Source organism: Gekko japonicus, unplaced genomic scaffold (assembly GCF_001447785.1).
Source record: "Gekko japonicus isolate JY-2015 unplaced genomic scaffold, Gekko_japonicus_V1.1 scaffold1092, whole genome shotgun sequence".
NCBI classification, from domain to species: Eukaryota; Metazoa; Chordata; class Lepidosauria; order Squamata; family Gekkonidae; genus Gekko; species Gekko japonicus.
Genome location: NW_015163632.1, coordinates 399,217 through 471,305, shown reverse-complemented (window position 1 = coordinate 471,305; position 72,089 = coordinate 399,217). Strand labels below are relative to the sequence as shown.

General features: G+C 46.5%; 1 protein-coding gene across 2 annotated transcripts; it reads left to right on the top strand.

Annotated features, from left to right (window-relative positions):
* Positions 1–24,780: 24,780 nt before the first annotated feature.
* Positions 24,781–62,277, top strand: LY86 (lymphocyte antigen 86). 2 transcript variants are annotated; one of them, XM_015407543.1, is made up of 5 exons: positions 24,781–24,953; positions 42,368–42,454; positions 48,697–48,825; positions 57,337–57,389; positions 61,252–62,277. In XM_015407543.1, the coding sequence occupies exons 1-5, from the start codon at positions 24,800–24,802 to the stop codon at positions 61,333–61,335; spliced, it is 507 nt and encodes a 168-aa protein (XP_015263029.1). In that variant the 5' UTR covers positions 24,781–24,799; the 3' UTR covers positions 61,336–62,277. The 2 variants fall into 2 exon arrangements, with proteins under 2 accessions (XP_015263029.1, XP_015263030.1); XM_015407544.1 differs by lacking the exons at positions 57,337–57,389; positions 61,252–62,277 and adding an exon at positions 52,767–52,833.
* The last annotated feature ends 9,812 nt before the right edge of the window (positions 62,278–72,089 follow it).

Genomic DNA, 72,089 nt, shown 5'->3' with positions numbered 1-72,089 from the left:
CCACATCCTTCAAATTTCCCCAGTTTAAATCTAATGAATATGACATACACATCTGAAATGAATGAAAATGAAAGAATAGCACCTGCAGCAAGCACCAATTTATTTGACAATACCGACCTCAAATACCTACGAATAAATTCTGTTGACTGCCAAATGTCTGTATTAACATAACAAATGTTTGGAGGAACATGATATGTCCCCCATAACTAAATTATAATCTGCAGTACCTAAAGCACATCCGATAACCAGGGGTTGCCTACCCTAGCTGAAGATATTTCTGGAGCCTAGAGGGCAGGACCTGGGGAAGGGAAGGACCTCAGATGGTTCTAATGCCGTAGAATCTACCCTCAAAAGCATCCATTTCCTCCAGCGGACAGATCTCTGTAGTTTGGAGATCAGTGGCTAGCAGGGGTCATTTCGTAGAAAAAGAGGTGCAGGAGCTCACTAGCATAACTCATTAGCATAACTTATTTGCATAAAACACACCCCCTGGCATCACCGGAAGTGTGTCAGAAGGCAACACCCACCGCTCAGGCTCCACTGGACTGTTTTGGATTGCTAGCTATTGGGGGGGGGATGTGCAGATCTGTCCTCGCAGAGGAGGGAGAGCTTGTGCCTGAATAAAACTTGGTCTTAAGAGGTGCCACTGGACTGTTTTGGACCAGGGGGCCGGGGGGAGGGGCTCTGCAGCTTATCTGGCTGCTTCTTGCTCTGACTGAGGGCTGCTGGGAGCAGGGGGTGGGGCTTGTTGCATGTGCCTGCCCCCTGGGCTCTTTACTGCCAGAGCTCCGCTCCTGTGCGCTCCTGCAGGAAATGACCCCTGGTGGTTAGGAGGCCTCTTTGGGAGGTGAGCAACCCTTGCAACAATTGCTATTAAACAACAGGATCATGCCACAAGAGCCCAACTAGGGCTGAAGGAACCCAAGGCTATAATGAACATGGCTCCTTCATTATGCACACATGTCCGCTATGCTCTCTCTAACACCATCAAGTGACAGCTGACTTATGGTGACCCCAGAGGGTTTTCAAAGCAACAGATGAACAAAGGTAGTTTCCCCCTGTCTGCCTCTGCATAGTAACCCTGGGCTTCCTTGGTTGTCTCCCATCCAAATACTAACCAGGGCCAGCCCTGCTTAGTTTCTGAGATTTTATGAGACCGGGTTAGCCTGAGCTATCCAAGTCAGAGCAATAGTTTACTATAGTAAAGCCATTAAACTAGTGTGGACTTAAAAGCAGTTATATCTATTCTCTCTTGCTCTGGATTGCAAGACTAGATCTAATGGGTGGAAATTACAAGGGAGTCGATACCGGCTAAATATCAGGAGAAACTTCCTAACTGTAAGAGTGGCTGAGCAGCATAACAGACTGCCTCGGGAGGTGGTGGATGCTCCTTCGCTGGATGTTTTCAAGCGGAGGCTGGACGACCATCTCTCGGGTATGTTGGAGGGCTATCTTTCAGCTATGCTCCTGCAGAGTGCAGGGGATTGGACTAGATGACCTGTAAGGTCCCTTCAAACTCTAACATTCTATGATTCTATGATATAACTCACATTTTCTACACATACCACCTTGGTACTTTACCACAGTCTCTTTCTTAATATGGTTCAGGAACACTTCTTCCATTCACAGGAACAGAACAGAAATGAGAGAGCAGAGAATGGCTTACTAGGGTCACATTAAAAATCTAATGCAGCTTGGTAGAGTGTCCACCACATAGTCTGATGTTTGCGCACAAGGCAAAAAACAAACCCACCTTGGTGTTGAGAATGTGTTTCACTTGAGGCTCTTCCAAGGTTTCTCAACCTGCAGATCACCAACGCTGGACAAGATTCTCTGAACGACAGTGTAGTGTCACCACTGCCACTTTTACCCTGCAGTTCGTAGTCTTGGGAAAACACTGGGCACACTTGCCGCTCATGCAAATTGGTTGGATTGTCTAAAGTTTGGCCAGAATCCCACAGGAATGGAACTGAGAGTTCTGGAAGCCATCCCATAAATCCTCTGCAGTGCACTTCAAGCATATTACATTACGGTTGTTCCAGATGAGCCAATCAGTTCTATAACATCCATAATAGCCTCCTTGACATGCAACTTGGCTGTGAAAGGATTCCTTGAAGGCGGAACATTTGAAAACCAATATTCATAAGCAACTCTCAGTTAACAGACTTTCATAACCTTTCACAATCCTGAAGAGTCTCAGGTGCACAACTCCGGAGCCGTGTGGCTGCCGGCTTAGGGCTAGGCAGACGTGTGCCTGCACTGTTTCTAATGGCAGCATCTGAGAAACAGCCAATTTGTAGCTCTGCTTCCCTGAAGTATTTTTCCATAGTTCTTCAGCTTTTAATTAGGCTTGCAAGGACTACATGCAAAAATGCCCACCTACATCTTTTGACTTCTTGTCACATTTCTTTACAGTTACATCTAAACTGTTTGTGGCAAAGACGTTTCTGTGATTTCTTCTTGTAGGTGTCTGAGGACTGTTCTTGGTTGCACTCGTTTACGCTATATATATCTACCGGACAGTGTAGGACCTCTCACACACCTGGTGGGTCTCAATACTCAGCAGTAGTCTTTGAGGAGTGGCAAAATGGGCTGCCCTGACCAGAACAGCCCCAGATAGCCCGATCTCTTGGATCTCGGAAGGTAAGCAGGGTTGTCCCTGGCATTTGGGTGGGAGACCTCCAAGGAATACACAGGGCTATTTTTGGGCAGGAACGCACAGGAACGGAGTTCCGGCTGGCTCCCGAGTTGGCCACGCCCAGCAGGAACTCATTAGCATAATAGGCCACACCCAACGGCAGAGACTCATTAGGATTGGCTACATTAGGGGTGTGTGGCCTAACATGCAAAGGAGTTCCTGCTACAAAAAAAGGCCCTGGGTTTTGACAACAAACAAGGTAAACAGAATAACAAGCAAAAGGTGGGTGTGGCTGGATAACCACACTTCTGGTAACATGGGGGTGCAGCCTAATGTGGTAATAAGCTGTGCTGTCAGGGGTGTGGCCTAATATGCTAATGAGTTTCTGCTGTTGGGTGTGGCCTATTATGCTAATGAGTTCCTGCTGGGCTTTTTCTACAAAAAGAGCCCTGGGAATACATATATATAGGCTAGAAGAAACCTAGGGTTGGATCCCACAGATGTGTTCTACTAATGGTGGTGCTTTCTTCTAATAGAAGGAGCCTTTCCTTGAGATATTTTTCTACCAGGGTAGACTCCTTCCACCAGAGGAAAGCACCATCTCTAGGGGACAGTGTCCATTAAATAAAACTCCTGGTGAAAACACCAGCATTGTTAGCATACCAATTATTTCTAACCTTCAAATACCAGTAACTGGCCATCTTTTGAAATGGTGGGTACACAGCCTGTTCCATCCTGAAGGATTATATGTTAAGCTCTCATCATAGGTGAAACAAATCATTTAAGCCGAAATAAAACAGAATGAAGCTTCTGTATCCCCATACTAGCTTGGTTTTGGCCACTAAAACCAGCCTAACTGAAATGTTTAGTGTCGCAGCAGCAGGAGGTAGAACGAAAGGCATGGAAGCCGACTATACACCTAACAGTGGACTTCTACGTTGAAATATGCCATGTAATACTGACAACTTTCTCTAATTTTAAATCAGCATGTTTCTTCTTACTGTGTTGGGAAGCCACTCTTTACATACAAGAATCGGACTGAACAGACAGCTAGTAGAACATTTTGAAGTCTTCCAACAAGGACTTGGATCCAATATGATAGTTTCAGACAATGCTTTAGTGAGGTGGGAACCAGGTGCCACTTTAGAGCTCCCTAGTCTCCAAAATTACCTCTCCAGTTTGGGATAACATTATCTGTTTGTGTATTAACTAGGGAGAGCATAGAGCATTTTATTTCTTCGCTGAAGTAGAAACTCTTGCAGTTAACAGTTAACTACTGAGTATCCATGGCAATTAAATGCTCTGTAAAAAGTTATTTGAAAGGGAAAGTACTATCAAAAAGGTCAAAACTGAAAATTTGCTCTTGAGCTTTCTCTGTGTTTTTTTGGCTTCACTATAACCAGAACGAGAAATTCAAAGAGTAGATTAGTAATTACTTGGGAAGGAATTTACAGCACTCCGGTGAACCTCAAGTGGCTTTCCAAACAGCAGAAAGAAAAGCATTAATTCTGGTGTGATTAAACCGAAGACCAAAAAGAGGGGGGAAATACAGCCTTTTCTGGAATTGAAAATTATTATTTTTTCTCATTCCTTTACCTTTTGTGGAGATCAGTGACACAAGGTGGGTTTGGGATAGAGAGAACTTCAGCCAGTGAGTTTCAGGTGAGCATTTAGAAAGAGGAACGATGTTGAGTCATAAAGAACTCATGGTGACCCCCATGCATGAGGTGTTCCAGGTCAAGATGATGAGAGGTGGACTTCCTCTGTTTGGTAACCCCAGTCTTCCTAATTGGTCTCCCATCCAAGTACTGAACATGGCCAATGTGCATGGCTCCTACGTTCTGACAAAGCTCAAGCTAACCTGGGCTATTTGGACTGCTGAGTCATGTGGAATGGAGCTAGGCATCATTTCAGATGTCTCAACCCTATTCTGTTGACCCATGAATCTTTTTTTGATTTCACTTCTCTTTGAGCATATCAAATAAATAATCAAAAATATTTATTCCGCGCCATTTGCTGTTTCTTCACACTGACTTTTATACTTTTTCAGTGTTATTTATTCATCAATAAATCAGCATTCTTTCTACATATCTATATATCACTGGATAAAAAAGGCAAGAACTGGGACCCAGGGCAGGAAGTGAAATCCACACAACAGGGCCAGCCGCTGTTATAATTTACGGCTCTGCACACCCAGGGGGATCCCACAGATATGCAGAAATATCTAAAATGTTGTTAACCCCCTCCAAGTAACATATTATACCTGCATACGCACAGACCTCAGAAAACCCCAGTTAGAGTTTAACATAGCAACCAGAGCACATACTGAGGCACCTGGCTGGAGATTCAGTGCAGGGCTGCAGATGAGGTCTCAACAAGGAGAAGAACACAGTGACGGCATGTGGGGTGGGGGAAATTGTAGTGGTTGAAACAAAAGGGGAGGCAGTTGAGAGTGGGGGGAAGAAATTGGGGAGAGAGCAATGGCAACCAGGATGGGGAAGAAAGAAGGGGAAATAGATTTTCCCTCCCCCATGAGTCCATGGAGATCCCCCTCTTGTTATGAATATGAATGACATATATTGTCCATATAAATACCCTGGCTTGGATCCTGTGCTACATGAGTGTAGCAGTACTCACGGAAGTAACCCTTCCACCACCACCCCTTCTTAATAAGATCTCGAAATTCTATGCCTATCCCATGACTCAGGTAGACAACTGGGTGGATAAATTAGCTTCCACCAAGTCTATGTCAGTGTTAGAATTTATGAAGGGTTACTGGCAGATCCCATATGAGCTAATGACAGGGAGAAGACTACCTCCCTGACACCCCGGGGTCTGCACCCACATGCTGTTTGGGTTCAACAGTACCACAGCCTCCTTTCAGCACCAGTTTGCTGTGGCTTACATTGATGACATCATGGTCTTTAGCTGAACCTAGGAAGAGGACCTGTTGCAGGTCTTCAGGAGGCTATGAGAGGCAGGGCTCACTGCTAATCTGGCCAAGTGCCAAAGTATAACACTTAGTGTTTTGGGTGGAGTAGGGTAAGGTTCATTCAGTAGATGACAAGGTCCAGGCTCTGGTCCAATAGACATGGCCGAAACTGAAGAAGGAGCTGCAGAAATGTTTGGGTTGGGCAAGTACTGTCAGCATTTTGTACCCCATTGTGCCTCAGTGGCCATTTCCTTAATGAATATGGTTCAGAAGTGCCAGCCACAACAACTGCAGTGGTCACTGGAAGCGGGACAAGCCATTGAGAGCTTAAGACTGGGCCTGACCCATGAGTTAGTTTTGCAGATTTCTGACCCACCCCACCCCCCAGCCCATCTTTGTGTTGCAAACAGATGCCTCAGGAAGCAGGATCATAGCAGTATTATCACAGGGACAAGGGGAAACAGAGCACCCCATGCTATATATTAGTTGGCTGTTAAGTGAGAGGGAACACCGTTATGCAGTCATGAAAAGAGAGCACTAGCTGTGTGACGGGCCATGAAGAAATTAAAGTATTACCTTGGTTACAACCCTTTACCTTGGTTACAGACCATGCACGCCTCCAGTGGCTACAGAGGATGAAGGAGATGAATCCTCGGTTGACCTGATGGTACCTATCACTACAACCCTGTAAGTTTCAGGTAGTTTACAGAGCTGGTGGAGTTTGTCTTAATGTGGACTTTTTCTCTCAACAGGCAGAAGAAGTAGAGGGTGATGCAGTGGTGGAGGTGGCAGCAGTCACCCTAGAAGGAGGGGTGTAGCAACGGGGTGGCCCCAGGCCTCCCCAAGAGCCCTAGGCCACCAGGCAGACTCAACCAGCTGGTTTGGGTGCCACGGTGGCCAAATGAGAAGATGGAGCAACGGGTGGGAAGGGTGTGGCTGGGGGTGCCAACAGCTGGACATGGCTGACTGGCAAATGCAGTGGCAGTACATGGAGAGGGCAAGACCTTGGGGCTACAGCAAAACTGGGTGCCCTGACTTGGGAGGAGGGCTCCTGGCCAAGGGGGCAAGTCCTGGTTATTGGGTGAAGACCTTAAGGGAGCAGTCCTGTGCAGCTGGAGCAGAATAGCCATCAAAAGGCGAGAGAAATTTCAATCCCCATATTTGAACACACACACACACACACAATATTTTGGCACCCACCATGTCCACAATGAGTATATCTTGAAGACAGAAACAGGATGGCAGGTGGAGTTCATCGCTCACTGATTCGCTGCCACAGAACGGCACTTTGACGGAATTCCCAGTGAATGCTATGAAATATTCATCAGCACACATTTGTAAATGGCCCAGGAATATACTGAGTAAATGACCTCTGATGAAAACATCTGCATTAAAATGGAATAGAGGATTGCTGAAAGGAGAGAGAGAGAGCTACGAACAACACGGGCTTTGTCAGCATCGGACAAGAAGCAAGCACAAACAGAAGGATAACGGGTCAGACAAATGATGCCGGCATTGAACTGCAAATGAGGATAATCCCTGTTTACACTCCAATCTGATAGAGCTGCCAGTACCAGATCTTAACACCTTACACTTGTACTGAGTCTACCCATTGGTCTACCCAAGGTCAACACTGCAGTTCCTCAAGTTCTCAGGTGGAGATCTTTCACATCATATCCTACCCGTTCCTTCTAACTGGAGACACTGACCATTGAACCTGGAATGATTCTGCAGACAGAGCAGATGCTCTACAGTTGAGCCATAGCCCTCCCTGAGATATTTGCTTATTATCCATACCAAAACCAAGTCTCCTGGGTTGTCTCCCATTTTTTGCCTTTGCCCCCAAATTATAAAACAGTGCAGCAGTGAGAGAGTATTATTCTGTTCCTTTCTCTACGTTACCACATCCATTCATTGTCTACACCTCTCTCTTGTAATTGTCAGCTATGCTGCCATGGGGGTTGGGATGGTCAGACAGTGTCAGTGTAATTGCTCTTGCATTCCTTTCTGTGCTTCGCGCTGAAACGCTTATCTGTAAAGATGTGCAGGTGGGAGTTGTGGTGTCTGCCTTTTCCAGGGAGCTGTGGGAGAATGCAAGGTCCCAGCTTCGGCTAGCAATGGTTTGCAAGCTTTATCCCCCGCGCGGGAGGGTGCCTAATTGGATAGCGCAGTGGGGGGGTGCATACGAATACCCTATATCTTATTATGCCCAAGGGGCAATTGCCATTCTTAACAGTGCTTATGTTAATGCATCTATAGCTCTTCAATAAAGTATTAGCTTTCCTGGAAAGTGTGTACTACGTTGCTGGTTGTGGGTTCTGAAAGTAATAACAAAACCAACAGAAAAGAACAAAGCAGAAAACTCCGGTAGATTCCTTTGGGGAATACCAGCCCCCCCCCCACACACACAAAACCTATTTCAGTTCTGCCTGAGAATCCAACCATTTCATCCATTTATCAGTATCACGAAACAAGTACATTTTCAAGGGTCGTTGTTATTTTTTTATGGATTTGCTAGAGGCATATTTATTTTGCTTTTAAAAAAAGCATTTAGGTTTTGAACAAGGCTGGGTTTCTTTCCCCCTTTGAGTTACCATCACTAGGCAAGTGGTGAGATTTTCAAGATTTCCTGTTCTGCAGTCCATCACTGTTGATCTCGGAATGTTCCACTCTAGAGACAGTGAGGGGGATGCCGAGCAATTTCAGAGAACCTACCAAATGATCTTGTTATTCCACGATACATAAAGGCACCAAAATCCATTTGTGTTTCCCTGCCACCACTCCCTGTGCGTAATCCTGATATAAAAATTTAAATTACCATTCACTGCTTGCTCCAGGCACTGAAGAAAGGTAAGATACGGTAGCCTGAATGAGGGCAGACAGGTTTCTTTAATCGTTAAATAGGTGTTGTGTTGGGAAGATTTACTTTTAGGTCAATACTACTGTTGAATAAAAAAGAGCGCTTGTAAAATCACAATGTAAACAGACAGCGCCATCTGGTGGCCAATAAGGGGGACCATTTCTGACCCCCATTTGTTTTAAACCTCCCCCAACATCATGTTTCTGAGAAATCTCCTATTTGCTGTTGTTTCCAACATCTGCATCAAAGATGTACCTGCGTACATTTAGATTACAGTATCCTAACTCTGAGGAAAGGAATTTTCCCAGGATCAAAGAAAACAGAAATGAAGATGTTGGTCTATTATGGTATAGAGGACCAAACAAAGGAAAGCAGCAGTAGCCCTTTTCAGCTGTTCCATTTCTGATGCTCCTCACATACTTGGAAAATGCAATCCCTGCAGTCCCTCCCATCACCCTTTTGTGTGAACAGGCAACACACACATTTTCATACAGTCTTACACACAAAGGCACGCCCACAACAAAACCGGGTTTCCAGCTGTGCATAACAAAATCTTGAAAAATATAGATATTGCCCTGTGCTCCCAAAATGGCAACTGCCTGTATCAAAAGGGTCACACATAGCACGCTCCACCATGGAAGGCAGAAGCACCAAAAATGTCATGCCTGCAAAAGGCTCTTTAGGAGGCGGAGGGATGGGGGACGGGACAAATGAAAAGGAAGGGCGTGGTTTCCATCCAGGAATTTCAAACCATTCATATGTGACTGTAACCCATCCACTGTATATTTTGCCAGCATAGTGTTGTCAGGAGAGCCAGTATGATAATAGGATGTTTCAGAGAGTATGGTGTGCAATAGGACAGCTAGGCTCGAGTACACTAGCACCTTAGAGACTAACAAGGATTTTGGGGTATGAGCTTTCAAGAGTCAGAAAAACGTGTCGGTCTGGAAGCTGCTATTTGACTGGAATCTCGCTATGGTGTAGTAGTTAGAGTACTGGGCTAGGATCAGTTTCAAATCCCTAGTCTGCCCTAGAAGCTTGCTGGGTGACATTGGACCAGGCACACACTCACAGCCTAGCCTGCCTTGCCGGCACTGAAAGGGATATGATTAAGAGCATAGAATCATAGAGTTGGAAGGGGCCTCCAGGGTCATCTAGTCCAACTCCCTGCACAATGCAGGAAATTCACAAATACCTCCCCACACACACACACACACACACACAGACCCGGTGACCCCTGTTCCATGCTTAGAAGATGGCAAAAAACCTCCAGGATCCTGGGCCAAACTGGCCTGGAGAAAATTTGCTGCCTGACCCCAAGTGGTGATCAGCATTTCCCTGGGCGTTTAAGAAAGGGCCACGAGAACTAGACCCTGATGCAACCCTTCCTGCCCTCCCTTCTCATGATCTGCCATTATCTCATGATCTGTCATTATCCAGGGTGTGTGCATGTTTCTTTTGCATGTTCTCTTTGATGCGCAAAACCCTCAAACACCTGTTTATCAGAGATCAGGCAGGGTAGATCATGCATCCAGTTCCCACAGTCAATAATGCTACTCTCCTGTCATCTACACCACTACGGAACAAAAATATTTTCCGTAACCAGCCCAAGTTGACAGGAGATTTATATAAAGATACAGATAACAAGCTCTCAGATTCAGTATCGAGTGGATCTGTCATACTGAGCAACTTTTCTGAGCCCACTCGCATCCCCAGACTCACACATAAAATGTAGGTAAGTAGTCATTTGTGTTTTCAAGGCCATTAGAATCTTTGGCCGAAGCCGGTGATGGAGCACAGTGTTTTGCAAGGGAGGCAGTACAAGCACCCTGCTGGAACTCTTCAGGTGATTAGACATGCTGACTAAATTACACTCACGGTTAGCCAATGAGCTGCCCGTGGCTCTCCTATTGACTGGGGATGAGGGGGAGAGAGATGCTAAAAGAATAGCCTGTAACAGAGTAGATACTTGGATTTGAGGATTCCAAGGAGGCCCATAGCTACAGCGGGGCCTCCTGAGGCCCGGCCCCCCTGACTTCCTGGCAAGGCCCTACAACTTGGTATCCACCCCAGGCCCCCCCCCAGACAATCTGGGTTGCCCGGAGGACTCCCTGCTGGAGCTGGTGGGGGCACGGGGCTCTTAGGTGAGGCCAGCAGTGCCCTTGGAGGTGAATCAGGTTGTGGGCCAGCAAGGTGGGGACGGTGGGAACAAGCATTCAGAGAAGAAGCTGGGGGCAGCATGGGCCTTGGAGGCAGGAGGAGCCAGGCAGCAGGAGGCTGGTGCTGAGGAGCCGCACGCACCCTTCTGTGTCCGCCACCGGGGAACACGCAACCCGCCCGCCCCTGTCCTGGCAGGAGAAGAGAGGCCGGTGTGGGCGCTACCTCGGCCGGGACCCCACTCAGGACGGCAGCCATCAGACCAGGGGCCAGGGCCATGCAGCTCCCATCAGGGCAGCCTCGGCAGGGGCAGGGGCAGAGGTTGGGGGGCCCTCGGGGCTGAGCCAAGGCTATGCTCCCTCCTCCTCCACTGTTGCCGGGGCCTCGCTGGCAGCACTCACCCCTCTGCCGTGCCGCTTTGCACTTGGGGGCACTTTCTGAGGGCCGCTCCCCAGCAGAAGGACTTAATAAAGCCCGGCCGGCTTCGTTTGCTTCGGTGCCCTCCACCCCCCCCCCTCTGGGGCTGGAGAGGCTTGGCTGGGGTTTGGACCCGGAGAGTTCATCTCCGGCACTCATCTCGAAAGCCTCATCGTCTTTTGACCACTGACATGTTTTTTTTAATCTCCCTCCTCGTGTGCATGCACCCCACACCCCGCCATGTTAAGACAGCCATCCTAAGCAGTTCTACTCAAAATCCTCTTCCTTTTTTGATCTTTCCAATGGGGCTGCCTGCTTTATTAGTTTTATTATTTTTTTATTTCAGTGCCCCCCAACATTTTACAAGGCCCCCTGATTTAAAGAAATCCTGGCTCTGGGCCTGATTCCAAGCACCCCAGCTCAGCTTCTGCCCCTCTTTCTGCCACCAGATACTGCCTCTTTCACACATTTCGATGCCTGAGACTCTGTCAGACCCTCAGTACTGTCTACTCAGAGTGGTGGCAGCTCTCCAGGTTCCCAGGCAGAGGTCCTTCACATCACCTCCTACCTGGGTCCTCTTACCTGGAGATGGCAGGGACCTTCTGCACGCAAAGCAGATGCTCTCCCACTGAGCCACAGGCCCTCCTTGCCACTACATCCCACTGCTTTGTGCTTCACTGTATGTTTTGCCGTTTATTTTGTCCTCTACCAGTACAACCACTCTTTCAATTCTTCTGTGCATGCCCAATATGATAAGAGAGGCCTCTGTGGGACCATTGGGGAGGGAGGGGAGGTTTGCAAAGAATCACAAGAAAAGCAATTTGGAATCTTTACCCCTTCCACACACCAAAAAACAAAGCCCTCCCATCTCAAGCACTCTAGGAGCTCTCAGGGGACAGAGCAGGCTGATGTCCCCAGTTCCCTTTCCTGCTCTGCTGGGGCTCTTTTTGTAGCAGGAACTCCTTTGCATAGTAGGCGACACACCCCTAATGAAGCCAATCCTCCAAGAGTGTTAAGTCGCTCACTTAACAAAGTAGTCGGAGAGTGATTCAGCAAAAGATCAGCTTTATTCAACGATTGTAACACAACTCCAACACGGATCAACATCTGATAGCCAGAACAGCTTTTACATTGAAGCTGTTCTACTTTTAAACTCTCCCGGCTAATGTAGCCATGCCCTATATCAACCTATGAGGTTGCAGGGATAAGGTCCAATCACAATAGTTCCCGCTCTTGGAACTGGCTGTTGGTGATTGGTCGGTTCTTCCTGGGCTACCAATTACAAGTGAGGGATTAGGATCCTAGCCCAGGATGAAAGCTTCACATGGTGTTTCAATGACAGAGTTCACATACATACTTTGGTCAGATTGAATACACCAGAAAGAGCTTACAGAGGCCCCTGTAAGAAGAGCTCTGAAAGCTCTTGGAGGATTGGCTACATTAGGGGTGTGTCGCCTACTATGCAAAGGAGCTCCTGCTACAAAGAGAGCCCTTGCATCTACTCTGGATAAGGATGCCAACCAGGTGGCTGGAAATCTCCTAGAATTACAACTGGTCTCCAGATAACAGAGATCAGTTGCCCTGGAGAAAATGGCTGCTTTGGAAGTTGGTCTCTACGACATTATACCCCAACTGAAGTCCCTTTCCTCCCCAAACCCCACCCTCCCCAAGCTCCACACACACACACACACACACACACACACAAATCTCCAGGAATTTCTCGACCCAGAGGTGGCACTGGCAGCCCTTACTCTGGAGCATACGTTTTCCTCATCCAGCCAGCCCCCTCCCTTTTTGGTTGATGTACAAACCCACATTTCCCTGCTTGCTAAGGGAGTTCCCCCTGTGTACATAGAGGCCTCATGTGCGAGTGGCCCAGTTTTGCAGTTTCTATCCTATGGGTGGGCAGGGAGGGGGACGGCCAGTTTACGATTGGATGTAGTGATGGGAATGACTGTATAAAATGCCAAATGATAGTACCAGTTGGGGCAACGGTGGGGCCCAAGTAACTAAGAGAGGGCAACGGCAGGGGGTATCAAGAGCCATGGGTAGAGAGAACTCTATGAACATGTATTGTGCGTATCTCCCACACTTCACATGAAGCCACTCAATAGGCCCAGAATTGACTCTGACCCAAAAATGCACACAGAACCATAGCAAATTACAACCACCATAGAACTCCTGTCACTCCTATAGGAAGCTGCTGCTTCTTGGAAAGCAGATTCACATCGATTCCCCTTGCAGAATGGCCCTGCTGCCACCACACTGGCAAACAAATATCTACCTGGCACACCTGGGACTGTGGGAGGGCTTGATTTAGGCACTGAGCTCTTGTGATGTTGATTCCAATATCTGTTGGACACAAGGAAATGCCGAACAGCTGCTCCAAGCTCATGAACACAAAGGTCCGTGAAGATGCACAGAATGAGTCTTCTGCCATAATGAGTCCCACAGAGTACGTGACAGGTAAGGATCTTGTTTTCTTACCTCGCTAAAGCCAGAGCCAGCCTGGCACCAAATGACTCTGTCATGCATCGGAGCAGCCAGAAGGGCTGGGGGGAAACCGTAGATCGTTGGTCATACCCAAGCTAATCTCTGTGGGTTGCACTATCATATTTTGGAGAGGGGGGGAGAGAGAGGACAAGGAAACATGGAGGAGAGAGAGAAAAGGGGAGACAATAGATGTAAGATCTGGAAGGAGGGAGGGAGGGAGAAAGAGAAAAGCTGATAGAAGGTAGAAAGTGGGTCTGACATTGCACAAAAAGCCCTGGATCTAGAAAGCGTTCAAAGTCACTATAATGGGAGGGTTTTTTTGCAAATTGCACTATGCCTTGTTTCAGTTTAAGAATCCTTCAGACTAGCCAGTGAAAGCCTCCACCCCCCCCCCCATGGATAGAAACCCCCAGGCATGAGAACGACAAGAGAGCTCTATTTGCATGTGTACCAACACAGCTGCATCTGCCACTGTCAGTCTCAGCTGAAGTTGACAAAGTGGGCGGCTTGAAGGTCAACGTTTCCTGTTGACACTGATCGCCCGGGCCTCTGGAGCAACAGGCTTTGCAGAGCTGCTGTGGCCCATTATAAGTAGCAGCCAGAAGCAAGCACAGGTTATATGGAGGGCCCCCAGGCAACGGAAGCTAAAATTCTCACTCATGCCTCCTCAAGACCAAGGAAGGCTGCAAAAGAAACCACATTTTCTACCACACATGACTTGCTGCCACTTGTGTGACCAAGAATAAGTTAATTCATGCCATGGTATTCCCCATTAACATGTATGTGTGTGTAAGTTGGACAATGAAGAAAGCGGAGACCATTTCCACAGTAGTAAACTTCCCCCCATTGATGTTTTAAAAACTCTGTGTTATGTGATATTTTCTGTAGTAGATTTTTTCCTCACCAGGCGCAAACCCGAAGTTTTCTCCTTCTTACCCTGTGTTTTCAGAATCCCGTTTTAGTGAGTTACAAAAATGTGTGGTATGAAGGAGAAAACTTCAGGTTTGCGCCTGTTGAGGAAAAATCTGCTGCGGAAAATATCACATAACATGCAGTTTTAAAAATGTCAGTGTGAGGGATTTCACTACTGGGGAGATGGTCTGTCAGGAAGAAAGATGATTCCTTTGAAACGTGGTGTCAGAGAAGTGTTTTACGCAGGGCTCTTTTTGTAGAAAAAGCCCAGCAGGAACTCATTAGCATAATAGGCCACACCCAACAGCAGAAACTTATTAGCGTATTAGGCCACACCCCATGCCTTCCCTTGGCTTGCCCGGGCAATCCCCCCCTTGAAGGGAAGGGAAGGGAAGGCAGTTTAAACCCCCTTGGCCGGCCCGCCTCGGAGTCGCTGGGTGGGTGGGTCGCTCTCCAGGCCTTCCCTCTGTAGCCAGGCACACAGAGGTTTTGGCTGTAGTGGGCGTGGCCAACTCTGAAGCCAGCCGGAACTCCGTTCCTGTGCGTTCCTGCCCAAAAATAGCCCTGGTTTTACAGATACCATGGACCACCAAAACAAAAAAATAAGTGGATTCTAGACCATATCAATCCTGAACTCTCCCGAGAGCTAAAATGACTTAACTATCATACTTTAGTCACATTATGAGAAGTTGAGACTCACTGGAAAAGGCAACTATATGCTAGGAACAGTTGAAGGCAGCAGGAAAAGAGGACGACCCAACATGAAGTGGATTGGCTCAATCAAGGAAGCCCCAAGGGCCCTCAGCTTGCAAGACCTGAGAATGGCTGCAAACGACGGGGCATTCTCGAGGACATTAATTCATAAGGGTCGCCATACGTCGGAATCGACTTGATGGTACTTCACACACACATACCACTCAAGATCAAATTATTCACATGCAGCACAGTTCTAAGCCCCTGCACACTCCAGTTCCCACCAATTTCAGTTGGACTTACTCCTAGAGAGCCAGTTTGGTGTAGTGGTTAAGAGCACACTGTAATCTGGGAGAACTGGGTTTGATTTCCCACTCCTCCACATGCAGCTGCTGGTGTGACCTTGGGCCAGTTACAAGTCATTTCAGAGCTGTTCTCTCAAGAGGAGTCCTCAAAAGAGCGCTCTCAGTCCCACCTACTTCACAGGGCACCTGTTGTGGGGAGGGGAAGGGAGAGGAGATTGAAAGCCGCTCTGAGACTCCTTTGGGTAGTGAAGGGCAGGGTAGAGATCTAACCTTCTTCTTCTTCTTTGAGAGGCATGCAGTTTTTTAGTTTCAAAAATGTATTTCCTCGTTATTAGAAGTGCTCGTTTTTTTAGCTATTACATCACCTGATGGTAACAGCCCCTTTCTCTTCTCCACACCACCACATATTCTGTACTGGCAGCATCAGTGGCTGCAGTCCAGGTTTGCTGTGAAAGCAGCAATCAGCCAAGGAGTCGCGCTGCCAACTAACAAGTCAATATGTGGACAGGCAGGGAAGAGAATCAATCCAGCTCGTCCCCAGTGCTTCAGGTGCTGTTTACAGCATGTCCCAGTAGTCTCCCCACAGTCCATCCCGGGGAACGTAGTCCTTACAGTGCCTGACACGGTACTTATCTTAGGCACCAAGGATAAATATAGCCATTAGGGTGCCCGTCAAGCTCTCTGAGAATTATGATCATCCAGGGTGTGCCAAGGCACTGCACCTGACAGGTCACATGTAGCATTTGAGGTGCCCCAGAAAGTATGGAGGGAGAGAGAGTGTCTCTTCTTCCACCCGCCTACCAACCGATTAGCCAGATGACAGTTTCTTTGCCTGGCCAGAAGAAGCCAGTGCATGTTGGGAGAGGGGGAGGCAGGGTTGCCAAACTCCCGTTGGGGGCTGGAGATCCATTGTGATTATAAGTCATCTCCAGATGACTGAGATCAGTTCCCGTGGGGGGAAATGGCTGCTTTGGAGGGTGGACTCTACAGCATTAGACCCTGATGAGGTCCCCTCCCCTCCTCAAACCCCACCCTCCCCAGGCTCCACCCCCAAATCTCCAGGTATTTCCCGCATGGGAGTTGGCAACCCTGGGGGGAAGGAAGGAGAGAGAGACAACCAATGAATAAATGACACTTACAAATTAAATGAACACAACTTTTAACATTCATTTCTCCATTCACCTGCTAGTAATGCATGCACATTCCCACCTCCTCTCTAATGTGTGCAGAAGTCTGTGCAGAAGAGGTCTCAGCCTGTTATCTGTACTGCTGTCCCACCCACCCCTAAAACAACACTTGGCCTCAGTGCTAAGCAATGGCTAATGTTAAATGTATGTGCCTTGAGACAATTTTGCAATAAAGGAGCATTGTGCAGGATAGGGACTGGGGTTTCCCCCTCATCTGGGAAAGGTGGTCATCCTTCTCAGGAGTGTGTTACCCTCGCTGAGTGAATATATGAATTGTCACACGGGGACGGAGGCTACCAAATAAGGAACATATAAAATCGACTTTGCGAGCTAACCTCCAAATTAGACTTGCACATAATTCTCAGCTGCAACAGAGTTTTGCTTTTGGTCAATATTAAATACAGCACATTCTCCACCAGCACCAGCTGGAGCTTCTCCATCACATTCCTGTGGATATTTGCTCTTGCTTTAACCAGATGTTGCTATTGGTCCGTTTGATCGATTCTTTGATCATTTCAGACAGATCTACAGTCCCTCTGTCCCTTTTCTCAGCTAGGATACGTGTCCTGCACCGTAGCCCAGTTCCAGAAATATCGACTCTAAGCTCACCTGCTTTCCAGGCACCTTACTATGCACACCTAAGAGTAACATGAACAACCTTGGGTTCCATGTTCCTCTGCTAGTCATGTTCCTCTGGTGTATCATATTGGCTCTCACCGCAGCAGTAAGAAATGACAGAGGTAATTTCATAGTAGAAAAAGCTGCATGCCATTTCATAAAGGGTGCACATCAGGATGGCATGGTGGGACTTCGGGTCGTCTTCTTAAATGTGAGAGTCATAAGCAGTGCTCTCTGCTCTGCCAGCAGGCATGCAGACTTTAGCTTCTGTTCTCTGTTTTAAATGGGCAATGCAGAAAAATGGGTCTTGCCCTGCTTCTCACGCTGAACCAGGAAACTATGTATTCTCCTTGTCTTTGGCCTCCTGCAACCACATGATCAATACTAGTCACTGAGTTCTGAATTACAGGCGGTTTCAAAGGAGTCAAGCATCAGGAGCAAACATGGCTCAGACCAGAACTTGCTGTATATGTGTAAGAACAGTCAGCGCAGCATGCAGGTGAATTACACGGTGGACCTGTGTTCGCGTGTGACACTTCAGATTTATCCGTTTACTAGGAATAAGGCCCATTGTGGAAATAAATACAATGAACGCTAGAAAGAGGCTCTGGGATAGTGCCAAGGCCGTGGGCACTCAGAATCAATTTGCCATGGCAACCTCAACAGGGTATAAGGACACAGAGTCCATCATTTTCTCCAGGGAAATCGATCAATGCCATCTGGAGAGCAGTTGTAATTCTGAGTGATCTCCAGCCCCCACCTGGAGATTGGCAACAGTGGTTCCCCATTACGGAATGGCTAGTTTGGAGGGCAGAGTCTATGGCATTGTACCTGTCTGAGGCCCCACTCCTCCTCAAACTTCACCCTCTCCAGGCTCCATCCCTCAAATCTCCAGGAATTTTCCACCTGGAGTTGGCAACCCTATATCCTTCCCAGTCAAGCATCAACCTACCTTCATTGCCCACTCATTGATCAGCTTTCCATCTCCCCCTCACCAGCAGCCCCCACCATGCTCTGAAGCCCTGACTGCCACATAGCTTTGGCTGTCATGGGGGGCCCAACTCAGCAAGGTATAAGGACACAGAGTCCACCATTTTCTCCAAGGGAACTGATCAATGCCATCTGGAGACCAGTTGGAATTCTGAGTGATCTCCAACCCTCAGCTGAATTTTGGCAACAGTGGTTCCCCATGAGGTAATGGCTGGTTTGGAGGGCAGAGTCTATGGCACTGTACCTGTCTGAGGTCCCATCGCTCCTCAAAACTCACCCTTTCCAGGCTCCATCCCTCAAATCTCCAGGAATTTTCCACCTGGAGTTGGCAACCCTATCTCCTTCCCAGTCAAGCATCAATGTACCTTCATTTCCCCCTCACTGTTCAGCTTTCCATCTCCCCCCCCACCTGCAGCCTCTGCCTGGAGTTGGCAACCCTATCTCCTTCCCAGCCAAGCATCAAACTACCTTCATTTCCCCCTCACTGTTCAGCTTTCCATCTCCCCCCCACCTGCAGCCTCTACCTGGAGTTGGCAACCCTATCTCCTTCCCAGTGGTGGGGGGGGGGACTCAGAATGAATTTCCAAGCCTGGAGCTGGCAACCATACTCAGGACTGGGCCCAATGAGTTTTTCACAGAGCCGTAGAAAGGGTTTTGTTCCTTTGTCTCTTTACTGGCAGAACCAAGCTTGGTTGCCTACCAACAGCCACTGAGGGAGAAGTGAGAATGCTTTGGCCGGTGGTCTCTATGGCATTCTATTCAGCTGAGGCCTCCCCTCTCCCCTCCCCAAACTCTGGCTTCCTTAAACCGGCTTCCTTACCTGGAACTGGCAACCCTATGAGTCCTCACAACAGCCACTGAGGGAAACCTTTGTCCCACACTCAGGAGCTAAGCAACTGTGTTCGTTGGGAGACACTGAGCTTCTGACAGAGAACAGTGCCTGACAGGGGAGTGGGCGGGGAAGAGGGGCACACCCGGCCAGTGGCACGCCAGTAGTCTTGACTGGCAGCCAGCAAGCCAATGGCTGAGGGAGCGCATGCAATCTCGCCACCCCATAGGCCAGAAGCCACTACCATTCGGCAATTATATATAAGAGAGATTATTTATCATTGGATTTATATCCTGCCCTCCCCACAAGTGGGCTCAGGGCAGGTCACAACAGTCAAATAATAGTACAAATAAATACAGTTCATAACAGTTTAAAATTTAAAATCAACACAGGACAACTGTCAGCTATGCTGCCATGGCTGGGGGGGGGGGGTGCGCGGTGGCTGATGTAGTATTTCTTGTTATGCTGGAATGTTAACTTTCACTTTTCCTCGCTGAGTCTTGGGAATGTGAAACCGTTAGTTTAGGCGCACTGTAGCTAACACCCTGATTTGCTCAACCTTGTCAGGGGCCCCTACTTCGAATCCCATATATCTAACTCCCTCCCACCCTTAGGGTTAGTTCTGACACTACATGTATGCACAGAAGACTTGCCTTTACTGTACTCAATAAACTTGTACCTTTCTGTAGGAACGTTGTTGAGAACTGATTGCTGCGAGACTCTGACAACAATACTATCTCTGGTGCCCACCAATGCCTCCCACTAGCGCAGGCCATATGAAGACTAATAACAGATCCCATTCCGCAGATGCCAGGATGGTTCTTGAGGGTAGTTCACCTGGGCAGTGTAGGCAGGAAAGCCAAGAACTTCAGGTGTCTGCCACCTCAACCAAAGGCCTGGCTAAACAGCTCAGTCTTGCAGTCTCACAGGGCCCTGATCTCGAGTGGGAGCATGTTCCACCAGGCTGGGGCCAGGACAGAAAATGCCCTGGACCTGGTTGAGGCTAAGCGGACACCTTTCGGGCTGGGGACTACCAGCAGATATTGCTCAGCAGGGTGCAGAGCTCTTCAGGGCACATAAGGGGAGGGGCTTCTGCACATGTAAGGTCAGACCTGGCATGGCTCAGAACCATTCCCAAGCTGTGCTACCTATGCACAGGAGGTTCACATTATACAGCCCAGATTGACAACCTTCTGGCACTGAGAGGAGGGACAAAATTCTGGGGGCCCAAGTCAGCTGGAGGGCTCTTGAAGCCAGCTGCATGGTGTATTCATGGAATGCATTTAATTTTCCCCTGGTGTAGTTCTGACTGCCACCACTAGGGGAGCAGTAAAGCACAGTAGCTCCGCTGGCTGGCCCTTTCTGCAAAGTTTACTAGGAGGATGCCAGCCCTGGAGGAAGGAAAGACCACCCAGGACAAGTGACAGTCACTTCCAGGATGCAGCCTCCTAAAAAGGTTGTTCTCTTCAGAAGTCTATGGTTTTACTCTTCCTTCCGTTCCACCCAGCTCTTACACAAAATTTTGCAAAGGGGCAGCCCTGCTAGTGTGCGGCAGCAAAATAATTTTTTAAAACCTTTCATTGTCTTTTCCTACATTTCTCTAACTGGTCTCCACACTTTCCTCCTGTTCCATTTTGCTCGCTTCCTTTGAATCTGCCATTCATCTATCCCCTCTTATAATCTCCCTCCCATTTTTCAGTCTTAACTCCCTCTCAGCACTGAGTGGATACGAGCCCGCATAGGCGTTGCCATCAACACCCGTCTAACTTCTGTATGCCTACTGTCACACTTTCTGCCTCACCTGCCTCATGGTGGGGGAACAAGGTATTGGGAGGGGAGGAGACAGAGATATAGACATGCTTGGTCTCCTTGCAACCTTTGTCCCATCCTGAGCAGTGTTCTCGCTAAGCTGAGTTAGTGTGAGCTAGCTCACAGTTTTTTAGCCTCCAGCTCACACATTTTTGTCTTAACTCAGAAAGGATGGCTCCAGAGCAAACTAATTTATGCAGTAGCCAAATTGCTCACTCACCACTTTAATGCCAGAAGCTCACAAAGTAGAATTTTTGCTCACAAGACCCCACAGCTTAGAGGGAACATTCCTGAGGCAAATTGGTGGCGAGGCAAGGAAAGGAAACCCTGCTCCAACACTGATGTTCTGCAATGCCAGGTCCATTAATAACAAGACCATGACCCTGCAAAATTATTTTGCGGAGCAATACATGGACCTGGCATGCATGACCGAGAACTGGGCCAGGGAGGGCGAGACAGTCACCTTGAAGGAGCTAGCCCCTCCAGGTTTCTCAGTCCTCCATCAGTCTCGGACAAAATGGTGGGGGGGGTGATACTCATCTGAGAGTAGTTTTTCTTCAGGGCACTCCCCGCTCCAAAGATCTCTGGTATTGATTGTGTTGGCCTGGTGAGAGATGCTGAGGAGAGTCTGGCTGGCTGGCTGGCTGGCTGGCTGGCTGGCTGGCTGGTGTACCAACTGCCTAGTACACCAGCAGATCGCCTACCAAGCCTGCTAGAGATGGTGGTGGGCTGGGCCCTAGATTTCCCAAGATTAGTAATCCTTGGGGACTTCAACATCTATGCTGACGTAGCCACCTCTGGACAGGCTATGGACCTGGTGTCTTCCACGGCAGTGCTGGGACTCTCCCAGACTGTATCAGGTCCCACACATCAAGCAGGCCACACACTGGATTTGATGTTTGGCATGGGGAAAAATATGGATCTGATTGCCATTGATAGGATGCCATGTCAGATCATTACGCCTTGAAGGCCCAGCTGAATATCCCAGCCCCCCCTCCCCCTTTCTAGGCAGTGAGCTGATTTATGCTTGCCCACAGAGACTAATGGATCCAATCTGTTTCCAGAATGCTCTGCGGGATTCGATGCCTCCCAGAGATTCATTGGATGTGTTGATAGAAGACTGGAATGCCCATCTCTCTGAAACCATTGATGAAATTGCTCCCCAATGCCCTCTTTGCTCCCGCCCCAAACTATGCCCATGGTATACCATGGAGCTTAGGGGGGTGAAGGCAGTAACTTAGACAGCTGGAGCGAGTTTGGCGATGGTCTTGTGATGAAACTGCAAGAACATCCTATGGGTCATTTATGAAAAGCGAAAACTGTTGAGATGGCAGTGAAGACTACTAAAAGGGAATTTTTTACAGTCTCCATTGCATCAACCTCAGGCAGGGAGATAGTTGTGCAGCGGGGTGGGTGGTAGACCAAAAGAACACCCATCCTGTCTCTCATTCACAGCACTAGATGCAGAGTCTCAAACCCGGACAGGTGATCAAGCCAGGGGAATAGAATCCCAATGCTGAGCCTATGCTGACGCATTACTGAGTGCATGGGGGGGGGCATAGCTGGGAGAGGTTAACTCCTCCCCTGTCCTCCAGCCCAGATCTCAGTAATACATGCCAGGTCAGCTCTCTCAATCCAGAATTAAATCCTGGATGGCTGCAGCTTTACCTGTAACCAGCCTGGCGTTTAAAAGACCAAGAGACCTGTAGCACCTTAAAGACTAATAAAATATGTGGCAGGGTAGAAAGAAGAAGAAGAGATTGGATTTATACCCCGCCCTTCACTATCCAAAGGTGTCTCAGAGCGGCTTACAAACTCCTTTCCCTCCCCCTCTCCACAACAGACACCCTGTGAGGTAGGTGGGGCTGAGAGACCTCTGACAGAAACTGCCCTTTTTCAAGAACAGCTCTTATCAGAACTACGGCTTGCCCAAGGTCATCCAGCCAGGTGCAAGTGGAGGAGTGGGGAATCAAACCCGGTTCTCCCAGATTAGAGTCCGCGCACTTAACCACTACACCAAACTGGCTCACTTCCTCAGTAGGAGCTTTCGTGAGTCACTGCTCACTTCCTCAGATACATCTTTTTTTTTATTTTATTTAAAAAAATGAAAACTCAGATACATCTTGATCTATCTTTGGCATTTAGCAGTAAAGTATTAAAGCCCAGTGGGATGTTGATATGGCCCCCAGCATCAGTACCTTGGTTGATGACTTTAGTCAGCTCACAGTTCTGCACTAGTCTGACAACTCCCTGTTTTTCAAGTAGTTCCACTGAAATGAAATGGGTAACTTGGGCTCGAAACACACATCCTATAGAGACAAAAAGTTCCCTGACCTGGGTCTCCTCCACTGAGTGTAGAGTTGGCCCTGCAAAGAAGTACTGGTTCAGGAAGGGTTCAGTGAGTTTCCAAACGAGGATTTTTCCTCACAAGGAGAATAGCATCCCCCACACACACACACACACACATTTCTGGGAGCTTCCACACAATGTTGTGCTCTTTCTGAGCACAACTTGTCAGGCTCCTGGGACTTCCACTCCTCACCTGTTTAAAAGGGAAATGTGGGGTGGCTGCAGGCAGGGTTCCTTTTTCTTTTTTTTAAGTCACTTTTATTTGTTTGATAAAGAAATACGTATAAATGTTGGAAATGTATATGTGTTTGCAAGGTCTCAGATTCCAGCCGTTATAGGGTTAACTTGTTTACCTTTCTATGCTATTGTTTAGAATGACCTGGAAGGAAAACCTGGCAGGCAGCCAATGTGGAAAAAGCTGGCAAATCTGAGTGTGCTTACAAACAATGATTGGTTACTGTTTTCAGGTGACTTCCTTTCTAGGGGTCGAGAAGAAGGTGTTTGTCCACCATTGCTTGAGAAGTGCGTGACTATGCTTTGAGAAGTAAGCAGCAGAAATGTAGCTCTTAGATGTTTTGTTTATTTGTAGTTTTCCTGTATACCCTTTAAAGGTAAAGGTTCCCTTGCTCAAAAGCCAGTCGAATCCGACTCTAGGGTTGCGGTGCTCATCTCCGTTTCAAAGCCGAAGAGCCATCGCTGTCCGAAGACGTTTCCGTGGTCATGTGGCCAGCATGACTAAACACCAAGGCGCACAGAACGCTGTTACCCTCCCACCGAAGTGGTACCTATTTATTTACTTGCAATTTCTTGCTTTCGAACTGCTAGGTTGGCAGGAGCTGGATCTAGAGATGGGAGCTCACTCCATCATGCGGCACCCGGGTCTCGAACTGCTGAACTACTGACCTTCCACAGCCTGCAGTTCAGGTGCTTAACTACTTGAGCCACCGCAGCTCCTTCAGTATACCCTTTACCCTTAGAAATAAAGTTTTTTAAACAGAAAGAAAGTCTCATTCAGTGAAGCAAGATCCATTGTTCAAATTTAAGCATTTTTGACTATTTTTCCAATAAAGACAACAGTCATGAGAGTCTGACCCACAAATCAAGCAGTCACCAAGACTTGCAAAGAAAAAGCTTCCTGTGTATTACAATCTAAAGCACTACAACATCATTAATAAATCATAAGGAAATCCTTGTGCATAGGTACATAATCAATGTCGTCTCCGGATTATATAACAACGTTTCAAAATTGGATCTTCCTCAGGAGATATTAGAGTAGTACAAAAGCTCTCTGTTTCATGAAGTGCTTGACAACAAGTCATAAGGAATACTACATTCAGATAGGATGCTGAGCTCAGTAAATGTTCAGGCTCAAATATGCTGCTAAGCTTCTCCACGTGGAAGCTGCCAGTGAAGCACTCTTAGATCCTTCAGTATTAACGCAAACTGCTCTGAAACAGAAAGCAGTAATCTTAAGAGAGAAGCACCACTGTTGCTCTCAGCCTCTTCCTCAAGGCATGAGCTTGAATTGGTCTAACACTTGCACAGGAAGTTGAGGGTTTCACATTCACTGCAAGAAGGAAGTGGACAACCCCAGCCTTCAGGCCCCGATTATGAAGGAGGAGAGCAGTGACACAGACAATCTCGCACACATGAAGATGCTTAAAGTGCCTCCTCTCATCTTTTTGCTGATTTATTCCAGCACCGGATGGCCTACACACACCATTTGCAAGGACAACCATTTGGAGATATCTTACAGAAGCTGTGGTGAGATTTCTCGGACTTCCTTTTTCTTTTTTGTGACAATTGCATATTAGCAGGGAATAGGCGATTTTGATGCAACAGAGACATTACTGGGGTTGGAGGGAGACACTAAATTGACAGAGGGACTTTAAGAGAGTCACCCACCACAGTATAGGGATCTGTGTGCACCTCACTGTGTACATGGATCTCTTACACAATAAGGGTCTCCATTCTCTTGTGTGCTCAGCCTGCCAACTGAGATTCTCTCCCAAAGCCCTGCTCTCTGTGCCCACAGCTGCAGAGATAAGGCATGTGGTGACCAGAGACAGGGCTTTTTCAGTGGTGGCTCTTCACTTTAGGAACGCCCTCCCCCTTGAGTCTCACCTGGCACCTTTTACTACCCTTTATTTCTCTTTTTGTCAGGACTTATAACTAAGAGGGTCTGTCTTCTTAGCGGTTTTATTGCCTACACCTAGTCTAACTTTTATCATTATCATTTTAGACCGCTCTGTTTTGTATACTTATTACGCCCTGGCTTGCATTTATTGGCATGTTTCTAATTATTGACTTGGACTTTTTTTATCCCTGGGTTCTTTTGTGTTTTGTTTTCTTTGATTGCTATGAGCATCTCCAGCAAGTCTGGAGAAAGCGGCATACAAATTTTATAAATAAAAAAGGACCTGAGCTGCATACCCAAATCACTGTGTGCATAAACTGGCTCCTTTCCGTTGAAACAACTTCTGTGCAGGATATATCCATGCATACCTGGGGACATTTGAGCGTGACCTGGTCAGCTGTTTTTTAATGTAACTTGCTTCATAGGTAGGGTTCCCAAGTCTGAGTGAAAAATACCTGTAGATTTGTGTGGGCGTAGCCTGGGGAGGGTGGAGTTGGGGGAAGGCAGGGCGCTCAACAGGTATAATGTCATCCCGCCCCCCTTCCAAAGCTGCCACTTTCTCCAGAGATCTCCAGGCACCACCTGGAGGCTGGCAACTCTATATCACAGGGCTGTTGGGGGAGGCGTATAAAATCAGCTGGTGAGTCAAAATGTTTTATATTCAAGATTAGTTATAGTGGTTACCATTAGTGAAACGTGAGAATGTAAATCCCCAATTTAACCTGCTGATTTTTTAAAAAATCAAAACAATCTAAATCATTGAGGAGATAATTGGGACTAATGTAAATTCGTCATCGGCTACCAAGAACGCCATAAAGGTAAGTAATGAGATTTTTCTAACAGAGACTTTAAAAAAATAAAATAACAATACTGACGTTTCTTTTTTAAAAAGAAAATAAAATCCTCTTTCTAGCTACAAACCAAGCAGGGCAGAGGAAACCAAGCAAGGGAGTTGTTGGGCCAAATGTTGCGTCCCCTCCTCCCCCCGCCTGACAAGAGGCTCAACGTGGCTCTCGGAAGGAATCATGTCGTCAAAGGCTGTCGCCGTGCTCAGCCAAGCGGCGGCTGCACATCCCGGCCGCGCTTCCCAGGGACGGTGGGCTTGTGATCTGCTCCGAGAGTGAATGGCACCGAAAGCCGCCCGCCAGGGCTTCCTTTTCAACTCCGCCGCTCTGGCTGGCCGGGTGCCTCCGCCGCGGCAGGGCTGCGCTTTGCAGGCGGCACAAAGGGAATTAGCTTCATAAGACATCTCATTCATACGCGGCACGTGACGCGAAAAGTGATTAATGGCGAAGGGAGAGCCCGCGCGCGTTTGTTTTTCTCCTTCATCCGCAGACAAAAGGCTGCTGCCCCCCTGGGACTTGCGCCTGAAGCCGAGGCGCACACAGCCATTAAAACAAAGCCAGCGAGGGGGCACGAGGAGTAAATAAATATTTGGAATTAAATCCTTTCCCCAGCCAGTTCCTAGGAGACAAAGTCGGCTTTCAGAAATCATAAGTGGATCTCCCATACGAGGAAAATACAGAAGGCGAAGAAGAGATTGGAGTTATACCCCGCCCTTCACTCAGTCTCGGAGTGGTTTACAAATTCCTTCCCCTTCCCCTCCCCACAACAGACACCCTGTGAGGTAGGTGGGGCTGAGGGAGCTCTTGACAGAAACTGCTCTTTTTTTCAAGAACAGCTGTGCCAAAACTACAAGGTCTGGTCATCCAGCCAGGTGCAAGTGGAGGAGTGGGGAATCAAACCTGGTTCTCCCAGATTAGAGTAGGCACACTTAACCACTAGCCAAACTGGCTCTGTAATCAGTAAATCAGAGCTATGCAGCAGGGTTGCCTGCCCCCCCCCCCCATGAAAAACACACATGAAGCCACTTTCAGCTGAGTCAAACCACTGGTCCATCTAAAACTCAGGGTGATTCTGCATCTAGCATTCACTCCATATTTTCTCAGCTGGGAGGAAAAAGTGCAGCTCAAAACCACATTCAAATACCTCAGGGCAACGCTGTACTGACTGCAAAGTCACCCCTGAATGGCCATGAAATAGCCATAAATCTACACAGAAGGTACAATAAAATCCGATGATGAAAGGAAGCAAAGCGGCATGGAGTGTGGAGGCTACCATAAAATCCGATGATCAAAGGAAGTGAAAGTGGCATGGAGTGTGGAGGCTACCATAAAATCCGATGATCAGAAGAAGTGAAAGCAGCATGCAATCCAGAGAGGAATTTCTATTCCAACGCGGGTTTCCAAAAACAACGGAGGGAAAAGCCACTGCAGAATCAGCCTCAGTGCCCTACTGGTACTCCCTCGCCAAGCTTCCTAGCAGGGCCTTTTTGTCTCAGGCTTGCTATCTTTCAACTGGAGACGCCAGGGATCGAACCGGGCACTTTCTCCATGGAGAACATGTGCTCTGCCACTGAACTATGGTCCCAGCACTAAAAAGGAGACCCCCTTCAGCAGGGGATTGAACGCCACTCTCTGGTATGATGACAAGAAGGCTATTAAGTAGGGCTGCCAACCTCCAGGTGGCACCTGGAGACGTCCCACTATTACAGTTGACCTCCAGGTGACCAAGATCAGTTCCCCTGGAGAAAATGGCTGCCTTGGAAGGTGGATGGACTCTATGTCATTATACCCCACTGAGGTCCCTCCCCTCCCCAAACCCCGCCCTCTCCCGGATCCACCCCTAAAATCTTCAGGTACCCAGCCCAGAGCTGGCAACCCTATATAATGAGGAAGAGTGCATATTGGTAGTCTCCATACCAGTGTTCCCTCTAAACTGAGTTAGTGTGAGCTAGCTCACAGATTTTCACCCTCCGGCTCACATATTTTTTGTCTTAGCTCAGGAAGGATGGCTCTAGAGCAAGCTAATTTATGCAGTAGCCATATCGCTTGCTCACAACTTTAATGCCAGTAGCTCACAAAGTAGAATTTTTGCTCACAAGACCCCACAACTTAGGGGGAACATTGCTCCATACTCATGAAAAATTGTAATATTCCCTTCCGCCAAAACAAAGCAATCTCACTGTTACCAAACAGCAGGATACGTTTAAAAAAAAAAAACACCAGAAAACACCACCATTAAGCAAAGTTCGCATTCTCCAGCGTATGAGCTGGGTTGTTCCTGCCCACCCAGCCGCTATATCTGCCAGTTCCCAGTCATATCGTTCATCATCAACTGTCTTGTATAAGCTAAGCAAACAGGAAATAATCAAGAAGATCTCTGTGGGGTCAACAACAAACTTATGGTATTTGTCCTTAAGTTGATATGTCAACTAATACATTTTTTAAAAAATCTTGTGTACACAAAGAATTGTCTTGTTGCAATCCTACATATGTACTTACTTGAACGCAAGTCCCATCAAAATCCAGAAGGTTTAGATCACTGGCTATTTACATTTTAAAGAGCTAGGCACCCCGTGGCAGTTTACAGGGTTAATTTTAGCCAACAAATATATTTTGTTGTGTGTTACCCTTCACATAAGGATTAGTGTACATACTGTTTACAGTAGTCCATTTTGCTATGAGCAACCTGCCGGCCTTACTTGTACTATACCAAAACTCAGGTGAGAAGTTAAATGGGGACAGAAAGAACACTCTGGTGTTCAGCAACTCCTGAAAAAAACATGTCCTTATGTCACCTGGAGGAAAGCCCTACTTGCTACTAGCAATCAGGCAAGTGTCTTTTTACCAAGTATGCTCTAAGGCTATGTCCATACGGCTCTTTGAAACATACCCAGGCCCTGCAGTATACAGGACTGTAGTCCACACTGGACTTTTTTATTCTCTGTGAGCAACACAGTCAGCAATAGAACCAAAAAAATGGAGACCTAGTTGTAGATCCTGCAGGACTGGCCTTGTCTGCAAATGAGGAGGAGGAGGAGGAGGAGAAGAGTTGGATTTATCCCTCGCCCTTCACTCGTAGTCTCAGAGAACCTTACAATCTCCTTCCCTTCCCCTCCCCACAACCCTGCGAGGTAGGTGGGGCTGAGAGAGCATTTCCCAGAACTGTACTTGAGAGACCACCTCTGAGAGAACTGTGCCTGACCCAAGGTCAGCCAGCTGGCTGCATGTGGAGGAGTAAGGAATCAAACCCGGTTCTCCAGATTAGAGTCCGCCACTCTTAACCACTACACCAAACTGGCTCTGAGGAAAGGGGACCTGCTTCCTCCAGGCACAATTATTGCACTCCTAGGTATGGGCTCCCCTGGTCCATAAAGGAGAACAAGAAGCTGCCATGTGATTACATTCAAAGCCATAGCAAATCTTCAGCTGCAACACCCACCAAGAACAAGTCTATATTATTATGGAAGTTTGTGCCCTGACCTGGATAGCCCAGGCTAGCCCAGTCTTGTCAGATCTCAGAAGCTGGGCAGGGCTGGCCCTGGCTAATATTTGTATGGGAGACCTCCAAGGAATACCAGGGTCATTACATGGAGGCCGGCAATGGCAAACCACCGCTGAATGTCGCCTTGGAAACCCTACGGGGGTCGCCGTAAGACAACTGTGATTTGGTGGTTCTTTCCACCACCATGGCAGTTTGCAATCCACAAACTCTAAGGGCGAGGCCCCTGCGTTTTCAGTTTTAAAGGCAGGAACTTGATGCTTCTGGGCCAAAACTGTGCCCCTGCAGTGTGTCATAAGAACATAAGAACATAAGAGACGCCAATGTTGGATCAGGCCAAAGGCCCATCGAGTCCAACACTCTGTCACACAGTGGCCAGAAATACCAGGTGTGATGTATTGGAAATTGCTTACATGAATCCCCTCATTCACTCCCCATGCAAAGCTTGAGCCGGATGAAGGCTCCACTGAACTGCATTGCCATTGGTCACCCTCTAACAGCGACCAATCAGAAACTGTACAGGCTCCAGAGAGGGAAAGACTCTCATTGGTCTTTAACTACACAATCTTATTGGTTGTTATCTGTAAATAGGCGTGGCTATGTTAGCCCGGGAATGTTTAAAAAGAGCCTAGCTCCCAATGTTAAACTGTTCTGGTTATGAATGCGTTTGAGTGCTTGTTCGTTACTTCATTAAAGCTGAATCACTTTGCTGAAATCACTCTCGAGTTTTTATTAGCGGCGATCTAACACCAGGTGCCATCAGGAGGTCAACCAGTGGGGCCAGGACATTAGAAGCCCTCCCACTGTTGCCCCCCCCAAGCACCAAGACGACAGAGCATCACTTGCCCCAGAGTCCCTATCTATACCTTGTGGCTAATAGCCACTGATGGACCTCTGCTCCATATGCTTATCTAATTCCCTTTTGAAGCCGTCCATGATTGTAGCCGCCACCACTTCCTGTGGCAGTGAATTCCATGTGTGAATCACTCTTTGGGTGAAGAAGTACTTCCTTTTATCCGTTCTAACCCGACCACTCAGCAATTTCATGGAGTGCCCACGAGTTCTTGTATTGTGAGAAAGGGAGAAAAGTACCTCTTTCTCTACCTGTTCTTTCCCTTGCATAATCTTGTGAACCTCAATCATGTCACCACATGAGTGTCATCTTGGATTCTTTGCCAAACCAGAGGACTAACCCATCACAAAACAAAACAGCCCTGCAAGAATATCAATTGTGGTCCAGGGCTTTAGCACTTTACTCATAGAAACAGAAGGGGAATTTAAAAACAAAAAAAGCCTAGTGGCCATTTAAAAAACACACCACAAAGTAGCAACTTTCAAAAGGGCCCATTTTGACCAAGAAAGGAGAAGATGGCGAATGGGTGCTTCACCCTTTCCTCAGCAGCCATTTTCTTATTCTAAATCACCTTTTCCCGTGCTGCTTTTATCACTGTAAGGTTCCATCTATTGATTTGCCTATATAAAGAACCATGTGGAAGGAAAAGCAACCGGGTGGAGGGGCAATTTGAATAGAAAAATGGGTGGTAGGGATGAGTTAAGTACTTTCTCCAGAACGGATCCCTCCTGAAACCTCCTTTCCTGGAAAAAAAAAGAGAGGGCACTGGAGTTGCATTGCACACCTTTGTTAGTCATATAGTGAGTCAACTTCACAGATGAGGGGAGCATTGAGTCTACATCTGTCAGTCCACAGCCAACAATTGGTCCACCTTTCCTCTCAAAAATAGCTTCTCAAGTGAGTTTAAGCATACAGCATTGGATTAAAACAGGGTTGCCAGCTCCGGGTTGGGAAATACCTGGAGATTTGGGGAGGAGGAAGGGTTTAGAGAGCGGAGGGACTTCAATGGGGTATAGTTGTTAAGTCCTGAGCTTAACAAAGAGTCAGAGAGTGATTTCAGCCAAAACTCAGGTTTATTCTTCTTCACGCTCACTTCTCCAACACGGTACAACATCTGATAGCCCGAACAGTTTGTCCATAGAAACTGTTCGGTATTTAAACATTCCCGGCTAATGTAGCCACTCCTACTTTACATTTAACAACCTATCAGGTTGATCGCATAAGGACCAATCATACACGTTCCCGCTTCCCGTTTGCTTGAACGTGATTGGACCAATAGTCTTGGACTTGAAGCCCTAGTCCAAGACGAAGCTTTGCATAGCTTCCCTATGGGATGATTCACCCATATCCGCATGTACCCATGTCTGCATATGAATACATTACAATAGTGTCACAGAGTTCCCCTTAAAAAGCGGCCATTTTCTCCAGGTGAACTGGTCTCTGACGGCTGGAGATCATTTGTAATCTCAGGAGATCTCCAGCCACCACCTGGAGGTTGGCAACTGTAGATTTCAAAGATTAGAGCACGGTCTGATTTGTTTGCCTTATATCAAATTAATCAGTCGAAGGATGAAGACATTTTTTCCCTATCATGTTCCTACCTGGAAAGGGGGGAAGTGATTCTTTTTCTGCTGCCTAGCTACACAGTGCCGTTTAATCCCACCCCTTTTTCTCCTTGGCAAGATCTCTTTGGGGGATTAAATCTTAGGTTCATCCGCCATTTGACACAGATCGGGGGAGGAACCAAACCCAGAAGCCAGTACATTTCAGATTTGTCTTTCCCAGAGGTTGCGGGCTTAGATTAAACTCTGTCATTTAAAATGACGCATAACCGGTGCTATTTCCAGAAATCAACACGGTGGCAGCCAGAAGAAAAATATCTATAAGCTTCAAGGTACTCAAATGGCTCCCCAGGGCATGCTTAAAGAGAGTCAGCAATAAAGACAGATTAGACACCAGATGGTTTTACAGATCATGCGAATCACAAATCAGAGGATGTCAATACAGGGAAGACTTATAAAATAGAAACCTGACTTGCTGGATGATACACGTCAGTCCCAGTGTGGTTTCACACTTCACACAACCAAGAGTTGCAGTGTGCAGACCTGCCTCCCTCAGAGACAAGTACTGATCCTTCCACTGCTCATAGGGTTCCCAAGTCGAAAATACTCACCGGCGGGGGAGCCTTGGCTGGCTCCGGGAGCTGTCCCCAGATGCGCACGCGCGAAGCACGCGCACGCCGCCAGCATGTCACAGGAAGCGACGTGCAACGTCGACCACATTGAGGCCGTGGCCATGATCGTGGGAGGGAAAACCATAGAGTTTTCCCTCCCCGATCCGGGCCTTGCCCCCAATGTGGTCAACGTGCACGTCACTTCCTGTGACGCTGCGCTTCGGGGGGCGGAGTTCCCCCCGGGGCCCGATTCCACAACGGCGGAAATCGGGCCTCCCAAGCAGGGGTTTACCCGCCACCCGCCCCCACTTGGCAGCCCTAACTGCTCACCTGAGTGGCTCAAGTTTTACAGTTTGAAATAAGATCAAGGCGCCATTTCAGATTTCAGCAAAGAGAAGGCCCTCAAGGCCCACTCCTGGGTATCTTCAAGACTCAATTGCAGAAAAAGCTATAAGCAGTAAGACGAGTTGACGTGGCTACTTTATTGCACCATGTAAATATAACTAATCACCCTGACCTGGACAGCCCAGGCTAGTCCAATCTTGTCAGATCGCAGAAGCTAAGCAGGGCTGGCTCTGGCTAGTATTTGGACTGGAGACCACCAAGGAACACCAGGGTCATAATGCGGAGGCAGACAATGGCAAGCTACCTCTGAACATCTCTTGCCTTTGCTGTGGGAATGGTCCTACACGTGTACATGTATGTGTGTGACCAACCCACCCTCGGCCCGTTCCGCCTGGGTGATGCCCCGTACCAAAGGCAGAGTGAATGAGTGAAACCTTTCAGGGCTAGTTAAAGACCATTACAAGGTTGTTTATAAAGAAAAATTAAACTTAACTTTATTAAACCGATCAAGTATCAGCGCTTTCCAGGCAAGACGCCAGCTAGGTGCTTCGTCTGAATTTTAAACAATACAAGTATTATTTCTTAAAGAGATAATAAGCAAGCAAATAAACTAACAGAGATTTCTCCTACAAAGCATGCGAACATGAGCTCCTGGACTGACCAGTGACTTCAGGAAAGAGAGTCTCACTGAATCCCAAAAGTCAGTCCTGAACTGCCCAAAATTTATACAGAATTGATCAAAGATTTTTGTATGGGCAGTTACAAAATCAAATGATCAAGTGATTTTGAAAATCGTGGGACCATCTCACGCAGGAGATGTCCTTACATTCCAGGATTGATATTTTATTTACAAAATGTGGGTCCTTTTCTGTATACCTGATAGAAGAAAGGTGCTTTTTGAAACAAACAGACCAGCATTGCATTTTGGGAGTCTTGCCCTGAAAGCTGCTTGCTAACTGAAAGGACAGAAACAGGTATATATGATTTTCTGTATATAAAGGGTTCAATTCTCTGATCCAAACCTTTTACTATTTGCTTAAAGGTAAAGGTAAAGGTAAAGGTTCCCTTGCTCGAAAGCCAGTCGAATTCGACTCTAGGGTTGCGGTGCTCATCTCCATTTCGAAGCCGAAGAGCCAGCACTGTCCAAAGACGTTTCCGTGGTCATGTGGCCAGCATAACTAAACACCAAGGCGCACGGAACGCTGTTCCCTTCCCACCAAAGTGGTCCCTATTTATCTACTTGCAATTTCTTGCTTTCGAACTGCTAGGTTGGCAGGAGCTGGAACTAGAGACAGGAGCTCACCCCGTCTTGCGGCACCCGGGTCTTGAACCGCTGAACTACTGACCTTCCACAGCCTGCAGTTCAGTGTCTTAACCACTTGAGCTCCTATTTGCTTACAACAGCCTTTAATACACTACGGGGTCGCCATAAGTCAGCTGTGACTTGACTGGCCAAAAAAATATATCTATCACAATATTAACCAAGGTCAAATTGTCCCCACCACCACCACCACCACCACCCACCCCATCCGCCCTGTACACACACTTCTTTAAAGCCAAAGGCACACACATCCCTTATATTACGTAGGCCAATTTAATTGTGCATAACAACAGGCATTCAGTGCACAGAACTAGAAATACAGGTAGTGCCTGAGAAATAGTCACATGATGTCAAAATGCAGGAAAGGCCATCAGCCCATTCCTACCTTGTCTAAATGTCATCCCTTAGCGAGTCTGTGGATCTGCTGCTTCCAGTCCTCACAGTACCAATTTCCAGATGCAAGACCTGCGGATGAATTGTGGGCCTCAGTGTGGGAGAGACTGCCAAGTTGCTTTCTGCACAGGAACCAGCTGGTGTCTTTCCTCTGTAGATGTTGAGGTAGCACACTAGCAACATGGCTGGTTTCCCAGTCGCTTCCCTGCAGAAGAAGAAGAAGAGGAGGAGGAGGAGGATTGGGTTTATACCCTACCCTTCACTACCCAAAGGAGTCTCAGAGTGGCTTTAGTCTCCTTTCCCTTCCCTTCCCCTCAGCACACACACACACACCCAAGCCACCAGGGCTTTTGCAGTTAAAAAAAAGAGAAGAATTGGCTTTCATATTTAAAAAGTCACTAGCCCCTTTAATGCAGAATTATAATGGGAAAGACATATCTACTCAACAAAAGCAACTTGTAGATTACCTCTCCCTTTTTTTAAATTGGTACATACAGGGAAGGCAGTGTCAAGCTGACTTGGGCCCCGTTCACACGAGGCGATTTGGCCCGGGAACGGGACAGTTTGGGGCCGGATCAAACCGGCGCGATCACACCACAACATCTGGGAAGCGTCTTGCTTCCGTGGCCAAACTGTCACTTTCCCGGGAAAAAGCGCCTCAAACTGAACCAACTACCTCGGTGGTTCAAATGGACGAGGCGCCTCTTCCCGGGTGTCTGATCGCCGGCGCGTCTTTGCGCCGGCACATCCCCGGGCCGGAGACGAACTGCGCATGCTCAGGCATGCGCAGTTCGGCCGGCTCCCGGTTAGAGCCGTCTTTTCTCTCCGGCGTTTGATCGCGCCAGGGAGAAAAGGCGGCTCGGCCGGGGGATCGTGGGATCCCGCCGAGCCGTATCAACATTGGCGCGGCTTTTAAAAGCCGCGCTTTAAAGGGCTTTTCCCCTGCCGTGTGGCAGGGGCCTATGTCGCCCTTCCCCCCCCCTTTTCCCCCCACCCTTTCCCACACTAACAGGGCTTTTTCCTTTTTCTTTTTTTAAGAACTGGATTTTTAGACCCCCATCTTAAAAAATACCACAGCAATCACAGTTAGAGCGGCCACTGATGAGAGAAGGTGGCTCCTCCAAGGGTGGGTGATTCTGTTGGGGGCTGAGGGGAGGCTGGGGAAGGAATGGAAATCTGCCCTGCTGCTTCTGGTCACTTCCACTCCTTGAGGAATACCTATTAGGTCTAACAGCTGATCGGAGGGGAGTGAAACTGACCCAACCTGGCAGGGTAGCTTTTCATCCCCAGCCCCCTGCAGCAGCCAGGAGGCTGGGGAAGGAAAGAGGCCTGGCCACTTCTGGTCAGTCTCACTCCCCCTCCTCCCAGTTGTTAGACCTAACAGCTGATCAGCAGGAGTGAAACTGACCAGAAGATGCAGGGCAGCTTCCCTTTCTTTCCCCAGCCTCCCTGACTAGGCACACTGGGGGGGGTGGGGGTGTCTGGCACCCCCAGGTGCCCCACCGTGGCTACAGACCAGATTATACCCCACTGAGGTCCCTTCCCAAACCCTCCTCTCCCCAGGCTCCACCCTCAAAATCGCCAGGTATTTCCCAACCCAGAGCTGGCAATGCTAGTTGTTTTGCTTCTGCCCTGTGAAACAGTTCACTGCAATCTCTCTGTGTAAAGAAAGGAGAACGACAGAATTCGATTTACAAGGAAGACCGTGTCTTTACTTCACCTTTACTTCACCCTGGCTCATCAACCACATCCTTCGCAGTGGTGCTCCTGGGCTGGAATATAAAGAGAAATCTGTTATAATCCCCATTTGTAGCATTCATTTATTTAAATCATTAAAAGTAAATAGTTGAGGATGTAAAACTGATATGCCTCCAACTTAAATTCAGGAACAAAAGGTGTCTCCGCTCTCAGAAGTGTGTAAAATGCTGGTTTTAAAGCAGTAATTAAAGACATATTACAAAGATGGGGGGAGGACTGTGAAATTAGAAACAATTCTGAAATCATGTGTTCAAGACAGCTGTTGAGAGAATTAATCAGAAAGTCTTATTAAGGGCAATGAAGGTGGAAAACACTATGTAAGTGCTAACAGTTTTTTGCGCGCGTGTTCATATCCAGCTGCTCTTCTATTTTAGTGTGAAGTCAACAAAAATAAGCTAAAATACTGCTATACCATTGTTCCACTGTTCCCCAAAGTGTAATAAGGAAAGGCCAATAGTATTGATATACTCTGCAGAGAAAGGAAGGCTCCCCCCACCGTGGAACAGGATGAACTTGGCCAAATCAATGCTTGGAAACTCATCCTGTTAAGAAAGTTAGTGGTTAAGAGCGCAGACTCTAACCTGGGAGAACCAGATTTGATTCCCCAGTCCTCCACATGCAGCAGCTGCTGTTACCCTGGGTCAGTCATAAGTTCTCTCAGAGCTGTTCTCTCAAGGGCAGTTCTTGGGAGAGTTCTCTCAGCCCCACCTATCTTACAGGGTGTCTGTGGGGGGAAGGGGAAGGAGTTTGAAAGCCACTCTGAGACTCTGAGTGAAGGATGGGGTATAAATCCAACCCTCCTCCTCCTTGGGTCAGTTACAAGTTCTTTCAGAGCTGTTCTCTCAAGGGCAGTTCTTGGGAGAGTTCTCTCAGCCCCACCTATCTACCTACCTCTCTTAGCCCCACCTACCTGTTGTGGTGAAAAGTACACAGACAGAGAGTGATTTCAGCTCAGCATACCTTTACTTAGTTCAGAACAAGGCAACCCTAACCGGCTCGCAGGCCGGTTTATATGTGCTCCACCCTATGTGTTCACACCCTAAACACACCCCTACACCAGTGATTGGCTATTTACAGTGGCCGAGAGTTCCATAGGCTCTCTGCCGGGAGCCTAGCCCTCCGATAGGTGCGGGCTAGGATCCGCTTGACCCTTTGTTCTCATGACCAAAGCTCGGCTGCTTCACCCAACCGCATGGTGACCTAGTCGTGCATGGGGTCGGGGATGAATACATTACATGAGGGGAAAGGAAAGGAAAGGGATTGTAAGCCACTTCGAGATTCCTTCAGGTAGTGAAGGGCAGGGTATAAATCCAATCTGTTCTCTTCTAATCTGCTAAATTCGGTTTTCACAAAGATAATTTAAAGCAATAAAATCCTAGAAAAGTAGCTGATCACTTTCTAGAAGTTTTGAACCAAGATTTATATTAGGAGGGAACTCAGAAAGAGGGGATGGAACAGATCTAGTACATAATGTTTTAACTAATGGTTCCAAAATTGTGGGTTCCATCTCCCACATGGATCATCCGAGCATCAGGCCTGTCAGATTTTCCTCATTGTTTTAGGGCAGTTGCTATTTGGAAAGCCCTGCCTATCATTCAATCTGCTCTTTAAGCTCATCACTTTCACCCCCTCAACCAACAATTTGAACAGCTTCTGAGAAATGTGTCTTGGCCCAGAGTGTTCCTCCATATTTGAATAATGTGACCATTTTTTTTATTGGGCACTGGTAAAATTACAACACAAACCACTCAGTGGGGCTACATTTCTGTATCAGGGTTCAGACAGACTGAAACAGATCTATTCAGTGCATTTGTATACCACAATCTCTCCAAGGAGCTCAAGGTGACATACCTGGTTCTCTCGGAGCTCTCTCAGCCCCACCTACTTCACAGGCCGTCTGTTGTGGGGAGAGGAAGGGAAGGCGATTGTAAGCTGCTCTGATACTCCGAGTGAAGGGTGGGGTATGAATCCAATCTCTTCTTCTTCTTCTTCTTGTAGGAAATGTATATGCCACCTCTATACAGTCCTGTTCAAAATGGCTTATAAGTAAAAACCATAAAAATCATTAAAATATCAAAAATATTTCAAATGCTTTCAAAAACAGTATAAGCACTCTGAAAATATCCATAAAACAGATATCAGACCAGAATCAGGTCATAAAACAGCTAAATAGGTAACCATTAGTTAAACGCCTGGGGGAAAATAAATGTTTTGGCTTGTTGCCTAGAAGACTGTATTATAGGTGCCAGGCAAGCCTCAAGGGGAAAAATATTTCAAAGGCGAGCTGCTATCTGTGAAAATGCCTATCTATAGCACGCACGCACACACAAAGAATTCTCACTCCAGTTTAATTTAGACCCAGGAATATACGAAGGCATTGTGTATCATTGTGTGGTATATTCTTCTTTTGGGAGAGGCCTGTCTGTTCTAGAAATGATTAGCTGAAGTGGATGAAAGGGATGAAGTATGACAAGTAAAAGATGTTTAAATGCTGAATTCTGAGGGGAATAACAGATTGTAGAAGGTGGGTGGAGGGAAGCCTTGGAACATATCAATGCTGTCTGTTCTCAACTGTGGGAAGAAAACGAAAGGTTGAAGGTTTAAGTGCAGTTTTCTTCTGGGGGTAAAAAAAACCATAAACATTTTGACTCTGAGAATTTGAGATATGTTCATTCGCAGCCAGCGAAAGAGAACTCCATAAGTGAATACAAAGGAGGCAAGTTCTTATGCCAGCAAACTGAGCTTCTTTTTCTGTCTGAGCTGCATGCTACAACAGTAGAATATGCAAGCTGACATGGCACCATCTGGGGTTAGTCCCTGAACCTGCTTTCAAAAGCACAGCTCAACTTAAACTATCTCTCCTTATATATAATTCTCTTTTGATGTGAATGTTCCACATGCTCCCACAGCATTTGGCTCGCTCAGCTGCCACTCGGAAGGTCTCCCAACCTCCTGGCTGCATTGCCTTGCTGCGTTGCCTCAGTCCCACCCACAGAGCTGGAGCCCAGCATCTCGGCCTCAGTCTGGAGGGAGCTGGCAAAGCGCATGGACGCTCCGCTGGGTGGAGGCTTAGGAGGCAGCCTGGTGTGGTACAGGAAAGCTCCCCGCTGATTATGAGCGACAGGGATTCCCTTTTCTCCTCCATGCTTTCAGCCGCCACTCAAGAGTACTCGCGTGCCATTGGCCAGGTGCTGGGTCTGCTCCTCTTTCCCATCCATTTTCTCTTCACCCCCTGTTCCCTGTCAGATTTACTGGCAGACAGCTCTCTCTCCCTTGATGGACATTTCTCTTGGCTCCTGTGTGGGACTAACTCTCCCCTCAGTGGCTGCTGGTAGGCAACCAAGCTTGCTTCTGTCAATAAAAAGACAAAGGACTTTCAGCATACCCCCCCTCCCCTGCCCACTGCCAGCTTGGCCACTTTCCTGTCAGAATAAACTGAAAACGGCTCTCTCTCCTTTTTGGCTCCATCATGACTGGCTGGCTAATGAGGTGACTCAGCGACCATCAAAAGATTCTCTTCAACCCCCTGCTTCTTGGCTGACTTTCCCCTAGGGTTGCCAATCTCCAGGTGGGACCTGGAGATCTCCCTCTGTTACAATTGATCTCCAGATGACAGAAATCAGTTCCCCTGGAGAAAATGGCTGCTTTGGAGGGTAGACCCTATGGCATTATACCCTGCTGAGACCTTCCATCTCCACCCCCCAAATGCTGCCCTCCACAGGATCCATCCCCCAAATCTCCAGGTATTTCCCTAATCAGAGCTGGCAACTGTACTTTCTCCTCAGTGCCTCTTGCTAGGCAACCAAGCTTGGTTCTATGAGTAAAAGGCCCTCTCCACACCTATGTTGGCCTTTGGGAGAAAACTCATTGGGCCCAGTCCTGATATGGTTGCCAACTCCAAGTGGGAAATTCCTGGAGAGGGTGAGGCTTGAGAAGGGGTGGGACCTCAGACAGGTACAATGCCATAGACTCCACCCTCCAAACCAACCATTCCCTTCCAGGGAACCACTGTCGCCAATCTCCAGATGAGGGCTGGAGATCACTCAAAATTACAACTGCTCTTCAGGTAGCAGAGATCAGTTCCCCTGGAGAAAATGGTGGACTCTGTGTCATTATACCCTGCTGAGGTCACCACAGCAAATTGTCACTGAGTGCCCAAATCTGGGGCACTCTTCCAGAACCTCTTTCTAGAGCTCGTTGTATTTATTTCCACAACAGGCCTTATTCCTAGTCTGAAATCAGACAGAAGAAAGTGCCATTTAGCATGTGTAGAGTGATCTTCTTGAGCCATTTTAGGAACCACCACCAGCCACCTGGAAACAATACGACTTCCAAGCTGTCTTGAGTCCCCATAGCTGTTAACTTAGGTCCTATATACACCCATATTTTGCCTCGGTTACTGAGCACATCCTATTTTTCCATTCTGCATTCCCTCCCGCTTCCACTTCCAGTTTGTGTCAGGGCTTTCTCTTGTTTCTGCATTTGTTTTACAAGAATCTGCATTCAGACTGCTTCCGGCACACTGTTGGCCCACAGCTACCAAAACTCCTTTTGCTGCGATTCTTTGTTCTCATCCACTTTCAAATTGCGAATCCTTTCTAAAGTAGAATTGTTTCTGCAGGTATTTAAGTGCCGCCCACTGTCCTCCCCCTGTTTTCGCCTCTCTCTAGGTTGACACTCCCTCCCAGTTCTGTTTTCTTTCCCTCCTTCTCCAAAGACAAAAGAAGACAGTTCTCCCGCTCAGGCAAACTTTTAAAAAGTCAGAAAGAGCATAAGAAGGAATCAGTAAATATAAAGGACTAGGGGGTTCCCTGTTCCCAAATGTGTCAGTCTTGCATGTGTGGGCCTGGATTTCTCCCTCCCTTCCCTTTCTTTTTGCAGAATCATGAAGGGAGGGAGGGGTTGGCAGCCAGTTCGCTAAAAAAATGCGGGCTTTGCTCATAGATGCAGAACGCATACAGAATACATAAATAAACTGGAAGGGGGAAACCCAGTGCAGAGGGAACACATGTGACTGTGAAAAAGTAAAAGGTAAAGGTTTCCCTTGCTTGAAAGCCAGTCGAATCCGACTCTAGGGGGCGGTCCTCATCTCCATTTCCAAGCCGAAGAGCCAGCGCTGTCCGAAAACTCAACCCTTAAGGCTTGATTCTCCGGAGCCCGCTGTCAGTGCCGAAAGGGCCCTTAGTAATTAAGCTACTTGTAAGACAAATTCCCCCAAGCCAAAGTTGCAGAATGTACACAAACAACTGCAGGATTCTCTCAAATGGTGTACAGTCTGGCATCAACCACACACCACTGGAATGGAATTTCTTGGGTTCAGTTTGCCATCCAGTAAATTCACGCCTGATTTCACCACATCTAAGCACAAGATACCAACTGCTGTGCAGCCATGTCACTGTTGTAGTCAGGGAACTAATCCATACTTTAAGGCACAAAACATCTCAACTGCTGTTATATATGACCACATATAGCACACATTGTAGAACATGTTCTCTCGCTGACCTTCTTTACACAAGACTCACACACCAGACAAAAGAGAAGTGAAACATTATCATGCAGATGTCAGATTATCTTAATCCACAATTCACAGGACGGTTGAAAAGGAAAAGAGGAAGGGAAATTAAACATTAAGCGTAATGAAGTTCCTCTGGCACAGGAAAATAAGCTTGTGACACTTTCTGATGGTAATCCTCAATACAACAAAGTTTAAGAACCAATTTTCATATTTAATCCAGACTGCTGGAAGGATATTTTCTGGATAATACGTAAGAAAACATCAATTTATTTATAAAGTCTCCACAGTACTGGAAATTAAATTGATTATCTATGGGTTGTATTTGCCTTTTCCTCACAGATCCGTTGCAAGACTTGGCTTTTACTCTTGGCAGTTGTTCTGGACTGACCACCAAAAGTGTTAACATCAGAGCAGCAACAGTTTTAAGTAAGTATAAAATATATTTTACTACGAATGAAAACAAGACATCATTACAAATGCGCACATCTTAAATGATTAATAAAAAGCAAGAGACCTAGATCTCAACTGTGGATGATTTACCTCTGAAAAAAGATCACAGACTGGCACTTGAACCTAATACACTCAGTACTTAAAACTGGTTCACGTTATGTTCATTATCATCTGATGACTGGCATGTTTAGCAACGACTGACGTGTGAAATAACCACTGCGGACCAAACACTGCAGACAGGATTTCCGTATCGCCTCATGTTACCTGAGCCACTCTTCAATAAAGGCCTAGTCTACACACGCAGCAGAGTGATATGAGTAAGCCCTGTAGCAGTAGACCAGGTTGTACCACTTCAGGCTGCCATTGAGGGAAATTACATTTTTAATGCTCCCTCACAATCAAAAGCCCTGGCAAGTATTAGAAAACTAGTAGAACAGAACAACAAATTCAAAAATGGCATCCAACATGCAGCCTGAAATGAAAGAGCACATATACGGTAATACTTCAGGGAAACAGGATTTGCAGGGTTTTCAAGCCTTTGTCACTGACCACAAGGTGTGGGCGGGTGAAGAGGAAGTTACTCAGTCTTCTCATATCACCTGCCCTGCGCAGCCCCTCTCCCTCCACTACCAGTATCTGATTCTCTCTCTGGGTAACTTTTGCTGCCACCAGCTAGTCAAGGCATTTTCTGCCTGATGGCATTTTCTTCCTAAGGACTAGCTCTTAGGAATCTTCTTCTGCCTTGCTGCTAAAAGGCTCTGCTCTGCAGCTACATATTCCCTGTTTCTTTGACTGGTTGTCATGGGATCGGCATGCCTGTTTTGATGCTCTAAGGGAGTAGGACTAAGAGCTGCCTCCTCCCCTCTCTTGTCCCTTTTGGTTAGTGTGGATCAATCTGAGATCTGACTCGATGAAGAGAAGAGAAGAAAAAGGGAAGAGATTGGATTTATACCCCGCCTTCACTACCGGATGGAGTCTCAGAGCGGCTTACAATCTCCTTTCCCTTCCCCTCCCCACACCAGACACCCTGTGAGGTAGGTGGGGCTGAGAGAGCTCTTTTGAGGACTGTTCTTGAGAAAACAGCTCTGAAAGAACTTGTGACTGACCCAAGGTCACACCAGCAGCTGCATGTGGAGGAGTGGAGAATCATACCCGGTTCTCCCAGTTTAGAGTCTGCCGCTCCTAACAACTACACCAAACTGGATCGCTAGATCAGGCTAATTTGGGCCTATCCAGGTCAGGGCTAGACTGAGAGTAATGTGACTAGTCCAAGGTCACCCAGCAAGCTTCCATGGCATGAGTGGGGATTCGAACCTAGACTTCCCAGATCCTAGTCCAACACACTATGCTGGCCACTGAAACAAAGTGTGGGCCCAGTGGCATCTTTGAGACCAAGCTTTGTTCTGCTGCTTCTGACCAACATGGCTGCCCCATCTGAATCTATTTTCCGGCCATTATCGTTATTCATTTTATTTCATGATTATTTCTGAAAATAGTTTTGTTGCATAGAGGAGGGGCCCTGACCTGGATAGCCCCAGCCTAGCCTGATCTTACCGGATCTCAGGAGCTAAGCAGGGCCGACGGGGAGGCTGGCAATGGGCAAACCACCTCTGAACATCTCTTGCCTTGAAAACCCTACGGGGGTCGCCATAAGTCAGCTGCGACTTGACATTAAAAAAATAGAGGAGGGGGTGTTTAAAAAGTTATCTGCCCCAGGCACCACATTTATTTATTTATTGACTGATTGATTTTATTGATTTCTATCCCGCCTGTTCTGGCTAGGCTTGCCAAGTCCCCCCGGGGGGCAGGGAAACCCCCGCCCCAGAGGCCCATTCCCCGCCAGTGGCAGATCGGGCCCCGGGGGGAACCCCACCCCGACGTGCGCGTCACCAGGAAGTGACGTTAGGACGCCGGGCACGCTGGGTTTTCCCTCCGATTGTCGTGGCCCCGCCCCCAGCGTGCCCAGCGTCCTAACGTCACTTCCTAATGACGTGTGTGCGGTGCGCTCCAGTCGCCGCCCGGGAGTCCCCCGCTGCGGCTGAGAAACGACTTGGCAACCCTAGTCCTGGCCTAAGCTGGCTCAGGGCGGCGGCTCACAACAGGATAAAACTTTAGTGACACATAAAACTCAGTTCATCACATTAATAAATAATACGATAATATAAAACAGTATTAAAATCAACAATATTAAAGTGCTAGCATTTCTGATATTACCTAAGATTCTATTGGTCTGCTTCAGTTGTAGAAGGGAGGGAAAGGCCTGGGCCAGGCAACGGTCACAGGGACCTATAGCCCAGGGCTTCCACCATGGCAGTCAGTTGTTAGTAATAGCACCACCAGGGGTTGCAGTTGTCATAGCGGTGATAGTGGTGGTGGTAGTAGTGTTGGCAGCTCCAAAAGCCTGGCAGAAGAGCTCTGTTTTGCTCCATTTTGCAAATAGGCCCAGTCATGGTTCCCTCTAAGCTGAGTGAGTGTGAGCTAGCTCACAGGTTTTTTTAGCCTCCAGCTCACACATTTTTGTCTTCGCTCAGGAAGGATGGCTCCAGAGCAAACTAATTGATGCAGTAGCCAAATCTCTCGCTCACAACTTTCATGCCAATAGCTCACAAAGTAGAATTTTTGCTCACAAGGCTCCACAGCTTAGAGGGAGCATTGGGCCCAGTACACCACTGCCTCAGCCACTTGTGCTCAAAATGGAGTCCAGGTTAACACGGAGGCTTAGAATAGCAGTCCAAATGCCAAAACAGACAGGAGGACCACTTCTTCCTCGTGTACATGGATTTTATAGTTTCCTCTTTTCCGCCTCCTTGGGCAGACCCTCTTTCTTGTCCTGCCCCCAAAGAAAGGTCTGGCCGGCAAGCCAGCCCCACGAGGCCCAAGCAGGGGCAGGACTGGGCTGGAAGAGGGTGGCTGGAAATCTCCTGGGATTACAACTGATCTCCAGGTGACAGAGATCAGCTCATCTGGAGGAAAAGGCCATTGTGGAAGGTGGGCTCAACGGCACTCTACCCCATCGAAGCCCCTCCCCTCCCCAAACCCCACCCTCCTCAGGTTCCATCCCCCAAATCTCCAGGTATTTCTCAACCCGGAGCTGGCAACCCTAGCTGGAAGAGATGTGCCACTGGGAGAGTGGGACCTGGCCAGTCAGCCACCAGATATAAAGCCCAGCAGTCAAAGAACAGCAGGAGGAGCAGCCAAGTCGCAGGCCAAGGAGGTCAGCAGTGCCGGCGAAGGACCCCTGCCTCTACCGGGGGGCCTGGCAACCCTACAGGGCAGAGAAGGTCCCCGAAGAGAGGTCAGGAGCACTGGTGGGGCTGCAATGGGAATGGGAAGCTGGGAGAGGCTAGGGTCAGCAGTAGAGTGACCCCCAGGATGGAGCAGAGCCACAAGAAAAGGGAAGGCTGAGCAAGAGGAGTGGCAGAGGGGAAGACAACAAGCCCTCTCCTTGGAGGACCAGCTGGAGGGAACAGAAACCCCAGGAGAGAAGGTCCCAGGCCATTTGAGACCATGGGTGTGGCCAAAGGCCAGCCACAAGCCAAAAAAGCCAAGGGGGGGTCAAGGGGGTAAAAACGAGAAAAGCAACTGTTTTCATTGGGAAGGCACAGAGATAAGGTGGCCAAGGAAGACCCTGGGAGGGTCACCCTGGCACACTAGTGCACAGGGCCCCTGCTCTGAGGCCACAGTAAGAACTGATAGAAGGTCTGTTCTTGCCTTTTGACCTCCCAAGCTCTGTAGCTTCAGATGCGACTTCCATGGCTTCATGCTTGGGATGTGAGCCATGTCATCTTCTCTTTCTCCTTCCCTCCTGCTAGCCAGCAAAAGGCTCTTAATAACGTTTGAGCCCCTACAGAGTGCAGACTTGTGGGAGAGAAGGAGAAAGATGGCTTGTGAGTCCCATTTCCCCACAAGTAAAATGGAGCCCTTATATCTGTGGCACCATTATTTAAAAGTTGATAATAATGCCTGGTAAAACGCTGCAGGTTAGTAACTTGTTCAAAGCCACGTGCCTGGAGGCAGACGGGTCAGGCTGGCCAGGTGACCTGAGAAGGCCAAGTAATGTCCTCACTCCCGTATGAGCAGAAATGAAGGCTTTGCAATCCCATTTCCCCACAAGTACGATGGTGGCCTTAGATCTGTGGAACCTTTATTAAAAAGTTGATAATAATGTCTGAAGGACAGCAATTTGGTCCAGACATAAGGTATATGAACATGGAAACCTAAACCCAAGAATCAACAAGAATATCAAGTAGTTGCTAGGCAACTTCTGCTACGTGCTTTCTTGAGTCCCTTCCTCTCGCACCAGAACAAGTAGCAATATCAACCATACATGAGAGATAAGAGAAAGAGGATAATTGATTCCCAAGCAACAGGTGTGTCCTCCTCTGTTGTACAGTAACTCATTATGTATACCAGGCCTGGCAAATTCATAGGCTTCATCTATATATCTAATTCTCAACAGTCCCCTATGTGCGGATATCTAAGTCCACAGATAGGGGGCATCCTTACCCCAAACAAGTTTTTCTGCAGACTTGGGTGACCCCCTAGTTCTGCAGAAAAATCTGGAAAAAAATACATTGGGGGGGGGGGGTCTGGATTCCACCCAAAAATAAATTCCTCTCCCAGGCACTGCTACCGCTGCTGTGCTCAAAGGTAGGGGAAAAGAGGGAGGTAGAAAAAAGGGGGGATTGGCTTGGGAGAGAGAAAGGGAAAGAAAAACTAGGAATGATTGGCTTGGTGGAGGATTGGCAAGAAAAAGAAGGGGGATTGGCTTCGGGAGAGAAAGAAGGGGGAAGATGGGGGAGATGGAAGTAAGCAAAGGTAGGGGAATGCCCTCTCCCCGCAAGTTTCTCTCGGGTTCCCACTTGTACATTGCTAATTCCAAGGGTCAACACTGTAGACTTCAATTCCTTTTGCACCTGAAGAGACTTTAGAGAGCCTGCAACTCAGGATCAGCTGTGAAGTTTTGATTGACTGATTCTGTGTGTTAGGAAACTGCCAGCATAACCTTGCATCAATCCAAATTTGATGTGTCATCTAATGCTCTAGGCATACTGTCCAATAGAAGCAAAAAATAGCTAAGAAAAGAAAAAATATTACAGTGATAATACTCTTTCTCCTGCTCTCCCCTCTTCCTCCATTTCACTCTTCCCTTCTTGTCCCTAGTTAAATCCACGGGTCTGGTGAAGATTCTTATGCTACTTATTTAATCTGTCAGCCAACAAGACTCCAAACATGACCTGCCGGAATCTATCAGGCTCCAACCACAACCAGTGCTCCCTCTAAGCTGTGGAGTCCTGTGAGCAAAAATTCCACTTTGTGAGCTACTGGCATTAAAGTGGTGAGCAAGCGATTTTGCTACTGCATAAATTAGTGTGCTCTGGAGCCATCCTTCCCAAGCTAAGACAAAAATGTGTGAGCCGGAAGCTAAAAAACTATGAGCTAGCTCACACTAACTCAGCTTAGAGGGAACACTGACCACGACCCATTTGATTCAACTTTGATTTCTGCCTTGCCAGGCAGCCACTTTCTTGTCCTAGCCAGCCCACCCAGGAGGGCAGTGTTTTTGAGATCAAATGTTTGCAAACACGGGTGACTCTGGCCTTATAGCAGTCAGATTCATTTAGTAAAACCATCTGAATCCCAAGGCCCTCACCAGACCATCAGCAAATTTGAGGGCAATATTGCTTTTGTATTCAGGAATGTCCAGAGGAGGTAAGGCACAAAAAGTATCCCTGATGATTCCTGGTCCACTATCTGGAATACCTCTCCATTTCACTCCGAAATCACTGATGTAAAATTGCAATTCTTTAAACTACTTTTACATTAGTATCTAGCCCGTTCTTCTTCCTTGAGTAGCCCAAATGTGGCAACAAAGGAAATTATTTACACTGCTGGATATATTATCCCGTAGTTACTCCTTTTTGGGAATCCATAGCAACACAAATCAAATCCATCACTAGTACAGCCCTCAATATCACACCAGAACACCGCTGATTGAATGGTTGGGCCTCCAGGGATGGCTCCTATTCTAACATGGAAAGAGCATCTTTGTTGCTCTATGCAGCTAGAAACACCGTTGCTATGAACTTTGTAACAATGAATGTTAAAATTCAATAAAATATTGCTTTTTTTTTTTTTTTTTAAAGCAAGCATTGTGATAACTGCCTTGGTTTCCAAGCAAGTTGATCGTGATCACTCACACATCACTCTCTCTGCAGGGTACAACATCAGGGAACTCTTTGTGACGACAAATATCATCTTGAATGGCAAGAGCATCCCATTTTTCTCAAAACAACTTTGTGAGGGGGATCATCCAAACTTCAGTTTCTGTGGAAGGAAGAAAGGAGGTAATTAATTTTTCTACGTACCTTCTAAGCACTTGCCTAGTAGGTCTAATAAGCAGGGAGAATATACAGTGTGTCAGAAGCAGGGGTCATTTCCTGTGGGAGCGCACAGGAGCAGAGCTCCGGCAGGAAGAAGGAGGAGGAGGAGGAGATTGGATTTATACCCCGCCCTTCACTTGGAGTCTCAGAGCGGCTTACAAACTCCTTTCCCTTCCCCTCCCCACAACAGACACCCTGTGAGGTGGGTGGGGCTGAGAGAGCTCTGACACAAACTGCTCTTTCAAGAACAGCTGTGCCAGAGCTTGTGACTGACCCAAGGTCACATCAGCAGGTGCAAGTGGAGGAGTGGGGAATCAAACCTGGTTCTCCCAGATTAGAGTGCAGACAGTTAACCACTACACCAAACTGGCTCGCGGAGAAGGAGCCCAGGGCCACATGCAACAAGCCCTACTCCCTGCTCCCAGAGCCCCTCAGTTGGGCCACGAGGAGCAAGAAGCAGCATAGTAAGTTGCAGAGCCCCCCCCCAGCCTTCAGGTACAAGCTCTCCCTCCTCTGTGAGGACAGATCTGCACGTCCCCCCCCCCATAGCTAGCAATCCAAAACAGTCCAGTGAAGCCTGAGTGGTGGGTGTTGCCTTCTGACACACTTCCGGTGATGTCAGGGGGTGTGGCATATGCAAATAAGTTATGCAAATAAGTTATTCTAATGAGCTCCTGCACCTCTTTTTCTATGAAATGACCCCTGGTCAGAAAAATATACCAGGTTGGAACTATCCTAATAGTCTACTTATTTTAACACAGCAAGTTCTTTCAATTGCAGCATCTATGTTTTGCATAAAACATTTGGCCAGTATCCTCTTTATACCCTGTAAGGAATAGATGCCATTAAGCCTTTATGTTGTTTGGGTTTATCACTTTCCTTAGGCTGTAAGTTTTGGCAGGGCCCCTGGCCCAGCCTGCTAAAAGCAATGTGCTTGTTTTAACTACATTCACCTGTGGCTTGTCATACTCCTTTTCTTATTCTAAACCAACCTGGTTCTGTTGCTTCTTGACCCTTATACAAGTTTCTCAGGAGATATGTGAGGTGGTCTGGTACTCCCATCTCTTTAAGGAGTTGCCACAGTTTGCTGTGATCCATAAAATCAAAGGCTTTAGCATAGTCAATGAAGCAAAACTAGATGTTTTTCTGGTAATCCCTTGCTTTCTCTATAATCCAATGAATGTTGGCAATTTGATCTCTAGTTCCTCTCCCTCTTCAAAACCCAGCTTGTACTTCTGTCAGTTCTCCGTCCACGTACTGCTGAAGCCTAGCTTGTAGGATCTTGAGCATGACCTTGCTAGCGTGTGAAATGAGTGCAATTGTGCGATAGTTTGAACATTCCTTGGCATTGCCGTTCTTTTGGATTGGAATGTAAACTGACCTTTTCCAATCCTGTGGTCACTGTTGCATTTCCCAAATCTGCTGGCATATTCTGCACTTTAACAGCATAATCTTTTAGGACTTAGAATAGTTCAGCTGGGATACCATCGTCTCCACTAGCTTTGTTGTTAGTAATGCTTTCTAAGGCCCATTTGACTTCGCATTCCAAGATGTCTGGCTCGAGGTCAGCAATCACACCATTGTGGTTGACAGGGACATGGAGTTCCTTCTTGTATAGTTCTTCTGTGTATTCTTGCCATCTCTTCCTAATCTCTTCTGCTTTTGTTAGGTCCCAACAATTTTTGTCCTTTATCATGGCCAGCTTTGCACAAAATATTCCCTTGATTTCTCCAATTTTCTTTAAGAGATCTCTAGTCCTTCCCATTCTATTGTTTTCCTCTATTACTTTGCATAGTTCATTCACAAAGGCCTCCTTATCTTTCCTCGCTGTTATCTGGAAATCTGCATCCAGTTGGGTACATCTTTCCTTTTCACCTTTGCCTTTTGCATTCCTTCTTTCCTCAGCTAAAGCCTCGTCAGACAGCCACTTCACATTTTTGCATTTTTTTTTCCCTTTGGCATGGTGCTGATTGCTGCCTCCTATACAATGTCACGAATCTCCGTCCATAGTTCTTCAGGCACTCTGTCTATCAAATCTAGGCCCCGGTCACACGGGCAGGAAACTGCGGGGGAGAAGTGTGGCTGTTTGCCCTGGGGCAAACTACTGCGCAGTTACGCGATCAGACCTCCTGTGGAGGTCCTGTGGAGGTACCGTGGAGGTTCCATGGCAAGGGAGAGGTGCTGATCACAGGACAAGCCGGCACGCAATGAAGAAGCAGGCGCCGCGGCAAACTGTTTTGTTTTTGTGTGTACACGACGAATGCGCATGCTCCGTTGGGTGCGTGTGCGCATCCACAGAGACGTGGACAAAAAAACCCACCTTATTTGCAAGGGGACATGGGCGGGCGCCGGATGCCACCGGAAACGCGATCAGACGCCCGCCCTTGCCCCGCAGTTTCCGGAAACTAGTACCTGCGAGGTACTAGTTTTTTGCCACGCAGTTTCGGCTGGAAGCCTCAGTTGTGCCACGGGAGTGCTACGCTTCCCAGATTTGCTGGTGAGATCGCGCCCGGAAACTCCGCCTGTTTTCCGTCTCACTTGTGTGGCTTCTGTTCCGTGTGACCGCAGCCCTAGTCCCTTAAACCTATTCTTCACCTCCACTGTATATTCATAAGGGATGTGATCTAGGTCAAACCTGAATGGCCTAGCAGTTTCCCCAGCTTTCTTCAGTTTAAGCCTGAATTTTGCAATGAGTAGCTCATGATCTGGGCTACAGTCAGCTCCAGGTCTTGTTTTTACTGACTGTATAGAGCTTCTCCATCTTTGACTACAAATGATGTAATCAATCTGATTTCGGTGTTGCCCATCTGGTGATGTCCATGTGTAGAGTCGCCTCTTAGGTTACTTAAGCACATATAGTAAAAAGCAGATATCTGGGAATAATCTATAGATCAATAGATATAAGGCACAGCACTTAGAAAAGAATCAAATGGTTAATTGCTAGCTAACGTTTCTTTATAACCTCTACATGTCCTCTCTTGGAAATGGATCCAAAACAGGGCAACGGCACAGCCTGACAAGGGCTGTCCTTGGTATCAGAGACTTGACACAGAACTGCTGTCCAAGCTAACATATTTATGGATTCCCCTGCGGTGTAGGAGTTCTTTCCCTGAGTCAACCATAAATCAGGATGCAAAGTTTCCCTCCAAACTAACTCTTGACCAATCACAGCAAAAATCAGGACTAAAGGAGTTTAGCCTGCCAAAGTGGGAACCTCAAGGCACTTTGACAGCTTAGCCAAATGGTGGACTTGAGATCTATGCTGCGATCACGCACACAAAATAATCCACTTTCAATTCACTTTCAGCTCACTTTCCAACTGGATTTTCCTGTGTGAACTGGCAAAATACAGCTGGACAGTGCATGGAAAGTGGATTGAAAGTGAATTATTTTGTGTTTGATCACAGCCTGGGATTCAGTTTCCCAGCTCAATCAATACAGGGCTATTTTTGGGCAGGAACGCACAGGAACGGAGTTCCGGCTGGCTCCCAAGTTGGCCACGCCCAGCAGGAACTCATTAGCATAATAGGCCACACCCAACAGCAGAAACTCATTAGGATTGGCTACAATTAGGGGTGTGTGGCCTAACATGCAAAGGAGTTCCTGCTCCAAAAACAAAGCCCTGGGTTTTGTCAACAAACAAAGTAAAGAGAATAAGAAGCAAAAGGTGGGTGTAGCTGGGTGACCACACTTCTGGTAACACGGGGGTGTGGCCTAATATGTGAATGAGCTGTGCTCTCAGGGGTGTGGCCTAATATGCTAATTAGTTCCTGCTGTTGGGTATGGCCTTTTATGCGAATTAGTTCCTGCTGGGCTATTCCTCCTTTCCTGAAATTTAACAGTAGGGTTTAATTGTCCCATTCCAGCTGTGTTATTCTAAAAGCACATTTATCCTTTCCTAACAGCCATGATGATTGACGAGTATTACTTCTGCTGGTTACTAGCTGTTATCCTTGTTTAGCACCAAACATGGTAGGTGTTCTAGAGAATACAAAAGTTAATGGTCTTTCTCCAGGGTCGAGATACAGAAGACAAAAGTGAAGAAAAAGAGAGAGTGCACAGAAAATGTAAAATCAGGGACATGTTACTACTTGGTGGATGTGCCCAAGTGCTATAAAGCAGGCTGCTATCAGCACATACTTTCTTTTTTCCTGCACATGTTAAGACATGCAGAGAGAATGCAACAAATGAAAACTGAACATCTCTCACTAGCAAGTGAGTCAATAACACACAAAGGCCCTTCGCTTTTTCTTTGCTACAGTTGGATCTCAATCGGACGTGTAATAACTAATTGACTTGCCATACACTGCCGTGAGTTTCATGACTGTGCAACAGTTCATCTGCTAAGATGGACTCTGGGGTGTTACTAGCATATTTTTACATGGAATAGAAATATTGCTCGGCATAATAGACAAAAGCTGCCAGAGCAACCAATCATGCAAATTATAGAAGCCAGACTGATGCAAAAATTAAATTCCAAGACACTTTCAATTGTATATTGAATTAAAGAAAAGAAAATAAAGGCACCCACAGATCCTACCAGAAGGCTGTCTTATTCTGATGAAGTGCTTAATAAGAACCTGTAGAAAATACATTATAGAACTGGAGTCCATGCCAGGCACAACACAAACTGCTGCTTACATATTAAATCACAAAGCCAAATTCTTCTGGGGCTTTGCAAGTCCTTAATCTTAGTAAGGCACGAAAATTGTTTTCTCTAACTGAAGTATATTATGATATAAAGCCATGGCTGATTGCATTAGATAATACCATATATCTTAATACAGACACTGTTCCCATATGCCAATGAGGTCTTACCAGGTTGTTTTGAACAGCCACTTTCTCTTTAACAAGATGAGGAGAAAGGACAGTATCTGCATTTTTAGAGCATTTTTCATTATACATCATTCTGTGCATAGAGATTTGTATTGTGTATTTTTATGGAAATTTTAAAGTTTTTTCTATTTATCACAGGGTTTCCCTTGGCATAGGAGTGTAAAGGCCCAACTACACGTTACACTTCTTTCAGGTCCGCTCCAGATTTTGTCCAGCAGATGTGTTCTGGGAGTTTGCTGTTGAAACTTCGTTTTCAGGTATATGGGGGCCTGATTAGGTCTGGTACTATGGCATGCCATGAAAGGAAGCTTAAGCCTTCCCACCTGCATCCTTTCCTTACCTAAAAGGTCCAAAGGGAGATGGTATTTGCCTCACTGGAGAAACTTATGTGTAGATCATCAGTATACATGTTTCCCCAATGGGGCAAACAGCTGCTATCTGGGGCAATTTAGATTGGGAAACGGTGCAGCTGAGAACGTGTAAGCTCCCTCATCTCACATACCACAGTCTAGATCTGAATCCCCCCATATATATCTGGGAATAAAATTTCAACAGGGAACTCCCAGTGTACATCTTCTGACCAGAAACAGTATACCCAGGGGTCATTTGGGGGGGAGCGCGGGGGGACGCCATCCCCCCGGGTGTGGTGCGGGAGGGCGGGGCCTGGAGCTCCCTGCTGGTGCCCGCTGGAGGTCGCCGCCGGCTGTGGGGAGGACACACTTCCGGTGATGTCAGGGGGTGTGGCATATGCTAATGAGTTATGCTAATGAGTCCCCCTAGCTCTTTTTCTACGAAATGACCCCTGAGTATACCATGTAGTTAGGCCCCAAGTCTGTTTGTGGCCATGATCTGCCACAAATTGCAGAATATAACACAAGATCCCTTCCGGATCAGGCCAAGGATTCATTTAGTCTAGCATTCCGTATAGTCAGCAGATCACAAGCCCAGCTTGAAGACACATTGGATGTCCACACCTGGTATTCAGAGGTACACTGCCTCTGCCTTGTTGTTAGAACTCACAGTCCAAATGATTTGGCCACTGTGATATATATTTCTAAAACCTCAAGGCTGAATTACTGCACCACATGCTTTGTAGGGCTGGCTTTCAAGGTTGGCTGGTAAGTTTCGTTTGTTCAGATCACGGCCATTCATTTAATTACAGAACAGAACTGCAGCAGCACAGCATATCTATGCTGACACAGTCCCATTGTCTCCCGATTAGTCTCTCAACACAAAGCTCTGGTGTTAATCATTAAAGGCCAAATCACACCCAGCATAGTGCCTGGGGGCACCATGACACCCACTTGGTTCTTGAATCTTGGGGATACCATTCAAAGGGTTTATTAATCTATCATGTTTTTATCCCATCTGTGCTCCAAGGAGCTCAGGACACCTTATTCAGGGGTGTTAAACTCACTGGAAATGTGTTATTTAAAGTTTAAAAAATCTTTAATTGTTGTTGTGTCCTTTATAAAGTTTTTATCTCCACTACCCGGCATTATGTTTTATGACACACGTTTCCCAGCCCAACAAGGTCTCATTTATGTCAGATCTGGCCCTCGTAACAAATGAGTTCAACACCCCTACGTGATCTGGTTCTGTGAGGTTGTTCAGGCTGAGACGGAGTATCTGGCCCAAGGTGAGCATCATAACAGAGTGGACGTGAACCTGGAACTCTCAGATCCTACCTACAGAATCTCGACAAACCCAACTACAGAAGAGCATTTACTCTATGCGAGTGGATATGCTGCCCTCAGTGGTCACAGAGGGCAGATACAAAAAGCGTCCATACGATGAAAGAAGGTGCATCTTCAGGGCGAGTAAGATAGAGACAAGGGGACATGTACTTTTTGAGTGTAAACTTTATCAGAATATTCGGACAGTTTATATATCTCCGATCTGTAGCCAGTTCCCAGGGATGGATACCAGATTTTACTTAGATAAGCTTTTAGTTGATAAGGATCAGGAAATTTCTCTAAAAGTGGCAACATTTACTATTCAAGCTATAAAACACCGGGAAAAGTTGCTAAACAAAAATATTTAACCTTTTACCAATTTTAAGTCTAAAATTTTAGAATCGGTATTGGAATTTATATACCCAGGTTTTAGGCCATGTCTGTTTTGAACTGTATATTTTGTTATTTGGCTACATTTGGTTATATTTAGTTGTATCACAAATTTGTTATGATATGCTGCTATTTGACGGGTCTCTGACTGTAATAAACTGATTGATTGATTTGACTGATTGATTGATACTCCAAGACTTTAACCGCTATGCCACATTGGCTGGCTGTGTATCCAAAAGATCTTGAATAGATCAGAATCTTATGCAGAATTTATTTCAAGCTCTGCACAAGCTCACACATTTTATCTGCTGCTGTGTGCCTTCAAACAAACAAAGGATGCCTTTCAAATTTTTTTGTCATTAACATTTTATTGTTAATGCCTTTCAATTATTATAGAGTTGGTTTTACTGGAATAGATAGATAGATAATAGATAGATAGATAGATAGATAGATAGATAGATAGATAGATAGATAGATATCTGAGTGTATGTGTGTGTTTTGTGCTGGCCTGGAATTCATGGTTGACTTCTGAAGACTCCTACTTTAGGGGTGGCTTGATTGTCTCCCATCCTACTTGCCAGAGCTGGCCCTGCTTAGCTTCCAGGGTCTGACAAGATCAGGCTTGCCTGAGCTATCCAGGTCAGGGCAAATTTGCTTCGAAATTTTGTTGGGCTTTATTTTAACACAAATTTTACAAGCCACCCATTTTCTGGCCGTGTGGCAGGGTAGGAATGCAACACATAAAACAAACAAACTAGCTGCCAACGTTTTTTAAAAAACAGAACTTCCAGGCTGAAGTGCAAGACTGGCCATCTGTAATAGATATATTTGGTCCTGTAAATTATTCCTTGCAATGGTAACCAGCTTAATGTCCATTTTTAACAACACTTGTTTTCTCTTTGAAACCTGGCAGAGCTTTTCAAACGAGCAAAGATGGGGTACAGACCTTGGGAAACCATCAGTCTTTGAAAGTGGCAGGCCTCAGGGAAACAGAGATGCAATAGAAGCCGAAGCCACATTGATGCTGCTGAGGTTTATTGAAGTAGCTGCTGGAAAGAGCTACAGGAGTAACAAACACCTGGAAATTAGGATGGTAAAAGGTAAAGGTAAAGGTTTCCCTTGCTTGAAAGCCAGTCGAATCCGACTCAAGGGTTGCGGTGCTCATCTCCGTTTCCAAGCCAAAGAGCCAGCACTGTCCGAAGATGTTTCCATAGTCATGTGGCCAGCATGACTAAACGCCAAGGCACACGGAACGCTGTTACCTTCCCACCGAAGTGGCACTGGCACCTATTTATCTACTTGCAATTTCTTGCTTTCGAACTGCTAGGTTGGCAGGAGCTGGGACTAGAGACAGGAGCTCACTCCGTCATGCGACACTCAGGACTCGAACTGCTGAACTACCGACCTTACAGCTTTTAGAAAAGCAATATTGATCTCTGGGTTCCATCCTATATGCATGATTTGTTCGTTTTCACTATGGATATTGTGTGCAGAGTCAGTGTACTATTTAGATGTTAATGGTTTCTACCATGCCTGACCTTCTTAAACCATCGCTGGTCTATTTGTTTTGCAGAGCATATCATCTATGAAGGGCCTGTTTCACTCGATATCCATGACATTCCCCAAGTAAGTTCTTGGTTTACTCTCTGAAATACAAATACTAACCAGGTGGGAAAGCTACCAGCAGCAGTGCTGTGATTATGTTAACGTATCACAAAAACTAGATGTATTAACAAGGGCTATGCCTGTTGTAACCTTATTTAGTAGATGCACTATATTAATAGTGCACACAACTCTACCCAATAGTCCACAACTCTACCCAAGCTGAATGTACGAACTGTTTGATCCACCACTTGACCCAGGTTGAAGATGTGAACTGCTTGAGGTGACATGGCCATTCTACCATTCTCAATCCATTATCAGTCATGGCTCGTTTGTAAATGAAAGCCATCAAGTGACAAACACATATGTGTGAAACAGCCTTAAAATAACTACCTAAGAAAGGAGTTTACTAGATATCCAAGTTTGCACCTGATCCATTGGAAATAATAGCTGATATTTAGGACAATCCAGAGATGCATACCAGATCAGTGTTCGGTGTTACCCCACTGTCAGGTAGCTCATAGGAGCTTAAACCAGGCCATATCAAAGCAAGAGGAGTCATCTCATGAAAGAAATGTGTTTTTCTCAGAGATGTGACATTACAGCTAATTTCCTGAAGAAATGTGATTCTGTCTGGAAGAGCAAGCTGGCTCCAACTAATTGTTAAAAAACAAGCGTCTTGCTAACAAAGGGGACATTACTTCAAGAAATATTGCATTTTCATATTAAAAGGTTAAAAAGATGATGGAACTTTGCTCCAAATATGATTGGCTGATTGTTTTACTGGAAGAGGAGAAAATGACTCAAGGGGAGGTATAAGGACGGAGTGTTGTGGAACTTTGGAATAGTCAATCTTCTTTGAAGGTATCATAAGAAGGATGAATATCAACAGAGAGTCCACCTGGCCAAGAGGAGCTACAACCTTTATGAATTATCTTAACAAATAAATTTGAAGTGTCTAGCAGCAAGTTAACTATGACTGCATCAATTAATTACTGCTTTCATTCGATTACAAGATACCCCTCTTTAATTTCAGTGAAGATACAAATATCCAAATACATGCACACACAAGATTAGCTCCACCACTGAAATTAATTATGAAAATGTAAAGACACATCCCACTCTTGGAAACATTTCTGGATCAACTGTCTGCCTGCAGAGCATGGTGTTTTTCTTTTTACATTCCGTTAGCACTGGATTCTGTAAGATTTGTGTAAAGGTGTAATCATCTAACATTTAAATAAGATCATAGAGAAAAGGAATAAGACATCCGTCACTGAAACACCTCTCTTATTCTAATTAAGCAGTAGCAGCAGAAAAAGTAATTGCTGGTGCATGTAATTTAAATAATCAAAGGATACAATCTGCGAGCCATTTACTTCAAAGCTATCATCTTGAGATCCTACTGAAAACTATATGTCAGAGAAAGCAGGTTGCAGTCTTATAGATCTATGTACTCTGGTAGGGTACACAGACTGTCTGGCTGAACCACTACCATGTTATCCTGGAAGTGAGGCATAATGCTATTTGACTTCCCCTTAAAGCAACTGGTGCCATATCTCAGGTACAGAGGACTGTCCATGACCTCTAGGGAACATATGGTGACAGAGGACATTGCATAAGCATCATATCAGTCAATCCTAAAAGAAATCAACCCTGACTGTTCCCTGGAAGGCCAGATACTGAAACTGAAGCTCAAATACTTTGGCCACCAAATGAGAAGGGAGCACTTACTGGAGAAGACACCGATGCTGAGAAAGATTGAAGGTAAAAGAAGACGGGGACGGCGAAGGATGAGATGCAACGAACATGAAATTGAGCAAACTCCAGAGGACAGCGGAAGACAGGAGGGCCTGGTATGATGTGGTCCATGGGGTCGCGAAGAGTCAGACTCCACTGTGTGACAAAACAACAACAGGTTCTAATTCTGTGAGGGCTTGGCTGGCATCTGTCTTCCTACAGGGGCTGCAGTATGCTTCTGAATGAAAGCAAGCATGTAACGGCCTCTCTGCATGGTCTCGTATAGAGAGGCCCATCAACAGCCTGGCTGCCGCATTTTGCACCAGCTGCAGCTTCCGGATTTGGGCCAAGGGCAGCCCCATGTAGAGAGCGTTGCAGTAGTCTAATCTTGAGGTGACCATAGCATGAATCATTGTCACCAGGTCATTGTGTTCGAGGAAGGGAACCAGGTGCCTAATCAGCCGTAGATGGTAAAAGGCTGCCTTGGCAGTGGCTGCTACCTGGGCCTCCATGGTTAAGGCAGCATCCAGGAGCACTCCGAAACCTTCAGTGCTGGCACCAGTGGTGTCCTATCGAAGGTCAGTAGTGGGATCCCTACCCCCGACCTGCTCCGACTCAGGCACAGGACCTCCATCTTCGTTGGATTCAATTTCAATCGGCTCAGTCTAAGCCAGCCTGCCACATCCTGAAGCGCCCAGTCCAGGTCATCTGGGGTAGAGTCAGACTGACCGCCCAACAACAGATTAAGCTGGGTGTCATACCTTGTGTGTGAAGAATAGGTGTCCACCAGCTGTTGGCCTCACAAGCCAAATGCCAACAGGTATGCGGACTCTCTGACATCCCCCCCCCTTTTTTTTGCCAGGATGAACTTCCTTAGCTCACGGTCTCATTACAGAAGAGGTGAAAGATGAGTTCGGGTTAGGGGTGGGACTTGTCTTCAAAATAGTTGGGGGAGCAAATTGGCCGCAGGACACTGTGGGGCAGCAGGAGGGATTTCAGCCTTCCGTCCCACGCTGCTGCTTCCGTCAACAACAAAATGGTGGGTTGGGGGGGGGTGTGCTGTCGAAAGCTGCATGGGGTGAAACGGAGAGAAGGCTGAAGCCCCTCCTGCCACCACACCGTGCTCTGCAGCCAATTTGCCCACTCCCGGTCAGATGTGAAATGTGAGTCAGTTGGGGACAAGGACACCAGCCTTGAGGTGGGACCTGCCCTGGAATTACAGCTCATCCCCAGACTACAGAGATCAGTTCCCACGGAGAAAATGGCAGCTTTGGAGGGTGGGCTCTATGGCACTGTGCCCCACGGAGGTCCCTGTCCCCCCCCCCAAACTCCATCTTCAAATCTCCAGGAGTTTCCGAGCCTGGATAGGACAACCCTAACCTCCTCATCCCCCACTGGTGGCCGGAGGTGACCTGGCAACCTTAGAACTTGGGAAGTCCCTAACCCAACTTGCAATTTACATGTCACGTAATGAGACCTTCAGTTTTGCTGACTGGAAACCTGCTCCCCAGGCTGCTTTGAGCTTCAGTAGAGAAAGACAGTACCTGCACTAAGGCAGGCCCTGGGGAGGCACTGCCGGTTGAGGAAATGGCTTGAGATTTTACCCCCCCCTACTTCCGCATCCTCAGTCAGTCCTTCCCCAGCATCCTTGTTTTGCCGCTCAGTTACATATAAGGTAAAGGTTTCCCTTGCTCGAAAGCCAGTTGAATCCGACTCTAGGGGGCACTGCTCATCTCTGTTTCCAAGCTGAAGACCCAGCGCTGTCCGAAGACTTCTCCACGGTCATGTGGCTGGCATGACTAAATGCAAACTTGTACAGAACACTGTTACCTTCCCACCAAAGCAGTACCTATTTATCTACTTGCAATTTCTTGCTTTCGAACTGCTAGGTTGGCAGGAGCTGGGGCCAGAGACGGGAGCTCACTCCATCACGCGGCACTAGGGTCTCGAACTGCCAAACTACAGACCTTCCAGTCTGCAGCTCAGCGTCTTAATTTCTGAGCCATCGTGGCCTCCAGTTACATATCGTGTGATCCAGAAGTAGATCCCAAGCATAACACTGTAGTACAGTCCTTACTTTGTGAAAGAAGGGCGCAGTCGTTGCAGATTTATGCTGAGCTAATACTTTGCTGTCATTTTCTTACAGGGAGACTTTGATGTAACAGTGGAGCTGTTTAACGAAGACTGGCGCACCATTATTTGTAGTAATTTTACCATTTTGAGCCACTGAGATTTTTCAGCACCATCTGAAAGTGGGTTTTTTAAAGACAAAAGCTACAGAGTGCATATGTGCTGTGAAAAACAGAATATAGAGGTTTAGGTGCAACCTGCTTACGTTCTGTTGCTTTTAAGGAAGTAGTAAAACCTTTATGTGTCAATTCCCCCCCCCCCAGATTCACTGAAGTATATTTAGCTTTAGTTTCACAACACTCTAGTTCTTTTGATTACATGTTTTGTTTAAGCTCAGCTGAGGGGCAAGTCCATTAACAGTCATGATTCTTACTAGGGATGGCCATGGACTGGGGCCTAGTTTGTGGTCTGCGAGCCTGGTCCATATGCCATGCCGCTGACACGGACCTCCCACGACCCTCCCGGAAGGTTCATAAGGTCCATTTTGGTGGGGCTTGTAAAAGCCGTTTAAAGCCACACGCCACGCGAGTGAAGGCCAAGTGGCACTTTCATCCACTTCTGCTTCAGCCAGAAGGGAACCAGAAGTGGGTGAAGTCACCACATGGCCCTCACTCATACGCTGTGCGGCCTTGCAGCAGCCATTTAAAGGGAATGCATTCCCTTAAATGGCTTTCTAAGTCGTGCAGCATCACGTACCAAACAGACCACGATCCAGTCCGTTAAACATGGAGTTTCGTGGTCTGGAGGTCCGTAAACCCCACAGACCTTGAACCTCCATAGTCTGGTGTTTTTTTTCTGGACCATGCCCATGCCCAATTCTTACAGGCAGATCTGGATTTGCCTTCAAAATGGGGGGGGCAGAGCATTGTGCAACAGAGAACAGATTTTGTTCTGGAAGCAAGCCTCAATACATCTTTATTGGACCCTGAACACCATTATAAAGGTGTTCAGGGTCTAATGCCTCTCCACTACTACTCCAGTAAGTCAAGTTTGAACACATGAACACACGAATCTGCCTATACTGAATCAGATTATTGGTCCATCAGGTTCAGTATTGTCTACTCAGATGCCAATAATTGAACCCAGGACCTCATGCATGCCAAGCGGAGGCTCTACCACTGAGCCCCAGCCCAGCCCAGCAAACCTTCCTCTAATGAAAGAGGCTCTTCCACTAGATGAAGAGAGACTTCTGTCAGAGGAAGGTTTCAAACTTGTTTGGACAGAATAATTTTCAAGTTTTACTGGGTTGCCTTGGAGATGGTGATTCAACAAGGCACAGCTCTTGAAGAATCACCGTTGTCCCACCTGCCACAGGGCAACACTAAGGTCCTGCTTAGTAAAGTTAGGGTTTAACCCAGGCCTGTAGCTACAGTGGGGCATCTTGGGGCCCAGCCCCCCGACTTACTGCCAACCCCCCCACACACACTTCCCATCCAGCCCAGCCCCCCCCCCCGACTTGCCATTTTAAAAAAAGTAAAAGAAACCGTTCATGTTTGTTTGCTTTTTGGTTTTCAAGATGTAATCTCATGAGGGGGGGTTGGGGGCACAGAACCAAATTTCATGCTTTTTAAAAAAACAAAAACTAAAATACAAAGTTCATGGTGGGGGTGTGATAGTCTTGATTTGTCTGCTGCATGTCCGTGATAAACCAGAAACATTTTTAGGTGACAGACCACCAGATCTGTAATGGTTAGCATTTCTGAAATAAACTTGAAACATTTCTGAGTGACAGATGACTTGTCTTTATTATTTATTATTTTAAAGTATAAGCATAAGGGGTGCCCCCACAAGAAAAAAATTTGCCCCTCCAAATGAAAAATCCTGGCTACAGCCCTGGTTCAGCCACAGGCTTTCCATGTTTATTTTTAAACAGCTTTCTTTTAACATTCAAATGCAGCCTTCAGGATCGCTTTATCAAACAGGAGAATGGCACAGGTGTAACTCTTGCTGGGAAAAGCCATCACTAAGCTGCTTCTGTCTCCCCTGGAGGAGGGGGAATACAGGTGTGGTGGTAGAAAGTGCCATCCAGTCGCCGCTGAATTATGGCTACTGCACAGCTTTTTCAAGGCAAGAAGAAACCCCCCCCCCCAAAAAAAATATCTTGTTGGTCTCTAAGGTAAGGTGCTACGGGACTGGATTCCAGCTGTTCTACTGCAAACCAATACGACACTCAGAGATGGTTTCCCATTTGCCTGCCTCTGCATAGTGACCCTGGACTTGCTTGCTGGTCTCAGCCCCAAGTACTAATCGAGCACTAACCCTGCTGAGCAGCTGAGATCTGACCAGACCAGGCTAGCCTGGGCCAACCAAGTCCAGCTGGGTGAAAGGCAGCTGGCATTTTTGAGCAAGAAAATGGCAGGGGAAGAAAAGGTTAATGTTTGCTCCCTCCCCCACCCCACCCCGGTGGCATTCTTATTCTGATCAAGCAATCCTGGAGGCTGTATCTGCAAAAGAAAAAGGGGATATAAACACGGAAGGAACTGTAATATGGAGTTGAGCCAGGCCCATAGCCACAGTGGGGCCTTTCGGGGCAATGCCCCCCCACCAAATTAGCCCTGTCCCTTCACTTCCCATCCCTCATGAGCAGCCGCGCCTTTCTGACTGTTGGAGAGGGTGGGCTTGCTGCGTCTTCCTGCTTCCGCAGCTGAAGTCGGCTGCAGAAGCAGGAAGAATACAGGATGAGCGCACGCCTTTCCGACAGTCAGAGAGGCGTTGGGGGAGGTCTTCTTCCTGCTTCTGCAGCTGAAGTCTGTTGCGGAAGCAGGAAGAATACCAAGCGAGCCCGTGCCTCTCCCACAGTCGGAGAAGCACAAGGGGAGGTCTTTTTCCTGCTTTTGAAGCCGCCTTCAGCTGCAGCTGGGATCTCTCTCTCACTTCCCCCCTCCCCACCTCACTCTCTCCCACTCCCCTGGATTTCCCAGTGCCCCACCACCCAAAATTTTCTGGCTATGGCCCTGAGTTGAGCCCTGAGGAGGGTGGATTCAAACCAAAGCACCAATGTAAAGGGCAGCAGACACCACTGCTTTCTTGCTTGCTACTTTCCGAGCCCTTCAGGGGACTGCTAGAATTTCCCTGAATATTTTTCTTGTGTGATTTCATTGGGTCAGACAAATCCACCTCTTTTCAGTAAGTAAAATAAAGGAGATAGGCGCACAAGCGCAAAGAAGAGCAAGCTGTTCAAGGGAAACTATATATCTTTGTCCAGCACCCTCTGACACTTCCTTTGGGCCGCTATCCCTTCCCTGCACCTTTGTCATAGTGAAGTGTAGGTTCTTTTCTTTCTAATAGGGGGTATCCCTATTTTTTTGCCCTGTTCTGTAAGCCGCCCTGAGCCAGCCTTGGCCGGGAGAGTGGGATACTAATTAAATAAATCAAATCAAATATCTTCCTCTTTCTGAAACCTCTTTTCTGCTGGTTCTGCTGGGTATCTTCTCCGCCCAGGCCTGCACAATGTTATAGTTCTCTTTCAATTCCTGTTCTTCTCCCCTCCAACCAACATTACACATTTCAATATTAACTATGACTGTTTATTACAGGGTAATACATCCCATGGTCTACATACCACAGCTTGGTAAGTTACTTGCCTAAACCCATGCACATGACCGTTTTACCATACACTCACACATAACTCCTCCTTAAAAGTATCACATCCAAGTCGCAAGATGTCATATAGTCCCGCTGTACAATGCACCTGGAGAATGGAGGCCTCACTTCAAAGAGGCTGTGGACAGAATGGAGTGGGTGCAGAGGAGAGCAACGAGGATGATCGGGGGCCTGGAGACCAAGCGCTGTGAGGAAAAGCTGAGGGACTTAGGAATGTTTAATCCTGAGGAGGTTGAGGGAGGACATGACTGCTCTCTTTAAGTATCTGAAGGGCTGTCACTTAGAGGAGGGCAGGGAGCTGTTCCTGTGGGCAGCAGAGGGTAGGACTCGCAATAATGGGTTTAAATTAAAGGCAGGAAGGTATTGGCTGGATATTAGGAAAAACGTTTTTACAGTATGAGCTGTGCCACAGTGGAATCAGCTGCCTAGGGAGGTGGGGAGCTCCCCCTCACTGGCAGTCTTTAAGCATCAGCTGGACAGACACTTGTCTGGGATGCTCTGGGCTGATCCTGCATGGAGCATGGGGTTGGACTGGATGGCCTGTCTGGCCCCTTCCAACTCTGGGATTCTGTGAGGCTATGATTCTAGTATGCAGTATGCATCAAGCTGTCACAGCATAAGACAGCACACCCCCAGCTGTCTGTAGTTTGATCATCTGTAGGAACCCCAGATCCCACACTTCAACAGCTATTCGGTCAGGTGTAGACGTGTGGTAAAATTTCCTCATCACTTGGCAGGACACTGCATAACTTGCTTGCTTACTTACTGGCACATAGTAGTGTGGTTTCATGCACGGAAAGCTGGCACAAAGAAGGATCATCTTTATCCACCCTATACAAAGTGTGTATGAGCCTACAACTTGCTGTCTACATGTCTGGTAGCCAGTTTGGTGTAGTGGTTAGGCGCATGGACTCTAATCTGGGAGAACTGGGCTTGATTCCCCACTCCTCCACATGCAGCTGCTGGTGTGACTTTGGGTCAGTCATAAGTTCTTTCAGAGCTGTTCTCTCAAGGGCAATCTCCTCCTCTTCTTCTCTTTGGAAAGGGATTACCTAAACTTGTCTGCGAAAATCCTAGATTAACTCACAGATTGCAAAAGAAAGATTTTCCATATGGAGAGTACCCAACTGTTCTTGGAGACAAAGGAAGGCAGAGAAAAGTTACGTCTTAGTGATACAGCTTTAAAATAGACGACCAGGAGAGAGTCAGCAGAGAGGTAACAGAGAACAAGTATGAGAAGAACAAGATGTATCTAGCCAAGCCCTTGTGAAAGAAGTCTCTCTACCTTGTGCCCACCCCCGCTGCCCCCACCTTCTGAACTAGAAACTTAGGCAGTTTCTGCCAAGCTGAGTTTGACTGAGGTAACATCCAAATTTAGAAGCCACTTGACAATGATGGCAACTGTCTGTCTAAAATAGCCTTCCAGACCAAATTCAGCTACACCTAGCAACCTAACAGGTTCTGATTATAACCTGAGTGAAAGAACATTGTACAGTGACTCACAGCTGTGGAGAGGAAGAGGGAAATACTTTTTTTTTTTAACAGAAACATGGACTTGAGAACTTCCCAATCAGTCCTTCCTGAAATCAAAAGATGGAGGTGCAAATTGCTCTGCTCCATTGCACAAATAGTCGACAACTTTCTTAGAAGATCTGAGTGGATTTCAGACAATTTTGAGCGTTTTTCAAAGAGTAAGTTTGGCACTGTTTAAAAAAGAGGGGGGGGCCTTAAAAAAAAAGCGCTTTGTGTGTGGGGGGGTAATTCCTGTTAATGAAAAGCTCAAACTGTCTAGCGAATGATCACACAACTTGGTCTGTCCATAAGAGGCCCATCAGAAGCTCCTGCTGCCTCAACCTGCCTCAGGGCTACATAGATAAAGTTGGGATTTAACCCTTCAACTTCCCCTTGGTTTCACTGTTCAGTACCAGCTTCACCATACTGTTACTAGCAAGAAAAGAAGAAGAGATTGGATTTATACCCTGCCCTTCACTACCCGAAGGAGTCTCAGAGCAGCTTACAATCTCTTCCCCTTCCCCTCCCCACAACAGACACCCTGTGAGGCAGGTGAGACCGAGAGAGCTCGCTCGAGAACTGCTCTTGAGAGAACAGCTCTGAAAGAACTTATGACTGACCCAAGGTCACACCAGCAGCTGCACGTGGAGGAGTGAGGAATCAAACCTAGTTCTCCCGGAAAAGATGTGAATCAGCCCAGGCTTCATTCACACAAAGACCCTGGCTTTCTGGATGGCCCTCAAATCAATCAACCAGATTATATTAGCTTCTATGCATTATGTATGTTCTGGACATTTGATGAAAATGCTCAGAAGTTCATGCCCAGTATGATCAGACTTGCTTGTTCCAGTTAAAAGTATAAAATGCTGGATCAGACCCAAGGCCCATCTAGTCCAGCATTCTGTTCACACAGTGGCCAACCAGCTACCTCTAGGAAGCCATAATATGCTGATGACACCTAGGTCTACACTGATTTATACAAATCAATTGAACCAGTACTTATCTCTGAACCAATACTTATCTGCTGTAGTTATATGGATAAGGGTAAACAAGCTGAAAGAAGACTGAGGTGATGTTGATTAGGGATGGGCACAAACTAAAACAAAATTCATCACAAATTTTGCCCTGTTCATGGTTCTACCATTATGAACTTCTATGAACTTATAAAGCAGTTTGTGGATAGAGCAGAAAGCAGAAAGCACTGCTTTCTGTTCCCTGCAAAAAACACAAAAAACCCTGAGTGGCGGGGAACAGCCTGCGCCCCACATCTCAACTGTTTCAGGCTTTTGAGTGCAGTCCCTTTAAAGTTTAAAGGGACTGCACAAGAAAACCCAAAACAGCTTCCTTGACCTGGATAGCTGCCCTGACCTGGATAGCTTGTCAGATCTCAGAAGCTAAGCAGGGCCAACCTTGGCAAGTATTTGTACAGGAGACCTCCAAAGAATACCAGAGCCAGGAGGCAGAGGCAGGCTATCAAACCACTTCTCTGAATGTCCTCCATGCCCCAACAGGAGTCACCAGGGGTTGCGTGACTTCCAGGCACAGGCAGGCACACACACACACATGCATGCACAGACACACACACAAACACAAAAATACAAAAAAAGAGAAAACCCGAAACAGCTGAGCGGTGAGAAGCAGGCTACTCCGCGCTGCTTAGCTGTTTTTCGAGCTTTCTGGAAACCCCAGTTAAAAAGACTGCAGTCCCTTTCAACGGGGTTTGCGGGGCCATAAACCACTAACCTTCTGGTTCAGTTCTGTTAGTGGTTTGGTTCATGGTTCAACAACAAACCACGAACCTACATGAACCACATTTTTCCGGTTCATGCCCATCCCTAATGTTGATAGAAAAGACATGAGGTTCCCCATTTTGGTGCGGTCCAATCATCTCTTGCTGACTAACTCTAGATCCAGCTTTATTGCTGAATAAGACAGCTGATGCAGGTGCAAAAAGGCTTGTAAAAAAACAAAAAAGTGCATGTAAAAAAGCTGTGGTGTAATCGAACAGCTTGGAAGGTGACCTCTATTAGGCACAATGTGGGCTTTTTTCTTCCATTTGTTCAATCCCAAAGACACTGCATTATGTTCTTTTAATAGGGATCTTTGCTGTAAGATGCAAATATCATATTTTATAATCAGCTTACCAATGGACTGAAAAGTTCTAGTATACTACTACTACTACTACTACTACTACTACTACTAATAATAATAATAATAATAATAATAATAATAATAATAATAATAATAATAATTTCAATTTATTGATCTCTTTTTCCCACACACATGTGGGCTCAGAGTGATTTACAGTTACTCATGACATTTGGACTAACAATACTCATGGGGGATAGGGAAGACAACATACAGTATTTTTAATTACACACCTATTGTAGCTGGCCGGAGGATTCATTGGCGGGCTGGATCATGAATCCATGAGTCCCAGTGAGAAGGTAGACTATAAATGAAAATGAATAAATATAAATAAAAATAAACAAGGAATTAGGTCTTAAACTGTGCGGCAACTACATGAAATACTTAAGCTATTAACACACCCAAGGAACTGTCCCAGTTCAGGAAATAATATTTTGATACCCATCTTAAACAAATCTGTAAAGACTTGAAAATACAGAGAATTTATGACCTTGCATTGCAGAGATTCTGACTAACCATGAAAATGTTTACATTATCTGTTTGGTTTTTATTTTCAAAATGTATTATTTTCCCCTCAGTATTCAGGAAATAACAGAATAGGTCATTAAATTCTATACAGCAAGATGAAAAACCAAGGCTAAATAAACATGCTTTGCATGGTCATTAAGCTGAGAGATTTAGGCATGCCTAACCTTACATTTCAGATTTATGCATATTAACTCGAACAGATAATCCTATTGTCACAAAACTATGAGTAGAAACACGGGAACAGTGGAATATAGGAATTAATCTATTCAAATATTTCATATACACACTGGGAAATTTAAAAGTGGCTTCTGAGATACTGAATCGGCTTACCAGAAATATGATTTACAGCTGGAGATTGTGGATAGAAAAATTAGCACTCGCATCTTATACCATTTTTAGAGCATCTCCTCTATTATCATCAGGACAAATCCCAGCACTATAAGAACCAGGAAAAACAAGGTTTATATTGCTTAACCAATCTCTTTGTAAGCAGCCTCCATCTCATAAGCAAATAATGAAAAAGCTGCAAAATACTCGAGTCTGGTGTAGTGGTTAAGAGCGCGGATTCTAATCTGGGAGAACTGGGTTTGATCCCCCATTCCTCCACATGCAACTGCTGGTGTGACCTTGGGTCAGTCACAGTTCTCTCAGAGCTGTTCTCTCACGAGCAGTCCTCGAAAGAGCTCTCTCAGCCCCACCTTCCTCACAGGGTGTGGGAAAGGGAAGGGAAAGATTGTAAGCCACTCGGAGACTCTGAGTGAAGGGCAGGGTATGAATCCAATCTCCTCTTCTTCTTCAAAATAGAAATATGAACCCCCAAATAACAGAGAAATCTAGAAAATCACTACTTTGGGGGAAGTAGTCCTTTATTATTCCAGTTTCTAGTATAAGACTGGCATGTAAAAAATCTGTCTATATATCTAATAGCTGTCCCCTCTGCAAACAGGCAGATTTGCACAACCAACCATCGCTGCAGCGTAGGTGGCTGCAAAAAACCCCACAGCAGAGCAGCAATTTTTAAAAAACACATAGGTTACCAAAGTATAATTTAGTGGTACAAAATGTATTATTATCTTTTTATTATAATTCTTTTCCATCCTCTATTATATCCCGACATTCAAAATCTTCAGTATAACTAACAATTGATACCCAGTATTGGTGGCACAGAAGATACCATTGTTGTTCAGTCGCACAGTCGAGTCCAACTCTTCGCGACCCCATGGACCAGATCACGCCAGGCCTTCCGGTCTTCCGCCGTCCTCTGAAGTTGGCTCAACTTCATGTTCGTTGCATCGATGACACTGTCTAACCATCTCATCCTTTGCCGTCCCCGTGTTCTTTGACCTTCAATCTTTCCCATCAAGGTCTTCTCCAGTGAGTGCTTCCTTCTCATTTGGTGGCCAAAGTATTTGAGTTTCAGTTTCATTATCTGGCCTTCCAGGGAACAGTCAGGGTTGATTTCTTTTAGGATTGACTGATTTGATCTTCTTCCAGTCCAAGGGACTCTTCAAGTGTCTTCTCCAGCAGAAGATACCTTAGAGAGAAATTATCTCTCCAGAAGAAATAAAATAGGCCAAAAAAGTGAGGAAGCCTTTTGTACAATTTGGAACCTATAGCAGCTCCTCACCTTTCATTAGGGATCTCAAATCTTTGGAATGATATGATAGTATGAATGATGTCTTTGTACAGAATGATACAAATGCATTTTTAACAATCTATGTTGTAAAATATATTGATATCTTCCTGCTGGTATATTATACCATTTTGTAATTTTGTCTTTCCCTCCTGTAAACTATCAATTAGGAATAAAATTTTATTTAAAAAGGGAACAGGGGTGTTGTAAACGTACAGTAATGTTATGGTTCTGTCATATTAAAACAAAACAATTGGATTTCTTAATATCAAGGCAGAAATCATGAGGCACTTAAAACAGTATTTACTGAACAGCAACAAAGCTTCTGCCCAGAGTTCTCCCCTCATTTGCCTTCCTAAGTAATTCCCACAGCACGAAACAGGAATGTCTGAGCAAGTGAAGTGAACCGATTGCTGCTGACACTAGACAGTAGAGGGATAACTAGCCCTTTGACTAACCTGGGCACATGAGGGAAAGTGGCTGAGTAGTATGAGTCTTGGGATCGATATAAATTGCTGAGGGCCACATTAGAAGTTCTAGAAGGCTGGTTTGAGCTAGTCAACTAGCCCTAGTCTACTCATATGACCATACAGCCTGTGTAATAAACCCCACAGAAAATTCTGCCTGCCAAAGCAATCATGCACATCTGCCACTACATGACAGCCAGTGTGGTGTAGTAAAGCGTGTTAGACTCTAATCTGGAGAACCGGGTTTGATTCCCCACTCCTCCTCCACACAAAGTCTGCTGGGTGACCTTGGGCCAGTCTCAGTTCTCTCAGAACTCTCTCAGCCCCACCTACTTCACAAGGTGACTGTTATGAGGAGAGGTAACAAAGCTGATTGTAAGTCACTTTGAGACTTCATAAGGTAGAGAAAAGTGGGGTATAAAAACCTACTCTTCTATATGGACAATTTAGCTTTGGGCACACCAGTGCTGATGCTAGAGACTGACAAGGTCTCCCCTGATGGTGGTACAAATGACCTGTGGTATTTACATTTGTGCCACTATCATATCTATTTGCAAGTTTTCTTGTACTGCTTCAAAAACGTTTTGACCATTGTGAGGCAGATTTTTTTAACTACTTAAAAACTCTACTTTTAACTCCTTAGAAATCGTTGTTGATAGCAGTATAATGGAAAAGAGATTCAGGAGTTAGGACACCAGTTTATTATATTGGGGTTGGCTTTTCCCTCAGCCACCCATCTATTTATCTGATTGAGTGACCTGCCCCTTTTGGTCCTTCATCAAGTTAAGATGGGGCACAGTATCTGTGCCATCAGCTTCCTTTTAAACTAAAAGACTATTTTCTACTTATAAAATCTTTTTATTTGTATTTAATACATTGAGCACACACCAAACAAACAAGAACATTTAAAAAGAAAAGGAAAGAAGAAAAAAAACAACCAACAAAAACAAAAAAAAAGACACA

Excerpts from the sequence above, each read along its gene's own strand:
- LY86 (XM_015407543.1), top strand. The coding sequence starts at position 24,800 with ATGAAGGAGGAGAGCAGTGACACAGACAATCTCGCACACATGAAGATG. Across the intron at positions 24,954-42,367 it reads GATATCTTACAGAAGCTGTG|ATCCGTTGCAAGACTTGGCT; the intron begins GTGAGATTTCTC and ends TTTTCCTCACAG. Across the intron at positions 42,455-48,696 it reads CAGAGCAGCAACAGTTTTAA|GGTACAACATCAGGGAACTC; the intron begins GTAAGTATAAAA and ends CTCTCTCTGCAG.